General features: G+C 46.7%; 1 protein-coding gene across 1 annotated transcript; it reads right to left on the bottom strand.

Annotated features, from left to right (window-relative positions):
- Positions 1–33417: 33417 nt before the first annotated feature.
- Positions 33418–62474, bottom strand: LOC133274623 (AF4/FMR2 family member 1-like). Its single transcript, XM_061464103.1, has 20 exons — positions 62470–62474; positions 62206–62326; positions 60735–61640; positions 54281–54325; positions 52892–52978; positions 52484–52520; positions 52060–52111; positions 49005–49062; positions 44953–45003; positions 42776–42876; positions 39955–40204; positions 38963–39054; positions 38608–38611; positions 38396–38455; positions 37472–37602; positions 36248–36319; positions 35535–35637; positions 35407–35444; positions 34596–34810; positions 33418–33530 (listed from the first exon to the last, which is right to left on the bottom strand). The coding sequence occupies exons 1-20, from the start codon at positions 62472–62474 to the stop codon at positions 33418–33420; spliced, it is 2541 nt and encodes an 846-aa protein (XP_061320087.1).
- Positions 62475–68617: the final 6143 nt, after the last annotated feature.

Below are 68617 nucleotides of genomic sequence, written 5' to 3'. Positions count from 1 at the left end.
CCCCAACGTGAGGAAGAACTTCTTTACATCAAGGGTGGCAGAGCACTGGAACAAGCTGCCCAGGAGAGTAGTGGTGGCCCCCTCTCTGGAGACATTCCAAACCTGCCTGGGCACCTTCCTGTGTCATCTGCTCTAGGTGGCCCCGCCTTGCCAGGGCGGGTGGGCTGTATGATCTCCAGAGGTCCCTTCCAACCCTCACGGTTCTGTGATTCTGTCTAACTCTTCACCTGAGGGTAAAAAAGAATCTACTATTTTGAAGGTGTTGCCACTTTCAGAGACTGAACTTTGCCAGCTTTATAAAGAGGCTTGAAAACTTAGTCTTTACTTTAAATTGGCAGTCAGAAAGCTGCTTGCTTACCTGCCAAACCATGCAGTTCCATTTAAAGCAATCGTGCAAATGTATTTAAAGTGGTGGTCTCAGAAATCTGGAAAGCACCAGGTCAAATCCCCCTGTTCCTCCTCAACCACATACGCATACACTCAATTCCGCCAGCCCCACATCAAAACAGCAATAAAGCTGCGTCACATGCGCAGCAGAATAACTTCACGGAAAGCCAGATACTTTAAACTACACCATCTCTGTGAAATACTCCTGCAAAATCTGGGACTATTAATGGACATTTGTCAAGCAGCAGCACAGTATGTGGATGCAGGCATTGGCCTCCTCTCCTGCTTCTACTCTACTCACAGGCACACTATGTGGATGCATTATTTTTCTCTCTTCCCTCCTCTTTCTACCCTACCGCACAGTCTACTGCATACATGCAATTCCTATATTCTTCTTAGTACACTCAACTTCTCGAGCGTCCCAGTTTGGAAGGGAAGAGCCTTGCCTTCCCCACCACTGACATTTTCTCAAATACCACACCGATGATCCCCTACTGAAGGTCAAGCTAGAGGCCTGGCTTTCCTGAAACAGTTAATCAAGAGGTCCAATTCCTGCAGAAGTGGCTTCCTGACACAATGTGAGCTATGGAAAACTGCTGTCTGATGGCAAGCTTCCTGCTAGGCCCTGCTCCCATGTGCCCTCCTGCCACCCAAGAAAACAGCTGTGTGACCTCCAAGACATCAAGCGTGTCCCTAGCCTTGGAGCCAAGCCAAGCTTCACAGCCAGCCAGTGCACTAACACTTATGCTGTAGCCCCTCTTAGCACGCAGCCTATTAAAGCAACGGGCTGATACAGCAGGCCAGTAAATCATGCCAGTAAGTCATCATACAAAGGAAAGGGAAAGGATGCCGCAAACTTAAGCCTTTGCCACTTGAAGTGCTCCCAGTCTCCCCACATGCAGAGAGAGCAGGTAGTCAGAGCTAGAGAAGAGGTCAGCTGTTAACGAAGCAGCCAACCTTCCCGTCCTGCTTCCCCGAAGCTCAGGGCTCTGTCATCTTGCAGTCTGCAACGTAAAGCCACCTCTTGGCTTCAAGCCTGTCGAAAAGCACCACTGTGAAAACACACTGCGGAGCGCCAAACTTCTGTGCAGGATATACCACCAGTTTTAATTCCTTGTAATCATCCCTCGCCTGAAGCACAGGGGAGCGGGGGGGGGGGGGGGGGGGGCTAAAGAGCAACGAGAGGAGTTTCTCCCCTTGGCATTTCTGACATGCTCGTTAAAGCATCCTAAAAGCTAAAAGCTAACAAGGCATTTAACGGGTACCTTAAACAGCACTGCGTCATCAAACACCGTGACTTCAGAAAAGCTGCCTCCCCCATGCCGAGGGTGAAGTTGACTTTAGACAGGATGCCCCCCGCCCCCCAGCAGCCAGAACACAGTCACCCGAAAACGATTTAACCGCCACTGCTGCATTCGCTTGAATTCTACTGCCTGACAGCAACGACATCGGACCCTTCGTTTCCGTACTCTTCTCTACAACCATTTCCCACCTATCCAGCAGACCTGCACACAGGCAGACGCAACCTCCCATTTACACTGCCAGTTCTCCAACCCAATCGAACAGAAACCATTTACCACCCCTTCAAACAGCGCTGCGGGCAACCACAGAAACCTGTTTAGGCTGGGCTGGCTACAAGAGAAAACCACCAAAAGAGATACGGACAAGTCCCCAGGGGAGGAGAAAATCAGTTTCCCAGTGTTGTTAACTTGCTGGGGAGGGGTTTGACAGCGAGAATTAGGACTCTGGGTATCCAGCTAAAAGCAGCTTTATGCTGAGCTGAGGCAGCGGCGCCTCAGTGAGCGAAACGCATCAACGGAATCCAGCCAGGACGCCTCTCCACACACACCGCACCAACAGCAAACTCTGCCCGGCAAGGAGCGAAGGCATCATTACCACACCAACAGCGACACAAGCTCTTTAACGCCCTACCTCGACTGGGCAGCCGTCGCCAAGTTTAACGCCCCAAGTGTCTTCTCTCCATGAGTTCTCTCCCCAGCTACCCAGGCTCTACCCGGCTGCCAACGCCTCCTCGTCCATGTGGCGGTGCCGCGTCGCCCTCCTCCGGACGCCCGTCAGCGTGCGGCTCCAAGCGGCCACCGCACCACAGCCCTCGCTCCCCGCAGCCCGGCGCCCCGAGCCCGGCCTGCCTCACACTCATCTTGACAGACATCCGGGCAGCCGCGCCCTCCTCCGGCGCCAGTCATGCCCGGCCGGCGACGAGGAGGACGATGCGGGCCTCGGCACTTTCAGCTGGGAGGGGGGAACTCACGGGGGGGACCGGACCTGACCACACGGCCCTCTGTGAAAAACCAAGATCTGGCTCGCAGCGTGCCAACATCAACCGCGGCCCGCTGCTCTTTTAGTCCTCTGTCGCTTTATGGGGAGCGGGTCTGGCAGCAGCTCACTGCCCCCACGAGTACCCGCACTGTGGTGCGCCCACCACCCTTTTTAGCAGCGCTGTCATGGTACGACCCAACCTCCTAAATTGGGCAGGCGGTTCTGTCAGTCAGCGCAGCAGAGCGGCGCGATTGGACAGGAGCGGGCGGGTGGGCGGGCACTGCCGCCGCCGCCGCGCACGAGTCTCTTCAACCTGGCCGCTTGCAGCCGGCGCTCTGTGGACAGCGGGCGTAGCGCTGCGAGCGGCGGCTCCCTGCCCGCTGCCGCATCCCTCCCAGCGGCTTGCGCGTGTGCGTATGGGTGTGCAACGTTTGCTTGCTTTTGTAGAGGAAAAGAGGCTCGCGTGGCTTTTAGCGTTTTCAAAAGCAAGTACAGGACGCACGTGGCTACGCAGGTGTAGCGAATGGAAAGCCGAGGCGGCTGCTGCTGCTGCTGCTGCTGAAGTTGCAACTGCCCATGCTTGAAATTGCAGGCTAAGAAACTTGGGGAAAATAAAGCCTCTGGTGGCGGTTTGTAGACTCACTCGAAAGCAGATTTAAACCAACACTGAAGCAAGGTTACACTCCTCATTTTCTGGTTCAGGGCACAACTCGCATCAAAGCACAGGGCAGATAACCAGGGAACAGTTTATACCCCATTTATAGCAAATAATAAATTACAATTTTAAAGGCCATTTACAGAAAGCTTCTACATAAAGCTACATAATTTTAAGTGCATAGTTTAAAAATGTAAAAACAACCAGAAAACGGTTGGGTTCTTCCCATTCCACATCTTTGTCTCGAAAGGAAAGATCCCTCAGGGGAGGACTCCTCACGCTCTTCCCCTGCTCCAGCGTGGGCTCCCTCCCAGGGCACACAGTCCAATGTGAATCCTCCCCAGAGGCGGCAGTTCTTCAGGAATGCCTCCAGCATCAGCCCCTTCCATGGGGTGCAGTCCTTCAGGAACACTCTGCTTCAGCGTGGGGCCCCCATAGGGTCACAAGTCCTGCCAGCAAACTCGAAGGTTACGGAAGGGGCCAGGATTTTCTTTTTCCCCTTCTTACATACATTATCCCAGAGGCGCTACCGCTGTTGCTGATGGGCTTGGCCTTGGCGGGTCTGTCTTGGAGCCAGCTGGCATTGACTACACTGCACACGGGGGAAGCTCCTGGCAGCTTCTCACCGAAGCCACCCCTGCAGGCACCACCCCAATACAACTCAGCAAAGCTTTTGCCTGTGCAGGCTACACAGACCCCCTGCTTAGGGAATTTCAAGGGGTGCGACTTGTCATATGGCTTGCAGCATATGTCATACGGCTTGCAGCATATGTCAGTCATATGGCTTGCAGCAGGTTCCAATGCTAGATGTGGACATAACGTACACTATCCAATATCACAGCATGGAAGAAATGCGCTGCACCGCAGCGAGCCAACTGTATCTACACCCCCCCCCCAGATGTAGGCAGCAGTCTTGCATTTGCTCTGCGGTATGAGGTTTAAACACGCATTTTCTTAACGGGTCAATGCTTTAATGTTTTCCTGCATAATCAGTCTTGTAGTCATGGAAGAAGCCATTGAAAAGAAGGCTTTTCACTATGATACTGAATGCAGTTACATTTCTTATTTCTCCATGCCATAATTCAACTTCTGTATTTCAGTGCTTGTCTCACTAATGCCTATGAAACCCTGCGAGACAGTTAAAAAACCTAACCCTGCTTCACGCTGCCTACCATCCATTTCTTCAAAGCACAGAGCACAGACTTCTGCTGAGGCTCTGAAGAGACTGCAAACCTGCAAATAATCAAGAGGATGACCCAATAGAACTGTGGCACAGAGGTACCTGCTGGCCTTTTTTTGAACATATTCCTTAAACAGATACACTGTGATGAAAAGGGCACTTAAGAAATGTTAGAATCACTGACACCCAGGCACTGACCAAGACATGACCATGAACCACTGGTAGTCTTCAGGACAAACCTATCCTGGCAGTGAATACCTGCTTACAAGAGAAGGGGAGTCAGTGTTCGTAACAAGCTCTTTGGGTCTTGCTCCTCGAGCCTCTACCCCAGTGCTGTCATTGCCCCAACAACAAAATGAACGCCATTTTCATTGCAAGACTTGATGAAAAACGCTAAGTTCCTGGGGAACATTTCAAGTCTGATAAATGAGCGTTTCCCTGAAGAAAGCTTCCTGCCAGAACATACCCTGTAACCTGTAGACCCCCCCCCACCTTGCTTCTCTTTTCAACATTAGCACACTGCAGCTTTTCCCACCTGTGTTTTTATTCACTGATCAGGGATAGAAGTGTCCCCTTTTTCAGGTCCTTGTCTCTGACAGATGTGTTGCAAGTGAAGGAAACTGACCCCATTAGGTACAATGCAAACAAAACAAATCGATAACATAAGCTTCTTGTACTCTGCAGCTTATCCTTAAAAGGGCACTTCTGAGGTGAAGAGGATTACCAGAGTAATACTTCTGAAAAACCTAACAGGACAAGCTTCCTACTGGTGATCCTAATTCCAAATGTATTTAAGCTGTTTATGAGCATGTGAATTTTAGAAGATCCATTCTTACCTACTTATGCACTGAATAAAAGTGGGGGTCTCCAGAGAAAGCCTCTCATTTAAATAAACACTGCATAGAAATTCAAATCCAAGAGAACAAGCAAAGGTGTGCAGGCAAACTGGATGCCGTTGTTTCTCAATTCTGAATTCCTGAAAATGCCGCGCTACTGACCTCAGGCATCAGCGATGAAGCACAGGTGGTGGGAACATTAGATGTATTTTATGTACACAGCACCATCTTACCTGGCCATATACTTACAATTTTACATGGGAGAAAGAAAAAAAACAAAACAAAAAACACGACTCAGAGGTTTAAAGCCTAAAGTGACAATGTTTCCATACAAAGTGCAGGTGCTGATACATTGCCCAACCCAGTACTTCCAGACGGAAGTGTGGCATCTCTTTGCTCTCCATTTAACAGTGTCTGCCCTGAGTGTTGGTTCAGTCCTACTCACCTCACACACCCATGGATTTTCAAATCTCTTCCCTTGTTCCTCTGTTCAACTGAGTCCTCCTGAAGCACCTGAGAGTTTTCCACATGTCCCCAGAGCTTGGGGAAGTCAGTAATTTTCACCTGCTGTGAAATTTCCTTGCTCCTGGGTCTCTTCTGTTACAATGCTACTTAGGGGGCTGGCTGGGTGGGCACGCATGGGGGTAATATTACGAAATAAATCTTTGCACATTGTGTTTTCAAGAAGCATTAAATAAAACAAACACCAACAGAAAGAAAAACTTAACAGTAGCAATCAGTACCTAGCGTTGGTTGCAAGATTCCAACAAAACCGAATCAGGGACTGTTCAAAGGGGAATACAGCATCCCTTACCTCAAGAAAAAATGCAGTGTGACATTACACTAATAAAGATATGATAACCCATTAAGTTTCTGGCACAAATCCCAGAAGCTTAAGTATTGTGAAACAATCAAGCAGAGTACCAATGAAGAAGGAATAGATACCAAGCGATATTAAAATCATTAAATGCATGGCTAGTAAGCTTTCCTAAAATCCCTTTGCTGTAAAGTAGAACATCTTGCGTCTTTCTCCACCAGTAGTCCAGGAATAGCCATGCAGCCTGTGCTACTGTAAAGCACAGGTTATAAACCATAAACCACACAATTTTAAGGGCTCCATGTACCTGGAGAAATAGATTCACCTGATCCCCGAACTTCTGCTTCCAAATACACTTGGAAGGCAGGCAAAATTCAGAAACCCATACGTGGAAGCATACACAAAAACCAGCTTAACAAGGTGAATGAAGCTGTGTGCTGTAAGCAGTGGCAAGTCTGAAGAAGGCTGAGGCAGCAAAATTCTCTGCTGACCCTGAATCAACAAAGCACTTTTACATAGCCTTGCTTTATAGCACCTTCTTAAACTTGGCACTTTCCAGAGCCAAAGCTGACTGCCAGCAGCACATCCTTGCTGGGCAAATCATGAAAAGCAGTTAGATTTCACCACACAGCATAGCTACGGTGAGGCTAGAGCAGCAGCAGGCCAAAGGGAAGAAACTGAGTAAAATACCTGAGAGAATCAAAAAAAAAAACCCAACGACTTTAACAACAACAGAAGACTAAGTTGGATGCAGCCTGTTACGAAAGAAACTGCTTTACAGATGTTAGGAATCGAACACTTCTGAGAAAAGAAATTGAAACAACCTTTTCTCCTTCAATATTTAAATTGATGAAAATAGATTTCAAAGAGAAATCACCTTCTCCCAGGAACCAGACCGCAGCAGAGGCTGCGCCCTACTAGCTTTTGACAGCCATCGGGAGCAATTTGCATCGTCTTCCTTGCCATTATCCACTTATCGTTCCGAATGCCATAAAATATTCCATAACCATATGAACCAGCATTGCTTTTCTCAATCCAAATGCGTGCAGAAATCCAAATGAGTGCAGAAATCCTTACTTTAAAGGCTGGCTTGCTTCACACAGATCACTGGGATGGCAACATTGCCCCCTGCTACGCTGAGGCTGTGAAAAGGACAGGATGCGAAGCAGGAAGTATCAAGGCAAGGTGTGTTGTAAACAAACACCTCACCTCCCTGCGATGAGTAGTTTCCATGGGACAAGGGACTGCTCTCATCCGTGAGAATCACAGAATCATTTAGGTTGGAAAAGGACATGAAGATCATGCAGCCCATCCATTAGCTAGCACTACCATGTCCACCACTGAAAGGTGTCCCTAAGCGCTACATCTACACGAGGGTCACGTTGATATCCAGTGTTAATCACTGTCCGTTTTGCAGCAGATTCTGGTTTACCAAAGAGCTGATGCCTTTCGTAAAGACAGAATGTTAGATATGAGACTCCTCCTCTCCCACTCAGTCATTATGATGCTTGCATTGATGGGGGGACTATTGTTTTCAAACCTCTCAGAATTTGTCACAGCACCTGGGAAGCCACGGATACATCAAATTATCCATACCTGTCGCTGCTGCTCTTGTCCATTATGACGCCTTCAGGTGAGTCACGTCAATACTAATGGAGTATCTTCAACTGGAAGACGAAAAAAAGATATCAAACATCTTTTTTACAAAAGAACAACGCATTGTGCTCAGTAGATGTCACTCAAGCTGTGCTTCAACGGTCACAAAGGCCAACCCAGGAACGTCCTTCCTCAGAGTCAGCAGAGAGAAAAAAGAGAAAGTCAAACGAGCAAGCGTGAAAAATCTTGGGTTTCCAGAGCAGCGACTCATTACAGTACAGTGATGGCCAGAATGCCTGTTACAGCAAACAAAACATAAACCCCAACTGTTAATTTCCTTTGTCTGTGTGTTTCGGTGCACACAGTCTCCAAAGTTATTTTTTCACTGCAAAATTTAAGACTCACCCCTCTGCACTCTCCTGCAGGTATTTCAGAGCTGTGTGAATCCCTCAATTCTCCCCAGCAGCCTAAATCGTCTTTCAGTTACGTTCAGGACGATGGTGTGAAATACTACACAACAGGAAGGTTAGATGTAACCTAAAGAACAGATTTCTTCCGCAAGACAACAAATCCTTTGAATTTCTGAGGTTCACTAGTTTGACAGATTTCTGCACAATCCTCAATATTGGCAGGCTGAGGCACAATCTCTGCATCAAACACACCTACAGTTCAAGACACCGACTTCTGGAAAAGCTCGTAAATGCTGGGAATGCTCCCGTAAACACCTCTGCTGGTTTCAGAGAGACCTGTTAGAGCCACAAACAAGCCACAAGCACTCATCACTATATTGTAACGAGTGTTTGCAGAGATTGGCCTTAGATGTTTAGGAACAACAAAATATGTTCAGTATTCACCTGCCTGGAACAGCAAGGCAGCAGGAGCCCCCACGTGACGCTGGCTCTCACGGCAGGTTTCCCAAAGGACTAGCAGCTACCGAAGCCAGCATCTGTGCCAATCTCTGCTGAGCCCTTCATCATTCAACCCAGCGAGCTACATGGCAGCTGTTCTGAATACCTGCCTAAAGCAAGGGGTCTGGGTCAAGATCTCCAGGGAGCTATGCACAGAGCCTGAGCTGTCCCACTGGCATCCCAGGAATTCCAGGATGAATGGGAGAACCAAGATACCCATTTTCCCCTTCCCCCAGCAGTGATGCTGCATTTCAGGGCAGCTCTTAAAGAGAACTACAGGCTTGGCCAAGAGTATGACAAGCCAGGCTATAGGCTCCACTACAGTTAGTTCAACTTCAAATATGCCATCAGGGCACTCCCTTCAGACAGCCAGATAGCCCTGTGATGAATGGAAACAGCTGTGAAAAGGGGAAGGAGTGGAGAGAAAAAAACCAAGCATTAAAAATACAGCTACAGATTAAAAGGTAACTCCAAATACAAATTCAAAGCAGCAGTGTTGAGGAAGCAAGGAGAAAACAAGGGGAAGGACGTTGCATCAATTACCACAAGAGAGCGACCCCCTCCCATCCCTGTAACAGCAGAAGAAAAGAAACAAGCCTGGAAACACAAAGACATGGAGAGCAAGCCTAGATTAAAGCGCAGGAACACCTCAGTAGAAGCAACAAATCTCCAACAGGAAGAAATACGACTGAAAACATTCCTGTTTCAGTTTGTGACATTCATTTGCAGCATCTCACACTCCTGAGTGAGCAAAATGATTTACGGCTGGGGAAGAGGCCACACTAGCATGATGTGAAACCTTGTGAACCCACTTAGAGCAAGTGACAGTCAACAGGAGCACAGATGCTTTGATGATTAGATGAAGGAGCTGATCTCTGGGTCATGGTTTTAATCCCAGGTAAGATAACATGGGATAACCCTTCTGCAAGCCATACAAAGATACGGATGGGAAAGACGGGATGCCTCTCAGGCACCCACCTCAACCTGCAGCTAGCGAGACTAAGTAGTAGATGTGCACACTAAGTTTACAGATCTGAAAGCAAACCAACCCTTAATATTTGTTCCCTCCTCAGAACCATGAAAAATGTCACTTTTGCTGGTAAATAAACAGCCTTAAAAGAACAAGAGGTCCACTTGAATTTAAAAATAAACAAAGGCAGGAGAAGCAGGAAGCACATACTGAAAGAATTCCAACTTCTTTTTAACTCCTGTTTCTTTAATTCTACATTCCTGGTCTCCAAACGTTCAGCCACTGCACGGATGTCACAGGGTAGTAACATATGCAGAGAGATGCATGCCCATGTTTGACTAAACAGGCTGCTGGGGAAGCCTGCTCTGTCACCAACTTATCCTTGACAGGGCTATGAAGCATGTGAGCGGCCAGCAGTAAAATCTACATTTCCCTGAACAATCCAGGGTTTGCAGGTGCCTTTGACAGGGCCAGCTTTTCAACCGTACTGATGCAGCATCCATTTGAGGGTGCACGGGCATTACTACTGTAACCTATTTCAACAAGGTACAAACGCCTTTGCTTTTACTTTCTGCAAACAAGCTGTGTATGTAAACCCAAGCTTTCCTCCCCGACGGCTTCTGGCCTAGCTGGTTAATTCAGTCAGGAGCTCCCGTCTTGCTCTAAAGCAACTGTTCCGTTATTAACTTACACAACGGGAGGTGGCAGAGCTCACGTCGCCGCGCGACGACCGCGACGGGCTGCGGGGAGCACCAACGGCTGCTGGCCCCGGCCCGCCCTTCCCCGCGGGTTGTCCCCGGCAGCTGCAGGCAGGCGCCGGGAAGCTGCTCCCGTCCGCCTTAACGTGCACCTCCGTGACGCCGCTGCTGGCCGCGCTTCGGCGCTCCGGCCTGATGCGGATAAGCCGCCCCGCACCGCCGCAGGGGGAGCGAATAACGTGAGCTAACAATGGGAGCTCCGTCGCGCCGCGGCGTGCCCGGGGGTTCCAGAACGTGCTAAGGGGCAGTAGTGCAGAACTGAGCCTGCGAGCGCTTCGAAGCCATTTTTAAATTCCTTGGGAACTGGATGAGAAAAGCAAACCACAGAAACAACAAAAACAAACTGTGAAAAACTAGGGACTATGGTATTGTTTATTAAGATTTATGCTAAGCCTGATGTAAAGATTAGACAACAAAAAGAAAAGATAACCGTGGTCGCTTGTGCAGATTAAACCAGACACCGCTTGCGCAAGTTTTGAGGAAACATCTGCAAGTTTTGAGGAAATATCTGCAAGTTTTGAGGAAATATCTGCAAGATGTTCTAAAAAAACTGGCAGACATATGGGTGGGGGCAACTATTGCTTTGCTTAAGTGCTTTACTTGCATAAATTGACACCAAAATTACTTACAAACCGCAAGACGCTTACTAAGGGCTTTTGCAAAATAATTCTAAAAATTATTGCACAGCAAGTTGAAGACCATATATGGAAAAGGATATCTAAAGGTAACCGAGGAGGACTTCAAGCCTTCAGCCTCAAGCAACTGGGGCATGCGCAGAGTACTCCGTTGAAGATACGAATGCGGAACTGGAGGACTGATAAAAAGGGACTGTTAGAACTGTTCAGTACGGCAGTTGTCGGAGCGCAGACTCCCCTGTCGTCCAGCGCTGTCTTTGCTCATATTCTACTTGCTATAATTAATAAAATTTCAATTGGATTATGATCCGTTGTGGTCCTAATTTATAACAATTTCTTGGTGCCGTGACTCGGATAAGGAACGGTGGGCTTTGGTCCTCCGGGGAGGCGCCCCGCGACATTTCGCGGCCCCGCGACCAACAGCTCACCCCAACCTTACCGACGAACCTAAATTCTAGAATAATGAGCAAAGGAGAAACCGGTAAAATCCCATAAAATTCTGTGCACAGGAGTCCGGACGAAGACGCAGGACGCGTAAGTATATTGCGAAATTTTTCGTGGGTTTGCCGTTCGGGCGGGATTGGGTTTCCTGGAATATAACAAATGAGAGGTTCGATATACTGAACCAAGCGAGTGTGGACCCTTAAGTACTGCGTTTTCCATCTCCCGCGAGGGACTGGGCCAGGAACAAGGGGAGTGACTGAGTGTGTGTTTGTGGATATTCCAGAAGATGGGGGCGAAGGGCAGCAAGCCTTCGGCTCCCATGGGAAGGGTACCTACTGTACCTAAGAATACCCCTCTGGCATATATCTTAGATAATTGGAGATATTTCCCTGGAACCCAAGGGAAAGATAAGCAGAAGATGATAGAATATTGTACTAAGATATGGGGAGGGAAGAAGATTTTTAAAAATGTCTTTTGGCCAGTCTATGGGTCAGAAGAAGATTGGGTAAGACAGCTATTAAACCTCTGGGTTAATAGTAAAAAAACCCTTAACCCAGAGGAGAGTCAATATGCAGAAGTCTGGCTGGAAAAACCAGGAACTAGACTTTATCCATTGAATGAACTGAAAACTAAATTAAAGAAAAAGAAGGAAGAATTGGATGAAACCCTTCTGACCCCCCCTCCTTATATTCCTCCTCCTGCTCCCACAGCCCCTCCAGAGGCCCCCAGAGCATCCACTCCCCCACCAGAGTCGGAACAAGAGTCTCCCCCTCCTCCTAGACGCGTAACTAGAAGTCAAAAAGGGGCAGCTCAGATGTACCCTCTAAGGGAAATACCCATGGGGGGACCTCAACCTGTGATCGGATATATTTCCGTACCTTTAAATTCGGCTGACCTACGAGATTTTAAAAGAACCGAGATGGGAAACTTAATTGAGGACCCACTCGGAGTGGCAGAAAGATTAGATCAATTTTTGGGACCAAACCTTTATACTTGGGATGAGATGCAATCTATCCTTGGTCAATTATTTACTACTGAGGAAAGAGATATGATCAGACGAGCAGGAATGAGACTGTGGGATGCTCAACATGTCCAGGGACCCCAAGCAGATATTAAATGGCCACTCCAAAGACCTAATTGGGATAATCAAGATCCGGTACACAGAACTCATATGCAGGATCTGAGAACTATAGTAATTCAGGGAATTAGAGAAGCAGTACCCCGTGGCCAGAATATCAATAAAGCATTTAATGAAATGCAAAAGAAAGATGAAAGCCCTACTGAGTGGCTAGAACGACTGAGGAAAGCCCTTCAGCTGTACTCTGGGGTAAATCCAGACGACCCTTTAGGGCAAGCGCTCCTCAAAACTCAGTTTGTGGCAAAATCATGGGAAGATATCAGAAAGAAGATTGAAAAGTTAGAAGACTGGCAGAATAGAGGGCTGGATGAATTACTGAGAGAAGCTCAGAAAGTTTATGTAAGGCGGGAAGAAGAGAGCAGCAAGCGACAAGTAAAAATGATGGTAGCAGTGGTCAGAGAGGATCGCAAAGGGCGAACTGGTGAACACAGATCTGCTGGAACGAAACAAGGGGATGTAGTAGTAGAGAAGGAACAGAGATATTGTTTTTACTGTGGAAAGAAGGGACATATAAAGAAGAATTGCAGACAAAGGATCAGGGATGAGGAAATGTTGAAAACAGAATAGGGGAGTCAGGGGCTCTATATCTTAGGGGACCGGAGTCATCATGAGCCCTTGATAAAATTAAGAATAGGTCCCCATAAACAAGAGTTCACCTTTTTAGTAGGCACTGGGGCTGAAAAATCAACTATTAAGCAAATACCTGAGGGATGTAAAGTTTCCCCTGAAAAAGTACAAGTAATTGGGGCAAAAGGAGAACCCTTTAAAGTAAGCAAAATCAAAAATGTAGTATTCGAAACTGAAAATAAATTTGGAATAGGTGAACTCTTGCTCGTCCCTGAAGCAGAATTTAATCTGTTAGGACGAGATTTAATTGTTGAATTGCAATTAGAAATTAAAGTAAAAAATAATGAACTAACAGTGTCTACTTATCCTTTGACCGTGGATGATCAAAAACAAATTAACCCCGATGTCTGGTACTCTCCGGATACAATAAGTAGACTGGAAATCCCACCAATTAAGATCCAGATTTCCGAACCCCACATACCTGTGAGGGTGAAACAATATCCCATCTCCCTAGAAGGACGGAGAGGATTAAAACCAGAAATCGATCGATTGTTGGCAAAAGGAGTCTTAGAGCCTTGTATGTCACCCTTTAATACTCCCATTCTGCCTGTAAAGAAACCAAATGGGAAGTATCGGCTCGTACATGATTTAAGAGAAATAAACAAAAGAACTATTACCCGGTTCCCTGTAGTAGCAAACCCATACACATTGTTAAGTAAACTAGGACCCCATAATTCCTGGTATAGTGTAATTGATTTAAAGGATGCTTTTTGGGCCTGTCCACTGGCAGAGGAATGTCGTGATTATTTTGCTTTTGAATGGGAGGACATAGAGACAGGCCGTAGACAACAATTGAGATGGACCGTGCTTCCTCAAGGGTTTACGGAGTCCCCTAATTTGTTTGGACAAGCCCTGGAAGAGCTCTTAAAGGAATACCAGGTCCAAATGGGAAACGTGTTGTTACAATATGTAGATGATCTACTCATAGCAGGGAATAATAAGGAGGATGTAAGAAAAGAAAGCATTCGACTCCTAAACTTTCTTGCACAAAAAGGACTACAGGTATCACAGGAAAAGTTACAATTTGTGGAGGAAAAGGTGAAGTATTTGGGACATTATTTGTTTAATGGCAAGAAGATATTGGATCCAGAACGCATTAAAGGAATTCTGGAATTACCTATGCCTGTCACTAAGAGGCAAATTAGGCAGGCATTAGGGCTATTTGGGTATTGTAGGCAGTGGATAGAGAACTACAGCTTTAAAGTTAAATTCTTATATGAACAACTGTCTAAAGACAAACTACCCAAATGGACCCCACAAGATCAAGAGCAGTTTGCCAATCTCAAAAGGGAACTAAGCCAAGCACCGGTTTTAAGCTTACCAGATTTAAAGCGGCCATTCCATTTATTTGTTAACATACATGAAGGTACGGCATTCGGAGTATTAACTCAGGAATGGGCCGGACAAAAGAAACCGGTGGCATATCTATCAAAGCTGTTGGATCCTGTGAGCAGGGGTTGGCCAAGTTGTTTACAAATCATTGTTGCTGCTGCCTTATTACTTGAGGAAACAAATCGCATTACCTTTAATGGAGAGGTTGTCTTATATGCGCCTCATAACATCCGGGGAGTGTTACAACAAAAAGCAGAAAAATGGCTTACAGATAGCCGATTATTAAAATATGAGGGAATACTTATAGAGTCCCCTAAACTATCTTTGAAAACTATTGGAGCAGTTAACCCCGCTGAATTTTTGTACCCAGGAGAAGGTAATGAATTATTGCACAATTGTTTTCAAACAATTGAACAACAGACACGCATTAGGCCAGATTTAGAAGAAGAAGAACTACAATGTGGAGAAGTATTATTTATAGACGGGTCATCACGAATAGTGACAGGTAAACGATTATCTGGATATGCCATTGTTAAGTTGGAAAAAGGGGAATTTAGGACAATAGAATCAGGCCCCCTGAGTGCTAGCTGGTCGGCTCAAGCCTGTGAGCTGTATGCATTGTGGAAAGCATTAGTGTCACTAAAAGGAAAGGATGGAACTATATATACAGACTCACGCTATGCGTTCGGAGTAGTGCACACTTTTGGAAAAATATGGGAGGAAAGAGGTTTTGTTAACTCACAGGGAAAAGAACTAATACACCCGGAATTAATTCGGAGAGTTCTGGGGGCATTGAAAATGCCAAATAAAATAGCAGTTGTACATATAAAGGGACACCAGCAAGGTACAAGTTATCAAGTTAGGGGAAATAATGCAGCTGATACAGAAGCAAAACGAGTGGCAGGCAATTATAGTATGATTTTGACTATGCAACAAGTACCTGTTAATAAGAATTTGAGTTTTGAGTCTGCAGAAAAGGAAAAACTAGAACAAATGGGAGCTAAGGAACAAGATGGGAAGTACATATTGCCAGATGGGAGAGAAGTCTTGCCGAAAGGCATAGCACTCGAAATATTTTCAAAAATACACAGTAAAACACACTGGGGAACACAGGCGTTAGTTGATCATTTCAATCAACAGTTTGCCTGTATAGGCGTATATAATATAGCAAAGACAGTTATGGCAGCCTGCGAGACCTGTCAAAAGGTTAATCGAAACAACATGAGACAAAGACCTCTTGGAGGACGTTCCCCAGCATACAGACCTTTCTCACACATACAAGTAGATTTTACTGAACTACCTAGGGCAGGGCGTTATAAATATTTATTAGTTATGGTGGATCATTTAACACATTATGTTGAGGCTTTTCCTACCTCCAGGGCTACTGCTAACCAAGTTACTAAAGTGTTACTTGAACACATTATACCTCGATATGGAGTACCTGAAGTAATCGACTCGGACAGAGGAACACACTTTGTGTCAAAAATTGTTAGAGATCTAACAGAAAGCTTGGGTATTAAGTGGGAATACCATACACCATGGCATCCACAGAGTTCGGGAAAAGTTGAAAGGATGAATGGGGAAATCAAAACTATCCTAACTAAATTAATGATAGAAACCAAATTATCATGGATTAAGTGCCTACCCATGGCTCTGTTGATTCTCAGAACTCGACCCCGAGCAGATGTGGGAATATCAGCATTTGAAATGGTGTATGGAATGCCCTATAGAATTGAAAGCCCACAGACAAATATTTTAATTCGAGACCGTGCGATTAATGACTATATTTTACAATTAGCAGAACACCGTAATAAGCTTTGGGAACGGGGACTGATTGTACAACGACCGCCGTTGGACTTAAAAATTCACAATCTTGAACCTGGAGATTGGGTATTGGTTAAAACGTGGAAAGAAGAAACCCTAAAACCTAACTGGGAGGGACCCTATCTTGTTTTACTTACAACAGAAACAGCTGTCCGGACTGCTGAGCGCGGATGGACTCATGCCAGTCGCATTAAAGGCCCAGTGACGAAACCCCACTGGAAAGTAATCAGTGCACCAGGTGATACCAAGATAATATTAAGAAGATAAAGTTATGATAGAGACTTGGTTTGATTATTTTAAAGCTTTACCCTTTGGAGTTAAGTGTGTGATTTGTTTTGCAATTGCTGTTATAATGTCTTTAATAGTGTATTACCTGTGGAAACATACCAAGTGCGGTCGTAAGAATTGTTAAATACCCATGCAACCTGATATAGACTATAGAGACCCCACGGGAATAAGGAACAATTATATACAAAACCTACGATTAAGGTGTAGCAACCCACAGTGTGATTGTTATCCATTTGTATGTTTTAAATGCAAGGTATGCCAGGACAAATGGTGGGTGCACTGTTATGAGGGGTACCCTCCGAACGGAGTCTGTGAACAGTGCTATAAATTTGAAAGATCATTAACCGATTGGAAATTAAAACAATTTGAACAAAGACGAGAAATTGTAAAAGGATCCCCCCAATGGTGGGATATTTTTACTAAGGGAATACACCCCCAATATTATTGTTACCACTCAAATCAACCAGTCCCTTTTGTGACTGAAATCGTGGCTGTCCAGTGCCGGAGGGAAGTACTAACCGTGTCTTGCTTGGCCCCATTAATTAAGGCTGTAAAGTGGGAAGCCTATGTAAGCAGGCAAAAAGCCCGAAACAGCTATTCTCCTGAAGAATTCCCTTGCTGCCGAGAAGATGGTACACCCCGTGGCTCGAAGCAACCGAGTCGACGGGCGAGGCAGAAGAGAAACAAACCGTGGAGAAAAGAGCCAGAAAAATGGGATGCAGAAGCAGCCATGGCCGAACTTCCCCAGGACTGGTAAGAATATATTTAAATTGGCAAAATTGACAAACACCCTTTTTCCTGGTATACCATTAGTCTTGATATTGATAATAACCCAGGCAAAAGGGGAAAACCCACATGAACCATTTAAGTGGGAACTAGTATCTTGGGAAGGAACGAGAACAATAGCCACTTTTAGCGACCCAGGGCCACCTGAATTCATAGTGGAACTTTGTGAATTAATACCAATACCTTGTGAAAAGGGGCCTCCATTTTATATATGCCCGGCCTCTGGACCAACTTACTGTAATTATCCCGGACATTACTATTGTGGGTATTGGGGATGTGAGACAATAGCCTCAGGCTGGTCAGTAAATACTCCTGATAAATATCTAAAAGCAACCTGGACTCCTAACGGATGTGTACCTGAAGGCATAGGTGTAGATCTTACAGGTCTACGTGACGAATATGTATCTTCACGTGACAGGGAAATCTGTACCTACATCAAATTTCAAGTATTAAATCCCCAAGATGACAAGTGGTTAATAGGACGAACATGGGGAATACGTATCTATGCAGGAATTCCCAAAGACAGGGGAGGGCACTTTCTCATAAGAAAAGTTAAAATACCACATGATCCACTCCCTGTTGGGCCGAATAAAGTATTGAATCCACCCACTTTTCCTAAGGAAAAGTTTGTCTCCACAAGTGTTAACTCCCTATCTGTAACAGACGCGGTGACTGAGTCTTCTGTAGTTAGGGATTCAGGAAAGTCAAAATTCAAAGACCCTTTATGGGATTTAATGCAAGCCTCTTATCGTGCCCTTAATGAAAGCAAACCAGATCTAACTAAGGAATGCTGGTTATGTTACAATGTTGGACCACCATATTTTGAGGCAATTGGGAAAGTAGGGAAGATTCAATGGTCTAGTGGTTCAAACCCACAAGAATGCCCATGGGATGACCAGAGAAACCATACGCAAGGCATTACTATTCAATTAGTAACAGGCCAAGGAAAATGTATAGGTACAGTGCCCAAAAAGTATCAGCCTTTGTGCAACCAAACAGTCACTATAGAAAAACACACTATAGAGAAACACAAGAATAAAAATGACAAATGGGCTATCCCGACACCAGGAGCTAAATGGATTTGTTCAGACATCGGAGTAACGCCTTGCCTATCCCTAAAGGTGTTTGATAAATCTCAGTTTTGCGTACAGGTGATTATTGTTCCTCGTCTGATCTATCACACCTCTGAGGAGGTGTTACACCATTTTGAAGGAGACCTGAATAGACAAAAACGAGAGCCAATTACAATGGTAACCTTAGCTACACTGCTGATAGCGGGCGGAGTTGGAGCAGGCACAGGCATAGCCTCCCTAGTAAAAGGTAAGGAATTACAAAGTTTACAGATGGCTGTAGATGAGGATTTAGCAAAAATAGAACAATCTATCCAAAATTTAGCCACTTCAGTAAAGTCTTTATCAGAAGTAGTACTGCAAAATAGAAGAGGATTAGATCTGTTGTTCTTAAAGGAGGGAGGGTTATGTGTAGCTCTCAATGAAGAATGTTGTTCTTTTGCTGACCATACGGGAGTAGTCCAGGACACCATGTCTGAACTCCGGAAAAGGTTAGATCAACGTAAAAAAGATCGTGAGACGGGCAGGTCATGGTATGAGAACTGGTTTAATGTTTCACCCTGGCTAACCACTTTGTTATCTACTTTAGCAGGACCGCTTATTATGCTAATCTTAGGACTTGTATTTGGACCTTGTATATTGCGTTATATTTTACATTTTATTAAGGAAAGGCTTGACATAGCCAAATTGCTTATTCTAACTACAAAATTCGAAACAAAGTATAAGAAGGTATCTATCAATGAAGAGGAAGAATACTGTGAATGTACTATGCCACGAAAATGCTATGAATGTAACTGCGAGGTATTACCTTGTGAATGTTATGATAAGTGTTGGGAGTGTGGGAACAAATTAGCTTACAGTACTGAGAATGAAAATGAAAGTAACATCTAATAAACAATAATAGGATAAAAAGAAAAAGGGGGGATTGTGAAAAACTAGGGACTATGGTATTGTTTATTAAGATTTATGCTAAGCCTGATGTAAAGATTAGACAACAAAAAGAAAAGATAACCGTGGTCGCTTGTGCAGATTAAACCAGACACCGCTTGCGCAAGTTTTGAGGAAACATCTGCAAGTTTTGAGGAAATATCTGCAAGTTTTGAGGAAATATCTGCAAGATGTTCTAAAAAAACTGGCAGACATATGGGTGGGGGCAACTATTGCTTTGCTTAAGTGCTTTACTTGCATAAATTGACACCAAAATTACTTACAAACCGCAAGACGCTTACTAAGGGCTTTTGCAAAATAATTCTAAAAATTATTGCACAGCAAGTTGAAGACCATATATGGAAAAGGATATCTAAAGGTAACCGAGGAGGACTTCAAGCCTTCAGCCTCAAGCAACTGGGGCATGCGCAGAGTACTCCGTTGAAGATACGAATGCGGAACTGGAGGACTGATAAAAAGGGACTGTTAGAACTGTTCAGTACGGCAGTTGTCGGAGCGCAGACTCCCCTGTCGTCCAGCGCTGTCTTTGCTCATATTCTACTTGCTATAATTAATAAAATTTCAATTGGATTATGATCCGTTGTGGTCCTAATTTATAACACAAACCAAACCCCAAACTACCCCCCCCCCAAAAAAAAAAATAAAAACCAACCAAAACCAAACCACACCCCCCCAAAAAAACAACAAAAACCAACCAAAACCAAACCACACCCCCCCCGCAAAAAAACAAAAAACAACAAAAACCAACCAAAACCAAACCACACCCCCCAAAAAAAACCAAAAAACAACAAGAAACAACCAAAACCAAAACACACCCCCCCAAAAAAAACAAAAAACAACAAGAAACAACCAAAACCAAACCACCCACCCCCCCAAAAAAACCAAAAACCAACAAAAAACAACCAAAACCAAACCACACCCCCCCAAAAAAAAACCAAAAACCAAAAACCAACCAAAACCAAAGCAAAGCAAACAAAACCCCACAACAGAACCCCACAAAAATAGAAGGGGAGGGTTGTGAGGCCTCACTTGCAGCACCGTGCACGGTTCCCCTGTCCTCAGCGGAAGAAGGACATGGAGTTGTTGGAGCAAGTGCAGAGGAGGCCACAACAGACCAAGATAGGCTGAGAGAGTTGGGGCTGTTCAGCCTGTAGAAGAGAAGGCTGTGTGGAGACCTCATAGCAGCCCTTGCAGCTCCTGCAGGCTTTGCTGAGTAACCCCCTTAGCTTGTGAGTGCAGTATTAAATCATCTCAGTCAAATACACTCTGTTAATCTAAAACACAATAAATGAACACATCTCTGATGCGGTGCGAGTTACCAGTTCCACAAATTGCTCATGCGCTGAACAAGAGGATTTGCTCAACCCTATGCTGGAAACTACTCGCCAGGTGATTGCTTGGTGAGAGCTGATCCCTGCAACTCAATTTCTGAGATTCCCTGCCACTTCCACAGTCTTCTGTGATGTTTGGTTGAAGATTTTCTGTGGAAAGGGCGAATCCTGTGTCAGGTTCCTGTTGAAGAAAGCTTTCCGTCACGATAGCCTGATCCCCTACAGCGCTGGTGGGTGATCGACTGGTCTCCAGGGGCAGGCTCTGCACACATAAATAGTGGAATGCTGTTATTTCACAAAAAGGATACCGTATCAAAAGGCACAGGAATTAACAAGAATTCTAGATCTTTCTCCCCATCAGCCGTGCACAAACCAAAACAAGCTTCCAGCCTGTTCCATGGGAGGTTAGCGTAACACGCCTTGTGCAATGCGTTCAGCTGCCTCATTTTCAATCTTCCCACACACAGCTCCACATTCTTCTGCGTTTTCCTCAAAGAGCCGCAGGCACGAGATCCTGAACCAAAACATACTGCCTGAATGATTTCATTTTGGTGCAGCTGAACCTGTGGAGCTTATGGATCTTCAGTATACCACTTCCTACAGGAGACTTGAGATCCATCAAACAGCACTGAACTCGGAATCAAAACTGCACCGTCGTTTCCAACTTGAAAGCCCAAGTAACCGTTTTGCTGCCTGTACTGACTGGGGACACAATACTGCCCAGCCTCTTTCCACCTAACCCAGGTTCCCAGCCTGAACTTGTGCGCTTAAGAGCTTGCAGAGACACAGATTATGGCAAGAATCGGCGTGCCCTTCTGCAAATCTGACTTTGCAGACCGTTACCCTGCGCTTGCAGAGTACACGTATCAAGCCAAACGTGTACGTCAGCGCTCTCCTCTAGGAAAAGTTCTGGGCTTCTCCACCTTTCCTCCTTTAATACTGGCATGTGACCGTCAAGTCTACCTTAAATGCTGCTTGTGACATGCGTTATAACAACACGTGGCAGGACCTACTTACAAGCAGCTGCCTTATGAGGAGGAGCTGAAACAGACTCAGTGAGTCTGCCCGACACTCTTCTGTTCCTCACCTGCTTGGCTGTTTTGGCCTTCCTTTCGAGTTAAAACAGGACTCACACCTCACCCACCAGGACTGCAGCTGAGAATCCCCTTAGCTCCAGTGTGATCTTCAGATACAGTGGAGGTGGTGGTGGGGAAGAGGAGATGGGGAAATATAATTCTGGTTCATACAATTCTAGTACATATCTAATTCTGGAGTATTCATTTCTCATTGGAGCTTTCTGTAAAACCTCACACAACTAAAGCCAATTTTCAACAGCGGCTTTGGGCTGCTAGAAACCAAATGCTGTGCCTAGAGGAGATACTGCCCAGCCTCTTTCCACCTACCCCAGGTTCCCAGCCTGAACTTCTGCAGTCACTGGCAAGAAAATCCAAGGTTTAATGAGTGTGGAATTTTCTGCTTCCTCACCTTTAAGCGTGCAGTTTTGGTTTCAAGCACACCAGCCCCTGAGTCCCCACGTTATTATATGGGATGCTGAATTATATAAAAAATAAATCAATCCACGTTTATTTCTTGGCAAATTTCCTTTCAATCAAGCTTGCCGTTTCCCAGTTATCACAGCTCATTGCCCACTTACGCTGCACTCTCTCTCCTCTTCGGGCAGTCCTAAGGATCCACTGAAGAAAAACTGCTGCCACATACACAGCAACACTGCTGCAGATACCTAGAAAGGACAACATGCTCTAGAACTCACAAATTAGAAAATGAGTTTCTTAATTGGTGACTGAGCTAAAGAGACAAATATTCAGGTATCACCTCAAAGTTATGCTGCCACAGGGTGAAGGCACGACCCTACTGGACAGGAAGGCTATCTCACTAAGTATCAAAGGATCTCTAACAGAACAAAGATGACAACAAGGGCTTTGAAACAGCCTAGTGATGATACCTTCTTTGCTGCTCTGACCACTTCTTTGGTAAAGACCAGCTCCGCCTGATACACGGTAACTCTGGACCTCGTAACAAAGAAAACCCCTTCCCAACAAGAAGAGGTGGGAAAGAGAGAGCAGAAACATACTCATGGCCCCTAACAGTAGATTTCAGGTGGCAAGAGCCAATGGAAAGGCACTCTCACATGCAGCTTGCAACTCAAATACTCCAGCTGCTGTTTTCACTCACACCCTTATGGGCACATTACAACCATGTATTTTCAAATCTTACCTTGCAACAGACGGAGAAGGTGGTTTTGTGGGACATCTCTGCAACAAGAAAAGAACTCTTGTTAGATTTGGGCTGCTCAGCTGCCATCAGTAACTAGCGCAGCCATGCATCTGGCAGCTCAGTTACGCGTGCCCTACCTTGAAGTGGTCGTTCAGAATGCTGGAATACTTTGCTGCAGTCTCTTTTTTGCCACGGAACAGGGCCATGTTCAGAAGGGACAGGCAGCGCATGCTGTCAACAGAAACACACCCAAGCTTGGTCAATATTCACGCTTGCTGCTGCCTGCTCAGCAGTCAGCAGCCTTGCGGGACGCAGGCAGGCATGCCTCAGCTCTGCTGCAAAGTCCAGAAAGCTTGGGATTTCTCCTCCTTCTGCCTATCTTTAAAAAAGTCACTGTGAAATAATCACAAGGGGAAAGAAACCAAACGAGGGCGGGGTCTGGTCTTTCATATAAACAGGTGCCCAGCCTCTTACAGGTGCCACAGGCTGAGTAAGCCCCCCTGCAGCCACGTGCCTCAGCTACGTTCAAGCTACAGCTTCAGTTAGGTGGCTCCAACATGAGCAGCCAAATTGCATTCTTTCACCTTAGGTGAAAGCCCTTAGGTGCTCTCGAGTTACCAGAATATCAGATTTTAGAGCCTGTGCCTTCCACGTGTGGTCCCTTGTGTTGTCCTGGCTCACACTAGAGGTGTTCCAGTTCAGTCTGGATTTTCAAGTGTGAGGATTTCTTCCTTGCAGAACCCTGATTCCCATTTCACTCATTCCTTTTCCCCTGAAAGTAATGAGTCGTTCACTCGATCAAGTCTAAAAAGTACGAAGGCACAGAAAAAGAGTTACGCACCATAACACGGTGAAGATTTCTTCATGTGAAGGTGCTGAGGGGCTCATACAGTATTTTAGCGTCATGATGAATCTAAGGAAACAAAAGAAGGAGAACCTTGTCAGCCGTCAGTGATCTGATGGCCCGCTCTTTATAGGAGAAAACAGTGCATGCCATTATCTCAAAGGCTGGTCCAAAAGTCAGGGAACCTGCCCTGAGGAGGGGCAGGACTGAAAACATCCGTAAAACGGAGGCTTCTTCCTTAGTAATATTCCCCCCCATAGTCCCGTTCCCGGCTGCTCACCTTTTCCAGGTGATCGCATGTCCAGACCTCTTCAGTGCTACCCCAGCAGCCTCCTCACCTCTGCCAGGTGACAGGTCCGTGTCTGGATCACTTCGGTGCTCCCCCACCGGACTCCTCTGAGTTCAGCAGAGCTATGCCACCGGCCGCCGACTCCGAAAGATTAGCCCGAGTTCCTCCTGTTTGGGCACCGTTTGTGGCGTATCAAAGACGGACTCCAGCTCTGGTGAAATCTGAAGACCTTTATTTCGCCTCTCGCATCCCTTTTAGAGTTTCCTAAGTGCTAAGCAGTAACTTTCACACTTTTACTCCCTTATCATCCCCATTTAGCAAAACTGCTAGGGGTTACAAATATTCACACTCTTTGGTCTGTCTTTGAGATGCACATCCTGCTTTATCTTGCAAACTGCCTGTTTTGTTTTGCTAACCAATGTTTACCCTTCATTGTTCTCTTTACAGTTCCCAAGGCTTAGGCCTCATCAGGGCAACAGCACCTGGTATTTTCTTTACCATTCCCAAAGGCTTAAGCCGGACCAGGGCGATAACGCCTGGATCCATTTCTTTAACTATTTTTATCCCATCACCCACAGAACGCTTGGTGGATAAAAAACTGGTTGGATGGCCGCACAGGAGGAGTTGTGGTCAATAGCTGAGTGTCCAGCTGGAGACCAGTCATGAGTGATGTCCCTGAAGGATCAGTGCTGGGACCAGTCTTGTTCAGCATCTTCGTCGCTGACATGGACAGTGGGATCGAGCACGCCCTCAGCGAGTTTGCCGATGTCACCAAGCTGTGTGGTTCGGTTGATACGCTGGAGGGAAGGAATGCCATCCAGAGGGACCTTGACACGCTTGTGAGGGGGACTGATGCCAACCTTAGGAAGTTTAACCATGCCAAGTAAAGGTCCTTCACCTGGGTCAGAGCAATCCCAGGCACAGCTACAGGTTGGACAGAGAAGAGATTCAGAGCAGCCCTGCGGAGAAGGACTTGGGGGTGTTGGTCGATGAGAAACTGAACTTGAGCCGGCTTCAGTGTGCGCTCGCAGCCCAGAAAGCCAACCGTATGCTGGGCTGCATCAAAAGGAGCGTGACCAGCAGGTCGAAGGAGGTGATCCTGCCCCTCTACTCTGCTCTCGTGAGACCTCACCTGGAGCATTGTGTGCAGTTCTGGTGTCCTCAACATCAAAAGGACATGGAACTGTTGGAATGAGTCCAGAGGAGGGCCACGAGGATGACCAGGGCACTGGAGCACCTCCCGCATCAAGACGGGCTGAGGAAGTTGGGGCTGTTCAGCCTGGAGAAGAGAAGGCTGCGTGGAGACCTCATAGCAGCCTTCCAGTATCTGAAGGGGGCCTATAGGGATGCTGAGGAAGGCCTCTTGATTAGGGACTGTAGTGACAGGACAAGGGGTGATGGTTTAAAACTGAAACAGGGGAAGTTTAGATTGGATATAAGAAGGAAGTTCTTTACCGTGAGGGTGGTGAGGCACTGGGATGGGCTGCCCAAGGAAGTTGCGAATGCTCCATCCCTGGCGGTGTTGAGGGCCAGGTCGGACAGAGCCTTGGGTGACACGGTTTAGTGTGAGGTGTCCCTGCCCGTGGCAGGGGGTTTGGAAATAGATCATCTTAAGGTCCTTTCCAACCCTAACAATTCTGTGATTCTAAGGTATGATTGTGGCTGGGGACTCCAGATGACTCCCACCATTAAATGGGGCTTTCTATCTTGAATTAGGCTGAAACTGCTTTCAAAACTGTTCTCAGCACTGCTGCAGTGCAGAGTTGTGCAAACCCAAGTACTTTATTCCAGATGCTCCACCTGAATTGTTTGCTGGCCTGCTGTTACCACATCTGTATTTGTTTTCTGAACCTTTGCATGTTCTCTCGACTGGAGCCGGCAGCAAATAAAGCGCTTCTAGCCAAGAGATGACACTTAGATCTGCAGTTCCTTCCTGGCTCTAGCAGCAAGGTTGGTGGTGTTGCTGCCACTTCGTGGCATTCCAGCACAGCTCCTTGGATTCCAGACTGTTGCATTTCCGAGCTGTTCCAGCACAAGAAAAGCCACCAGGAAGCTGTGTGGTTCCTGCCATCTGACTTGCCTGGTGTGCAGGGGTTGTGGCGCTCCATCGCTCCAGGCCAAAAGCCCATGCCAATCCATACCTGCCCTCAGTTTGCCACCAGACCGGTGACTCGGGCTTCCAGTGAGTGCACACAACCTATGGTAGGTGGGGCAGCAGTGTCCTCACAGAGATCAGACACACGGGCACTGGGCTGCGCTGAAGAGAACGCACGTGTGCCTGCGGCTGCCTGCCTGGCTTCTGAATCACAGATTGGATTGGGTTGGGTTGGGAGGGACCTTCAAAGCCCATCCAGTCCAATCCCCCCGCAATGAGCAGCGACATCAGCTACATCAGGCTGCCCAGACAGACCCACATCCACCCTGGCCTTGAACGTCTCCGAGGACGGGGCGTGGACCACAGCATCCCATGGGCACAGTTCTGCCAGTCCCTGCCTTTGCCTTCTGTGACTTGGGCAGTTGGCTGGAGCTCCGGCGGGTGAAGACCGAAGCAAAAAACTGTCCCTGAGTACCTCAGTGTCCCTTCTCCATGCCCCAGGTAACTTGGTCTTTCATTTCCTTCTGCAAGGGGGCCACACTTTCCCTCGGCTTCCTTTTATCATTGACACACCTGTAGGAGTTTTTCTTGTTGCCCCTAACGTCCTTGGCCAGATTTGGTTCTGCCAGGGCTTTTACCTTTCCTAACCTGATCCCTGGCTGCTCTGACTTTTCCTCAGTATTCCTCCCAGGCTGCCTGTCCTGGGTGACAGCGGACAACATTGCCGTATCGTTACAGTACGGAACGCTGGACCCAAGGAAACATTAACCTCAGCGATACGGAGTAGGAGAGGAGAAAAACCAGTGGGAATCCCAGGAATCCCGTACCTTGACTGAACACGTCGCTTGTGTTTGACATGCCTTGTGCCCAAGTCCTCACTGCAGGAGCATAAAGGTTACAGAAAATGGTGGCCCAAGAGCACTGCTGATTTCAGGTAGTGATGGGTTACTAAAAGTGCCATTAGCATACAGAAAGCAGAGGCTGCCAGCAGGCTATTTTAGTGTTTGGAGAGCAGCACGGGGCTGAGAAACCGCAGTCAACTTGAACGCAGCTGCTTTGCCAAATGTAACATTTGGCTTTGAAAAGGATAAGCCAAGCCGAAGCGACAAAGCCAGACAGTTTATGGTACGTAACAAATCTCAAAAGAGATTAAACACAGTTGCAAAATGAGATTTAGTCAAGAAAGGCTCAATAAACAAACAAACAAAATCTGATTGCAAAGCAACCCCAACGTAGTTTTGGCTGCTTTAGCTGGGGATGGGGCCACTGCCTTGGGCACAGAGCTGAGTAGGGCCATGGATGCTTGCTGCAGCCCCACGGCCTCCTGCTCCCCCTTTGCCCTCCCTGGCTTTGAGATGACCTCCCTGCTGGCACGTCACACCTCCTCCTCCTGCTGCGTCCCTCCTCTTCCGCTCCCCATCTCCATCCCACCTCCAAAATGAACCCTCCTCCCTTTAGCCCCAAGCAAGGATTGTAGGAAACAAACCTTTTGGGGTGCGAGGGGTAGGGAAATGATGGAACAGAGGATGCGAGTGACACAGGTGCAGCTGCACCCTGGCCAGCAGAGAGGGCAGCTTGTGTTCAACTCACCCTCGCTCCCCACCAGAACCACAGCAAGATCCACACATGTATGGCCACAACCACGAGCTGCCTTCCCATGCTCCTCTTCTTACCTTCCATGCATCTTGCAGCCGGCCTGGGGGAGACCTGCTGTCACACCACTTGAAACACTGGTTGATGGCAGTGAACTGAGTCCCAGTCCCACCTTGCCTGAGCAAAGGCACCACCAAGCTCCTCCTGTCTAAGCCTGTAACTAAAATTCCCACCAGATGCTCACATGGGGATGTTTCACATCTGGGTTATTTTACTAATGAGATACTTCTTTCCTTTACTCTTTCTCCAGTACCAGTTTTGCCACTGGGGCTTTACGTGTGCAGCAAAAAAAGCGAACTGAGCCCCCCAAAAGTGTACCTTTTCTCTACGTCTGTAACAGGAAAGTGTCTGGTGGGTATTACAACAGGCTTCAGAATCCTCTACAGTTTACAGACTACGTTAGAAAACCACATCCATGCTTAGCAGATGTCTTTGGCGCAGAGTCTGATGCAGAAAGGACCTGAATAATGCACGAACTGTATCACAATAGTGCATAGAGACATGCAGAAATCATTCTTCCAAGGCACAGTCACACTGCCCAACATAAAACCAAATAATGGGAAAAGCCCCAAACAAGAACTGTTAAGGCTGTTGCAAAGAGCTCACCTCACACAACCCACGAGAAGCAGAGCTACCACGGGGCATGGAACCCTGTGGGATTCCCTGAGGCAACGGGATTTCCCTGTCAGCGAGTGCTCAGAGCCAGGCTCTGGTGGCTGCCGGCGGCTGACTCTGGCACAGTCTTCTCTGAATCCATTTCAGGAGGAGAAGAGGCTGATGCCTTGAATCATGACCCTCCTGCCACTCTGAGCACCTAGATTTGCACACATTCTTGTTCCCAAAGGAAAGGGCAAGGGGTGACAAACAGGGGAGCAATTGAAACGGAGACTTCTTGTACATAAATTCATACTTAAACCTCATTCAGAAGGGAAACGCTAAGACCAGTCAGAGAGAAAAGGCAACCCATCAACTTCTCTACAAGAAGCACGAAGACGCTTGCAACAACTCATAACAAATGGGCTACTTCATTTATTGTTTATTTCCCCACATGAATGAATCGACCATCTCAGAAACTCCATCACACACAGGGCAGAAAACATCATTTACAAGATGAACCTGTGTCCCCAAAATAAGTTTCAGACGTACAGATTTAGAAAGGGAACCAAGAGGGAAGGGAGAGGACAAAACAAAACCAAGGACATCGCAGTCAGACTTTGACCTTAATTTACAGAAGAGATCGCTGGGGGTTTCAACCATTAAATAAATGGCATCTTAAAAATAGATCATTTGACAGTTTCAACACGTGCATTATTTCTCCTAAATAAATAGGGCATGGAAATGCTTTCGCTTTGCTACCACAGCTGCCTCCTTTCCTTACGGGACTTCACCATCACCCGTTTCCCTTGGATTCATGATTTTGTTCCTCAATGGCAAATGTTATTTCCTCCACTATTACGTGTTTTGGTTTTAGTCATTCCTTCATTCCTTCATTCGCACTTGTTAAGACCTGATACAGGCCCAAGTGCAAATGATGAGCATCTTGCCTAACCCTTCACAGGCCTCTGAGCTGGCTCGAGGTGGAAACATGATGGCTTTTAAAAAATTAACTATTATTGAAACAGTCTCCTCCATGACCTGCAACAAAGCACAGCTTCCTATGTAGCTTGGTACAATCCTCAGATTGCTTTTGAAACGAAAGCCCCCAAATACCGCCCTGCACACCTGTGACATGAACTGCCCAGGATCCCATTTCCTCCAGTTCCAGGGGAGTTTGCTTTGGGAGTGGGAGCAGTCCTTGCATGACCACTGCCACACAGTAGCAGAGCACATGTGCCCTTTCCCAGCTGTAAAGAGGCAAATGCCAGTACATCTGCCTTGCCCAGGCGTCTTCTTACCAACTCTGCTCACATAATGCACTTGCATGAGCTTTCCAGGGCAGCAGATGATTGCCATCTGGGCAGCAAAGTGCCTAAAGGGCCGGCAAGGACAGGACCTGGTGCACCCACAGCTTACAGCAGGGGTGGGCAAGTGGCTCTCCAATGGGAACACGGTCTGGCAGCAGGGAGTGAGAGGGGTGTATGCAAAATTAGAGTCCCGAGGGGACCTGCGTCCCTGCTTCACCTTATGCTTACCCATAACTAACACTCTGCCAAGGCTCTTGCAGACTCCCACAGTGGTTTTCAGATTCAATAAAGCTTCCTTCCTCTTCCTCAGCCGGTGAGCCTAAAAATTGCTAAATTGCTTTGAAGACAGTCGCAAGGCGGCATCGACCCACTAGTATGGAATCGAGCTCCAAAGTGCATGTCAAGCCTTCAGGCTGGCTGGCCATCCCCATGCTTCCCGAGAACAAAACACTTAAAGCTGAGCCCCTCTCTGTCCCTGGCTCACCCAGAGCAGCCCAGGGAGAAGGAGCGCAAGTGAAGTTTGATAGGTAAAAGAGCGAGGGGGACACATGGACCTTCCTTCCACTGGTTAGGACAGCTTATCCCTGAAAGGCACTAAGGCACGCACACCTTTTGCTCTCCACTTTCGTGACCATCCAGACTACTAGCAGGTAATTTACACAATACTGCTGCACACACGCAGACCTGTTCCTCCATCCTGAAATCATGGGGAAAACGGAGCTCATCCTTTCCTGTAAGTACAGCTATATTAGGACACCATTCTCTTCACCACTCCCACAGGTCTGTCCGAGACAGGGCAAGGGATGCCAGAGGGGACCAGAGGGCTAAGGCACACTGTGAGATATGAGGAGGGCAGGATGCTGCTGCCACACAACAGGAAATCTTTGGGTAGAGAACGGTGTCCCCCTACTGAACACACAAGTGCCGCAGATGCTGCCCTCACAGTTACTGTCACCTGCAAAATCACATTTTCAAAACGCAGCCCCCAACAAGGAAAAAATTGCTTGCAAACAGCTCATTATTCCCTCGGGTATCCCCTTGACAAATTCCTAAGTTGCTGGGCCCATCCTATAGTTTGGTTCAGAGAGAGCACATGAGTTACCTCCCACACGAAGGAGGTCCTACTTTGCTACCAAACCCTGCTTTTACATAGTCATTGACACCAACAACGGTTACAGGCAAATACCCAAACACAAAATTTGTCTTGTGTTCCACATTCAACCACTCAGCCCCTCCTTAGAGAGAAGCGATTCCTCCCCGTGTAAGCTCTCAGACCCAGAACAGCGTCCAAACAACCACAGTGACCCAGTACAAGCCGAGTACCCCCACTAGTCAAAATGGCAAAAAGCAACAGGACAAGGAGTCCTCAGTGTCAGTGATGTCCCTTCACCACAGCAGAGGCAGAGCTCTTTCCAACCACACTTCGTCATTTTGCCACCCCAACTGTGTTTGGCTTACAAGGTTTAAGCCAAACAAGACCCTAAGTAACACAGTTCAAGTGCTAAGAGCATGTGTGCGTGGCCAGAAGGACCAAAGCAGCGATGACTGGAGTGAACTTGCAGCACTGAAGGCGGTGGCTTTCCCCAAGTTCTCAGGACAGCGGGTGGCTGACAAATGCCAAAGGGTGAGGTCGGACACAGGCAAGGCAGTAATTTTTGTGGCTTTTATAAGAATGTAACGCTGCCCGGCGCTGGTGAGGGTGTTACTTGCCAATGCAGAGGTAAAGACAACAAAGACTGCACCTGTGCTTGCAATAACACTTCTCTCAGATGTCTTCTGTTCAAACAGCTGTTGCAAACACTGGGATGTTGCATAATAACCTCAGGAGGAAGATGTCCTTCTTGAAGGCACTTCTCAAAGTATAATTATTGTTCCGCTGGTTATTCATAGAAATGTTTGTAGACCATCAATACATTGAGCCATTCAGACACTTCATTGCGCTTCGTTGTTTTAAAGGAAGGTGCCATCAACGCTGTGGCTTTCCTCCCCAAAACAGTTCAATGTTTTTCCAGTATACCCAGATCTATCCCACGATGATTCCTCTTCCTCTGCAGGCGCTTTGTAGCTGACAGTTCCACAGTTCAACACCTGAACAATCTAAGAATTCAATAAAGAGAGGCTGAGACTTTGAAAGTGCAAAGAACAAACAAAACCCCAAGGGCAGAAAACAAAAATAAAGAAATAATAATAATAGAAATAAGAATGATAGTAAGAAAAAGAAGTTCCAGGTACTTCAGAAGAAAAAGTTGTTCCACGTACCTACGACGTTCTTCCAGGTACCTACGACGCTGTTCCAGGTACCTAAAAAGTTCTTCCAGGTACCTAAGAAGTTCTTCCAGGTACCTAAGATGTTCTCCAAGGTACCTAAGAAGTTGTTGGAGGTACCTAAGAAGTTGTTCCTGGTACCTAAGAAGTTCTTTGAGGTACCTAAGAAGTTGTTCCACGTGCCTAAGAAGTTGTTCCTGGCAGTTAAGAAGTTGTTGGAGGTACCTAAGAAGTTGTTGGAGGTACCTAAGAAGTGGTTTCAGGCACCTAAGAAGAGGTTTCAGGTACCTAAGAAGAGGTTGCAGGCACCTAAGAAGTGGTTGCAGGCACCTAAGAAGTCGTTTCAGGCACCTAAGAAGTGGTTGCAGGCACCTAAGAAGTGGTTGCAGGCACCTAAGAAGTGGTTGCAGGCACCTAAGAAGAGGTTTCAGGTACCTAAGAAGTTGTTGCAGGTACCAAAGAAGTTGTTGCAGGTACCAAAGAAGTTGTTGCATGCACCTAAGAAGTGGTTGCAGGTACCTAAGAAATTGTTGCAGGTACCTAGGTACCTAAGAAGTTGGTCGAGGTACCCAAGAAGTTGGTCGAGGTACCTAAGAAGAAGAAGTTGTTCCATCTACTTAAGAAGAAGAAGAACAACCAACTTAAGTAACTTGAGCACCAGTTAAGGCATGTTGTTTTCCAGTCTCAGCCAGTGTAAACCCTGTCTAACATAGCGGACTAGTCTGATCAAGCTGCTGGTCAGTGACAGCTCCTCCGATGCTGCGCCGAGTTCCCCAAAAAACTCTGGAAAAAAAAAGAGAGAAAACATTTGGTTGGTTTCACACAAGAGGCACGGAGGAACAACAGCAGCACACTGTCACTTGGGAAGTCCCGTTAAACACGTGGTTAATACAGACAGCTCAGCGGTATTAGAAGGCTGGGAAGTGTTAACAAGCACGCACGGCAGGGCATACGAGAGGAAAAGGCACTCGCGTGTGCATACACACTGAACCACCTCCCCCAGTGCCTGTAAAAGGACATTGAGACTCCACGGCAGGGGGCAGAAGTCTGGGTGTTCACACCCCAGTCCCTGCCACATGCTCCTCCAGATGTTGAACCGGCCAGATTTGACCGTCTTTCTGAAGGATGCCCAGAAGCACACACAGCTGTCAGAACAGCCCTTTCCTTTCATCCATCCTCAAACCCTGGAGCCATCACGATTTCTCAACTGAACAGGTTTAAACATTTCTAAGGCTTGACAGGCTATACAGCTCTAATTTGAGTTGCTTTTAGCTGGGCACTTGAGGCAGGGTTAAGGTAGTGCTCCTATCCTCCCACCAACTTCAGGCACCATGCTCCTTCTCCTGCACAGGTAGGAGACGGCTCTTGTAGCCTATCTGAGGCTGCTGGGAGGTGCCGTCAGGCCGCACACCCTGCTCTGTACTGGCAATCTTCTCTGCAGGTGACAGCAAGTTATGGGAAATCAGCCCACCTGTTCCTTTCCGGTCACCTTTCTGAGACGTTCCTGTAGGACCTGCCTTCCAGTGACATGGGCTTTTCCCAGTCCCTTAGTCCCTCCAGTCTCAATCATGTTGCAGAGTACCTTTCGGCTCTCGTTTTTTACACACAAAGATTGGAGGCTGAAAATTTCTGCTCAGCTGTGTAAGGAACATTTCGGGAGTATTCTCTGAATTCCAGCCACTGCCTCGTTAGCGAATTTTTACAACCTTCCAGCAACTGAGCCAGGCACATTGGTCTTTTTGGGTTTTTCTGAGTTTGCCAACAGATTGTGACACTACACCCCTTCACCCACAGCAGCTCAGAAAGCTGTGGTTTATGGAAAATGACTGCAATGGCTGCAAATGCCACGTGGAATAGCAGGTTACACACTGAAGGCACCCAATCTAGGGCTTTTGAGCATTCACCGCTGCTTGTACCTGTCGCGGCACCACAGGACAGTACAATCTTTTTAACAACAAAACTGTAAAACACAAAAAGTAGCAGCAATGTCAGGAGATGCTACCGGCAAATACTGATCATGTGCCCCAGAAGAACTCCAGTTCAAGGGCAGCTCAGCCTCTCTGTTACAGGGTGATGCCAGCCCCACTGCTCTCAAGACAAAACTACCTGGAAGATTGACCAACAAAAGCACAGGGCTGCAGGCCAAAATGTTTCTAGTAAAAGTGAACCCACTCAGCAAACCTAAGCATCCCAAAGGGAAAAGTAAAGAGCAAAAAACTCCTTATGCCTCTTGTGTTACCAGGAAATGCGAGTTGGCTGGTTCCCTGCACTTGATACGCTCACCCCTTAGCTCTTAGACATTTGAGGATGCCGAGCCAACCTTTAAATGGCAACACTCATCAATATATCATCATCTGGCATCTCTGCCAACATGCCATAGCTGTCTGTATGTAATGCTTTGATCTTTAGGTATGGTGCTTGCTACACTGTTAGAATTTAGGCATGCACATACGTACAAACACAACACAAAAGACAGAAAAGCCAGAGGGCAAAAGCTTACCCTGATTCTTCAGGATCAGTGCATCAGCTCGCTCCCAATTATTAAGCGCAGAGAGAACATAGGAAGTGATGTTGACGTAGGAATAGGTGATGTCTGGGATATCGGAGGAGACGGCGGTTGAAGAGCACATACTGTTGCCACTGCAGTTGCCAGCTCCCCGCTGAGAAGTGGTAGGAGACGGCATTGGAAACGATGGAGAAGGCATGCCTGTGCTCCTGCAGGAGAAAGAAACACCATCATGAACATTTAACTTTCGCTGCCACATACACAGCAACACTGCTGCAGATACCTAGAAAGGACAACATGCTCTAGAACTCACAAATTAGAAAATGAGTTTCTTAATTGGTGACTGAGCTAAAGAGACAAATATTCAGGTATCACCTCAAAGTTATGCTGCCACAGGGTGAAGGCACGACCCTACCGGACAGTGGCCAGGAAGACAGGAAGGGTATCTCACTAAGTATCAAAGGATCTCTAACAGAACAAAGATGACAACAAGGGCTTTGAAACAGCCTAGTGATGTAGTGATGATACCTTCTTTGCTCCTCTGACCACTTCTTTGGTAAAGACCTGCTCCGCCTGATACACGGTAACTCTGGACCTCGTAACAAAGAAAACCCCTTCCCAACAAGAAGAGGTGGGAAAGAGAGAGCAGAAACATACTCATGGCCCCTAACAATAGATTTCAGGTGGCAAGAAAGAGCCAATGGAAAGGCACTCTCACATGCAGCTTGCAACTCAAATACTCCAGCTGCTGTTTTCACTCACACCCTTATGGGCACATTACAACCCATGTATTTTCAAATCTTACCTTGCAACAGACGGAGAAGGTGCTTTTGTGGGAAATCTCTGCAGCAAGAAAAGAACTCTTGTTAGATTTGGGCTGCTCAGCTGCCATCAGTAACTAGCGCAGCCATGCATCTGGCAGCTCAGTTACGCGTGCCCTACCTTGAAGTGGTCGTTCAGAATGCTGGAATACTTTGCTGCAGTCTCTTTTTTGCCACGGAACAGGGCCATGTTCAGAAGGGACAGGCAGCGCATGCTGTCAACAGAAACACACCCAAGCTTGGTCAATATTCACGCTTGCTGCTGCCTGCTCAGCAGTCAGCAGCCTTGCGGGACGCAGGCAGGCATGCCTCAGCTCTGCTGCAAAGTCCAGAAAGCTCGGGATTTCTCCTCCTTCTGCCTATCTTTAAAAAAGTCACTGTGAAATAATCACAAGGGGAAAGAAACCAAACGAGGGCGGGGTCTGGTCTTTCATATAAACAGGTGCCCAGCCTCTTACAGGTGCCACAGGCTGAGTAAGCCCCCCTGCAGCCACGTGCCTCAGCTACGTTCAAGCTACAGCTTCAGTTAGGTGGCTCCAACATGAGCAGCCAAATTGCATTCTTTCACCTTAGGTGAAAGCCCTTAGGTGCTCTCGAGTTACCAGAATATCAGATTTTAGAGCCTGTGCCTTCCACGTGTGGTCCCTTGTGATATGTTGGCTCACACTAGAGGTGTTCCAGTTCAGTCTGGATTTTCAAGTGTGAGGATTTCTTCCTTGCAGAACCCTGATTCCCATTTCACTCATTCCTTTTCCCCTGAAAGTAATGAGTCGTTCACTCGATCAAGTCTAAAAAGTACGAAGGCACAGAAAAAGAGTTACGCACCATAACACGGTAAAGATTTCTTCATGTGAAGGTGCTGAGGGGCTCATACAGTATTTTAGCGTCATGATGAATCTAAGGAAACAAAAGAAGGAGAACCTTGTCAGCCGTCAGTGATCTGATGGCCCGCTCTTTATAGGAGAAAACAGTGCATGCCATTATCTCAAAGGCTGGTCCAAAAGTCAGGGAACATGCCCTGAGGTCTTAGTCCTGGCACCAAGTGCTTTTATGACCTTGAGCAGAGGACTGTCTCAAAACGCCTTGTTTTCCATGCCACAGGAACAGATAACGGCCTCTTATGTGACTCACTCTCCTCTTACACGATTAACAGGCAGCACCCCTTCAAGTAGATGTTCCCCATGGGCCACCTAATGGCCTGGGGCAGACATCTTAGAGGAAATGAGTCGCTTGGTAAAACACAGCCAAGCAACTCTGCTTTCTGAAAGCAAAGCAAAGCAACAGCAGCAGCTGGGAAATACAGTCCCTCAAGAGCAGAAAGCAAACAATTCCTTTTAAAAGTTTGCAGGCTATGACAGAAAAACCTGACAGCTGTTTCAGCTGTGAGGCAAGGCATCAAATCAACTCTCAAACACACTCATACATCCCCTCATTTCAATAGGAATAAACTGATACCTGTCTCCCTCCTATCCAATACATGGTTCCTCAGGTTGTGCTGCCTGTACATGTCACACAGCCCGTGTATGTCATACTACCTGCATATATCTACTATGGCTCTGAAACTAAATGGGGAAGGTTGCTAAAAGAAGCCCCAGTAAAGCGTACTGGTAGAAAAACACATGGCAGAAACCAGTAAAGTCTGCCTTCAATCAAGTTGCAAGACCTCTGGGGCACTGACTGCTCTTTCACATGCTGTATTGCTGCTTTGCTTTTTAAAACTGAAATGCTACTGAGCTCGCATGCAAAAGCAACTTCAGGTCTGGATAAAGGAAAAATCCCTTCATGCCCTTTCTTGTCAGAACCGGTGTTCTCTGGTGTAGCTCAGCTGCAAGGCTCAAATGCTCAAGAGGACATGGCGCCTACTTCTTCCGATAAGCAATGCTGAACCATTTCAAAGGATTTGTCTCTGGTGCCTTTGCATGGCCTGTCTCGTGCTTGTACAGCAACCTGAACTCTGCTCCATGGTGGGAACCCACAGCTGCCACAGGTGCAAACAAGCAATGCAACTAACCCTTCCCCTCCAAACATGCTGCTTTGAAAACTGCTTACTTGATGAAATCTGTGGTGTCCTGGAATATTTTGTAGGCGAAATTCTGTGCATTCGCTTCCAAGGCAATTCCGTACTCGATGAAGAAAAGGGCAGATTCTAGGTACTGAAAGGCCTTCGCAATCTTGTCAGTCTATTGGGAAGAATATTCTCCTTTTTAGACTACGACAAAAATGGCTTAGTGTACCCAAATGTCTCAAGTGTACCCACATTCCCTTTTTCTCCCTAGTAAGTCAGGAGTTGAAGGAAGAAAAAGATGCGGGCCAGGCCTCCAGGTGACAGTTAATGTGGTCTGGGTGTGCTCTGGCTGTTTGTAGCTCTTCCTCTTGACCAATGGTTTCCCCAAGTATTTATTATCTGTACAGTGTTTGGATATTACTGTCTGGTCTTGGAGGCCTGCCTCGTGAAAGGCAGGTTCCCTCACTTCATTTTCACAGATAAATGGCAAGTAGCATATGTAACTTATCTGACTGAGGCCTAACTAGCAAAAACTACACTACTTCATGTACACTGCTAAACTGCACATAAAGAAGAGAGCTGCTTACATCTGCAAAGGGAACTTCCAAGTCTTGTCCACCAGCAACACAATTACTGTCAGGATCGTGACATTTCAGGGTAAACTGTCCTATAACTGTTCTGACAAGGGCTTTGTCATAGCTCTGCAAAGCAAAGTGGCCTGCTAACCTCAGACAACATCTGCTCTAAATCCTGTTCTTGAGGCATGTTCTCTAGATGTGTTTATAACAAAGGGAAATGTCTGAACATTTTGGGAAACAAAGACAGCATCCCCACATATGACTTGAACAGACTCCAAGTTTGGAGTATGGGAAGTCATTTTAGCTGGTGAATCCTTATGCACATGAACACAAATACTGGCTCCCAATGCATGAGCTGCTTTACATTTCTAGCACAGAGCCAAAACTTACCATTGCATCAGCTTTGTGTTTCAGCCTCCTGGCCTCTTCTGCGTAGTATTCTGCTGGATACTTCAGATGTCTGAATTTGGGACACAGAGAGGAAAAACAGAAAACAGGGAAAAGGCAGTGGGATAAACTATTCACCGTGCAAATGGCACACAAGCAGTCGTGCACTAACAAAACGAGCAAGTAAAGAGTCATGCCCTCTCAGAAAAAGTTACCTGCCTGCCCAGCACCTTGTCACAGAGTAGTTTACCACTTGCCAAGAAGGAGGCAAATCAAAACCTATCATTTGTAGGCAGGCACAAGAGGTACCTCCTCTCAGAGTGAAAAAGTAACTAATTTCTAGAGTAGTGCTTCTAGTCCAAGAAATGCTGTAATTAGACCTTTGCTTTGGGGTAGGTGGGGTAAGTCCCAGACATGAGAAGACAGTACAGGGCAAGTCGCCGACACCTCTCCTTCTCTCTTTCCTCCCCAGAGAAATGCCTATTAAGGCAGAAGCCAGGGTAGCTGCAGGGCCAGGCTGGCCTGGTGGCTTTACAAAGTACAGATGACGGGTGTAAGACAAAACCTTACCTTTCAAACTTGAGTTGAGGTCTCTTTGGCTGGGAGGTACCATTTGGCAAAGAAGGCACTGGGAAAAGTTTTGTGACGTGTCCGGCAGATCCCTGACAAATCACAGAATACAGATAAATCTGCTTAGAGAGATGTCGAAAACGATTCCAAAGCTTGCCTTTCCTGAATTTCAATAGGAAATATTTTTTTGTCCCAGGCATAGTCTATCTCCCAGGCTCTACCTGTCTTCTAACCTACTTCCCCAGCACCTCCTCCAATAATGGAAATGAAAACCTGGCTTCTTACCTGACTGCTAGTAGAAAGGCTTAATACCATTCACATCATTAATACTTTTCCCAAGCATGGGGAAATTAAGTAGCAGCTTTCCTTGCACAATGGCTAAGATAGCAGTAAGGCTGCAAGCAGCACATTTTTCAGGAAACCTTTCACTAACCAAGGCAGCAAGAGGTAATATCCATTCACACTTATTTCCAGCTTAACCACAAAATCGTTGATTCTCCATTACCAACTACATTATAAGGAAAAAGCAAGCAGTTAGAAGCCAGCTGAGAGAGCGAGCACAGTCGGGCTTGACTCACACAACATAGTAGAGCACACCCACCCAGTCACTAGTAAATAGGAAGACAACTGAATTTTACAACCCAAAAATGCAAAGATCCAGCTGCAAGGATCACTAACAATTTCATAAGCAAACTGTGAGGATGGTGAGGCACTGAAACAGGTTGCCCAAAGAAGTGGTAAATGCTCCATCCCATCCCAAACCATTCTATGATACTATGAAAACCTTACACGCGGGTTGTATGTTTCTTATTTTTAAGCAGCCCACTTTTCCCTTTTGTAAACACCAAAGGGGCAAAATGCCTCAGAGAGCTTTCTCTGGTGGCTGGTTTATCTTCTTTCCTTTTCTATATCCTCAGAGCATGTTTCTAAAGAGAATCACGCAGCACCCACGGGTTGCAGGGAACTTCCTGTTAGTTATAACAGATACCTACCTTGATATCCTTTGATAGTTCAGCTTCATTACTCTGCACTTTGCGGTGCTTGCAGATCAAAGGATCCTTGTTGTTGCTCTCGGTCTTGGTTGTGTTGTCGATGGCAGACAGCTCGTCGTTCTGGCTTCTGCGTCTCTTCTGGGCCACCTTTGTTGACTTTGGTGCAGGAGGTATAGGACACAGTGGTGGCAGTGGGGGAGGTTGAAAATCTTTCTTCCAGTATTCATATGAAGCCTTGGAGTTTGATGCTCTGGAGACGGGAAGAGCATTCAGCAATTGGGATGAATACGGTGCATCAATAATGTGGTGAATTTTTACAAAATTCGTTGCATTATGTACCGATGATGCTGAAATCTCTCTGGAAGTGAAGATGACATTAAGAATCCAACAAAGGCAAAATGAAATTTCAGTGTGCATTAGATACCACATCTTCAGCTGCTAACAACAGACAAGCGAGTTGCGTTTCAAGTAGAATTAAGCCCCAGGACTTGTCCTTGGAATACAAATTTATAACCAGGATAGCAGGATATTGCAAAAAAGGCATCCCTCCAACACAGCCGCTTTTTACTTAAAGACAGAGACAGTCAGTTCTCTGGGAGAAATCAGCCAACAGGGCAAATAAACTGCAGCACTGCCTCTCTTGCCCCATTACGGTAGGAGGTGTCTTCTATGGTTACAGATACTCACCCTGACACTTGATCCTGTACACACTTGGACAGAATTAAACCGAACTGTTCCTTTAAGACTTGCCTGCTCAACTAGACAACACTCACAAGACTGAGAGGGTTCAAGTCAGAGATTTAAAATGTTGCACTTTTTGAATGGCAGGGACTATCACATTTAAGAATATGGTGGCATAGCAGATTTCTGATCATCTGAAGTTAGCAATACAAGGGAACTCCGGCAGCTCGAAGCAACACCAAATAACTCTAAACCTTGTTTCACAACTGCTCCTTTCCATCACTTTGATTCAGCTTCTCAAAGTTTACACAAAAATACTCAGCAGTGCATTCCACCTCAGGGACTGCAACATCACAAGGAGGAAATTAAGCTAAACCCAGAGAAAAGACTGAAGTGTAACGTTGCGCATCTGGCTTCATTCTGCTGTGCATGAGACAGTCCTCTCCCCTGCTCCACAACCCACTTTTCCCATGGCACAGTCCCTACTCACTGCACTCGTGCTCCCTAACTTCACTGCCTTGTTACAGCTCCAGAGAGGATTACAGCACAGCAGCACCCTCTGACCTGATCCAGTGCCCTCTCTCCTCCAAAATACATATTCTCCTTTCACTCCCAAAGCCGGAACATGGGGTTTGCCTTCACTGAGAAAAAGGGAGGAATGAACCCCAGTGTCAAAGCCCCTCCGTTATTACACCAACTGAAATACCACCCAACTAAACGTTAGCCCAGCGTTTCAGCGCTTTAAGAGTACGTCTCTATTTTCTCGGCAGAAAAGCAGATTACTCGTATTTTCAGGCCACAAACCTCAACGCTATACCAATCCAAGGCAATGCCTCAAATTCAAGCCACAAGCAAGAATTTAATGCAGTAGCCCATGACTGATGCGCAAGCCTCCCATTGCGCCTGGAAGCATTTGCTCTAGCAAAGATCTAGCCAAAATGCTGGCAGCACAAATTAAGCAAATTATATAGGGGAAATCTCAGTACATCCATTAGAAGCACTGCAAACGCTATGCTGGAATAAAGGAGAAATTCCCGGCCATAAAGGCCCCCTGAAATTCCAGACAGAGTCATGATTCAAAACACACGCTTGTCTGCCCATTAAGTCACAGATACAAAAAGACAAAACCAACAAGATGATTTTAGTGGAGAAGGGAAATGCTCGCCACCTGCCTAGAAAGCATTTTAAGGCTACTTCTGTTTCTCATGAAAGCAGAAATAATGAACTCTCTGAGAGTTCAAACATCACAGAATAGAATCGTAGTTTGGTTTGGAAGGGACCTTTAACACTTGTCTAGTTCAACTCCTCTGCAATGAGCAGGGGCATCTTCAGCTAGACAGCAAGTTCTCTTGCCATCCCCTGAAACACCTCAACTACCATGCAGAACAAGCAGACGCCACTCCCCATAGAACAGCTAACACCCCCCAGATCATCTAGAGCAATCACCTGCTGACAGATTGCCTCCACGGAGGTTTGGAGAAGGGGAATGACTCCTGCATCCCAGCAGGCAGGCAGTCTACCGCACTGTATGGAACTCAACCAACAAATCTGGTTGGCACAAATGTGTTTCCTGCATCTGGTCCAAAAGGCAGCAGCGCAAATAGTTGCCTACCAGCTTAAAAGGACAAGCAATATGGGCACAACTGGCAATTACATTTCCTGCAGCGTAAAGAGATATCCCGAGCTATGCGCAATACATGGAACAGAGCAGACGGCAACGGAAGCTGCAGGATGGGAAGCGTTTAAAATCATGTCCATCTCGACGGTTAGAAATCTGGACAAATGCCACAACATTCAACGCCTGTGCAGCAGCGAACAGCAAGAATGGGAGGACGATCGGCCACTGAAACATCAGCTTATTCTTGAATGGTTAGAACCATAATCCTCAGCATTAAGAAGGGATCGGAAACAGGTGACACCCAAGTATCACTTCACACCTGCAACAAATAATAAGGTGAATAAATTCCATTCCCACAACCACCTGGTGGGTTCCAGGAGTTAAAGACAAATCTTCAGCAGATGAAGCCTCAGGAGGCACATTACGTTATAAGCAAATGTGTGAGGACAGAAGATACAGTTCCTTGTTTAAGACACACTCACTTTCGTGCATCTTTCTGCCATTCCACCACCGTATACTCACTTCAGTTTCTTGGAGTCTTTCTTAGGTGAAGAGTTCAGTGATTTTTTTTCTTTCTCTGATTTCAGTTTCTTCCTATTCGTCTCTTCGTCCACCGCTTTCCTCTAACAGGAAGAAAGAAAACCAAATCACTCAGGTTTTTAAAGTTCACGTAAAGTATAAACCAATGCAGCTAAGTTTGGTCAATTCTTGTTAGAAGTATTGAAAAGATAGTGGAACCAACAAAGTGGAAACCCAGACCACAGCAGATACAGATTTCAGGTTCACTGAGCAGTATCCTAAGATGACATTTTATCTCCTTCTGCTTGGATATTTTGTAGTGGCAGAGATGGAACTGCTCAACCTCTTGCGGCTAATAGTAATCAAAATTAAGGCACTTCCATTGCTCAAAATAAGCATTGCATCTGTTCTGGCTGGGCTTTTTTTCTTCTACTTGGTATGAATTATACAGAAATGTATTCAGATTCCTCCTGATGTAGTCATGAACTGCAGACAGTTGGGGGTTTTGATAAGTCTTATCAAAGGGAAGGAAAACGCTGCATTCAGATGTGCAGGGGTTTTTGGGTTTATTAACAAAACTATGATCTAGATGAAATTTTAAGAGTCAGTTAAAATTGCTGCCACTGTCTTCCAACAGGAACCATTAAGGTAGAGAGGTAATAAATACTACTTTTCAATTACACTCCCTGGATGGAAAAGTACAAGATATCAAAAATCATCAGCTCACATGAATGAAAATCTTCAGAATACTTTGCTACAAGCCAAGAAAATGTAAAAGAACCTGCACTTATCAGTCAGCGTTATCCACTGGCTGTCAATAGCCAATAGCATGCTAGGACTTTGTGTCCCTCCCAAGAGTACATCCAGGTTTATGTCACTATCACAGAGCTCAGTGGGCTGCGTGCAGCACCGAGTCTACCTTTGGCAGTGTGCTCAGGGCAAGGCTCCAGATCATGACCTTCAACTGTCTCTCAGGTTGAGCTCCACACTGCTGCAAAAGATGTCTGACAGCTGTACTGACCTAGCTGGCTGTGATGAGCCTCCAAGGACAGATGCATGCTTACATAATACAGACAGTGAGGCTCTGAGGGGGGGGGTCCTGAAGTCAGACGCTCAGACTGCCAGGCAGGACATGTCTAAGATCAAACAGCTCCTGCCTTGGGTCTTCTGAGGCAGCAGGAGAAGTGACAGATTTACTGCCTCTTCACCTTTCCCCCACTGCTCTGCACAAGGGGGACTGCTGGGGTCTCTCAAATTTCTTCACGATTTCCCCACCCTCCTGAATTCTCCCCTACAACTATGGGAAGTTCAGAAAATGCCAAGACTAAACTAAACCCACATGGGAACCAGGCTTATTCACCTACACATGCTAAGCTACCCGCTTGGTGCGGACCACCAAAAAGGTATACAGGCACAGAAATATCCATAGCGAATACCCATCCACCATAAGGCTTGCAGCCAACTTTCTCTGTGCCTGCCTGGAAGCTTATTCACAGTCCCCTTTGGGAGATAGATAGCTTTCCAAAAACCACTTGTGAGCAATTACTATCTTTGCTAAATAAAGGGCTGCCTTTAATTCAAAGGAAAGCAACTATTACAGCAGAAGGACTCTGCAAGGATGTGTCTGGAAAGCCCCTTACTGGACATACGTGTCTTTTCACGTATGTCTGTTCACTGCTAGAACCACAACAGCTCCAGGGAAAGCCAAAGAAACCTTCTATGTATTTATCCAAGCACTGAGATCCAAAGCAGGGTTTAGGGATGGTTGTTACTGTCAGTGAACCTGCTTCAGTTAAAAGCCTGCATTTATGGAAAAGCAAAAGGCACGAAGCTTCTACCATCGCCCCTAAGGAATAACACAGTTCAAGCCTGCAGAATTCCTTTCTCTTTGTGTAAGCAAGCAATCACAACTGTTTCAGACTACTCCACACAGGAAAAGGCTATGCTACTCAGACTGAGCTTACTTGGCTAATGGCAGCAGAAGGGGCACCCATGGACAAAACTGAAAAGCACAAACTGGGATGGCTGGGTTAGTTCTTCGGGGCACCCCCCCAAACTGCAGACAAGGTGCTCTCCCACAACAGACATTAAACGGGTAGCACAAATGACTGCACACTCTAGCAGGCATTTCAGATACTGTGCTGCTTTTAAATGGGTTGCAGGGAGAAGGGTGGGCTTACCTTGGTTAGGCAGTTGCCAGCCTGCCACTTACTGGAAGTTGGTGGGTCAGGCTGCAGGCAAAAAGAGAAAGGAGAGATGAAAGACTGAGGTCTTCATGAGCTATTTTCCTTCTAGCACAGCTTACTAGAACCCAGGAAAATTTCCTCTTTCAACTGTTTGAAAGAGCTTGAGAGACCATGAGACCGTGGGGATGCTCTAGCATGTGCACATCGACATCTGCTTCAGAAACACAGACCCCATATCTCCACAGGATCAGTCAAACGTCTTGCACAGCACTCCTGGATCACTGCTAGCCCTGCCTGTCACTCACTAAGACACCAGTCTACATGAAAGCTTCATCTTTGTTTGCCACTAACCAACCCTGCTGCAAACTGAGACAACATCTATAAAGAGCGTCAACTGTAAAAACAGATTAGGTGCTGTCCTCGCAACGCTTGCGCAAAACTTCCTGCACGCAGCACTGCTTTCAAAGCGACAAGAACCTGTGCCAGCTGTCACACCTCTCTGCAGTCTGACAGGTCGGCTGTCAGGCTCCTGTGGTTTAACCATGAGAAAACCATTTACCAGAATTGTATAGCACATCAAGTCCGGCCTCTTCCCACTCCTCTGCCTACACAGCCCAACACACGCTTCCCTCCGCATCAAGCAAGGCATAAGCAATGACCGAGGTCTGAAGGCCTCTGGAGTCAGTCAGATAACAGAATGGGATTGCTACAAGCCCTGCCTAATCTAATAGCAGTCTGACATATTACAGTAAAGCCAACTAACCCTAAACCAGACAACAGAAGCTGCAAATCAGACACAATTCTCTGGGACCCATGCTGAAACTACCATGTGTGGGTCAGCATCACTCAAATGTGTAGCTCATTGTCTGGACACCAGAGCACAGCTATGCTCTTGCCCACATCAGTTCTCCTCAGTCACAACTCTGCTTCCAAGAGGAACCACAGTTCTTCTCCAAAAAGACAGCCTCTACTACATGAAAGGTTTACCGAGACTCCTGGGTCCCTTCCGCTGTGATTTTCTTCTCTATCCACATTCAACTCGCTGTAGAACACGTCGATAAACAAGACATGTCCTCAACTTTCTTTGAGTGAAACTACCTAGAAAACCGGTTTAAAACCCAGTTTGTTTCCCCATGGGTTTAGGGGTTTTCATTAGGTTTTCCAAACACTAGACTTCTGTTTAAGAAGAAGAAGGAACTATGGCCTGTAGGTCAAAGTCTGTGCTTTTGCATGGGAAGAACTAACTATAAACAAACAGGCCGTGTGCACTAACTTGCTCCTCGAGCATCATGGATGAACAGTTTGCTGTATAAAACAAGGATAAACCATCAGTGGCAAATAGCTGATCATTGGCAAACAGTGGCAAATAACTTCACTGGAGCAAGAAGGGTCTTTCAATGGAGGGTTCTCAGGACAAAGCAGGCAGCATTTGGTAAAAGAAGAGAAGCACATAACATCTGCTTCCTTCCAAAGACACCCACGTTGCAAAGGGCAAAGTCTGTAACTGAACTGCTGGATGGTAAAGCACGCAGATCAAAGATGAGAAAGATACTCCTTTTCAAAGTCTGTTTTCTGCACATAAAATTTTCCCCGTTGAGGTGCTTCTCAGGTAAAAGACAGGAAAGCTAGGGCTGGCGGAGGGGGAAGAAATAAATTATAGGGTTTCTGGGGTTTGTGAGAGCACCTCAAAACTGTCAGCAGACTGCTTACATCAGCTGTGGTCCATAGGATATAGGCATGCGCTTCCCTTCCCACTGGCCTGAGAACGTTTTGCAAGCTGGAGGAACTGTCTGAAACCATGGGACACGAGCACTTCCGCAGCAGACTTTTAGAAAATGCATGCTCTCAGTAATGAAACCTTAAGGCACCACATTCTGTTTGTCTGCTTTTCCCAATAAAAGCCTCAGAATTGCCAGTGCAGCACTATCTGAGCCAAATCCAACAGAAGCAAGTCTAAGCACATTCCAGCCCTTCCTGCAGGTCTGATCACTTCAGCTGCAATCTGGGAGAAGCTCAATCTGTCACTTGTGCACAGGAGCTGCACTGAGAGAGGGGCTCCTCTTAACCTATCAGGAAAGTGGTCTTATCCTGAAGCAGTCCATGGCTTTAGCACCCAGAAAAGCCCCGTGAGCAGAGGTGGGTCCCAGACACCCCCAGATGAGCTGTGCTGCTCATCTGCGCCTTCCTTATGTTTTGCCAGTGAAGTCACTAATTCCTCAAGGAGTGCTAGACAAACACTTCAAGGTTAAGCAGGTAAAACTCTAATTATGCTGTTAACAAGGGTTATAGAATTGATCAATTCTAGAAGGGGAGCAAAGGGCAGGAAAAGTCTGATGATGCAGCATAGACGTCACAGGGACACCTGAGCCATGAGAGGATTTCAGGTCTCCTGTCCTGGCTGCATTCAGACAGCGGGGAGGCTGAGGCAAGAGGCTGTATTAAGCAGCCTCTGCATTTTATCTGCATTCACCTCAGGCGCTGACGCTCTCAAAGGTTCCTTGGCTTCACTGCCACTTGTCTCTGAGTCTGAAGAGCTGTCTGAGTCACTGGTGCTCCCTGAGTCACTGGTGCTCCCTGAGCCACTGGTGCTCCTTGACTCCGAGCTGCTGGAATGTGCTGATGCTACAGTCTTGGCCTGGGACTGTTGGACACTGCAAGGCCACCATGAGATAAAATTAGAAAGCAGCATAGGTGAAGTTTCTTGTTATATTGACATGACAGGATTCAAAACTAAAACTGAAACCCCTGTTTTGGTACTGAGACGAGAAAGGATAAGGCCAAGGAATACAGTGCCATGCTCAAAAGATAAAGCACCGGAATAAAAAACCTCTAGAAGTAATAAAACCTCCAACTCTATAACCAGGTCAGAGAAATCTCTGAGCAGGACTGCTGCAGTCTGCAGCTGCATTTAGCCAACTGAATTTTAAAAAGGAACCAAAACTGGCAAGTGCTCTTTTGAAAGCCTCATCCCTCAAAAGAAAAGGGTGCCGTAAAGGCTAATGACACAGAAACATCCACGCCAGGATGATTTCTCTTTTCTATATTCTTCCCATAAAGTTTTCAATTCATCTGTGTTACTTGGGCAAGGTGCTGGAACTGCTTCTTTAACAACCACGTCAAGCACCAGCAGTTTTTGCAAGACTCTCCTCTCTTCAGGAGTGTTTTCCTCCAGCACTGGCAACAGGAGTGAATGGAACTGAGGAAGAGCCATGACTTGGATGCAGTCCTTTGTTTCGAAATGGGCTTGTGAATATTTTTTTTTCTCTTTGAAACTTGTTCCATACGTCAGAATCAACACATTTGTATGGATTGGAGGCAAGTTTCTTGAAAATCTTGAAAATTCTGTGCTTCTCAACTTCTTGTAATACTGGCAGGTGGCCGTTACGTCTACCCTAAATATTGCTTCTGACTAACAATACATGGCAGGAACTACTTATAAGGAGCTGCCTTATCAGGAGGAGCTGAAACAGCCTCCGTGAGTCTACCCAACGCTTTTCCGTTCTTCGCCTGCTTGGCTGTTTTGGGCTTCCTTCTAAACTAAAACTGGACTCACACCTCACCCAGCACTACTACAACTGAGAATCCCCTTGGCTCCAGGGTGATCTTCAGATACTCTGGTGGAGGGCAAGAGAACTTGGGGAAATATAATTCTGGTTGATAAGAAAAATCCAGCATGCCTGGATTATTCATTTCTCATTGGAGCTTTCTGTAAAACCCCATACAACTAACGCCAATTTTCAACAGCAGCTTCGGGCAGCTAGAAACCAAATCCTGTATCTACAGGAGAAACAAGGAACCCCTTACCCATGCACCCCATATATTAAGACGTAGTTTGTTTTTCCCTTCTTATTTAGTCTAGCTGTTAGTTCAGGAACAAAGCTGTACCTTGGAGGAGCAAGTGGATTGTCAGCAACCTGTTTTGTTCACAAAAAAGAAGGAGGAGAATGAGAGTAAAGGTTAGCTTAAGGCATTCGGAACAACGCAACAAGGCCTGATGATTTAAAGGCATGTCTGCGCGCCCAGCGTATAAAACATCTAAAACCGACTTGGTTGTCATCGCTGTCTTCGCTATCACTGACTTGCAGGTCTTCCTGGAGCAGCACTCTGAAAGACAACCAGAAGATAAGTATCAGCCAAGGCAGACGTACTTTCAAGTACCAGACACTGAAAACGACTTGGTTTGTGTGTGCTTGCCAAAAGAAACCAACCTCCCACATTCTTTAGGAATGTTTGGCATTCTCTATCTGCTAAACCCTGTCGTTAATGAATGATAAAACGATAACACACAATCTAGGAACATTATATTGTACTTTTCAACTAATCTCAGGACATTTTGAAAAGGATGTCAGTATCATTGGCTGCCATCTACACACAACAAAGATGAAGCTCTGTGAGGGAAATGCTCCTCGCTTAAGTTTGTCCAGCGCACTAACGCAGCAGCACAGGGTGGAAGAACTCTGATCCTTGTACATTAAGAGAGTGGCGTGCTATTGGGCTGCACTGAGTCCCCAAGGGACAGAAAGCATCATCTGTGCACCAGAAGCTGCGTGCGCTCATGCTCTCTGCTCTCAGGGGCTGCAAATGTTTTTCTGTCACAAGGGTTCTCTTTTTGCTGCTCAAGTGTTCTACCGTACATACGTAAGTAAATGCCAAGGGCAAGCCTCCCTCCTCTTTCTTCTCTACACAATGAACTTGATGCTCCTGCACATCTCAGCAATAACTGTAAATCAAGCAGTTCAGACACTCCAAGCAGCTTACAAGTGGGGAGTCGCAAACTCTCTTTTACTATTGCTAGAGAGCAGGCTGCCTGCAAATGTTTCTAGAAGCATCATTTCGTCCTCTGCCTGCAGGTGGTAACTACTGCTTGCTATTTCAATGTATTACTGAAGGCCTCGAGAGGCTGGAAGGGAAGGATCTGTGGGCGGGGACCCAGCCTTCCCCCAGGTGTTATTCTCCTCTGGAAATCACACAGGCATATTCAAAAGGAGCTGGAAAACAGACAGGCAAAACTCCTGCTGTTCGAAAGTACAGTGATTCAAATCCTGAAACTAGCTGGAGACCAGCTCCTCAACCCAGAGAATTACACAAGTGTCATTTCAAAACGGGATGAAAGCTTGGCCACTGACACAGGGATTTTGATCAATCAGGTCATAGCTGCGTTTATTTCAACCTCATTTCCAACTAAGGGCTTTCTGTGAGAAATTTCTCTCATGCCCAAATAAGAAAAGTAAGCCTCCAACCCCTCAGGACAAGACATTTTAGAGCAGGAAAACAAGTAAGAAAGATTCCCAGGAAACCACATCCACCTTGAAAAGTGGGGGCAGAGTTTGTGTTCCTGATACTTGTGGGGAAAAGGAAAACGACACAAAACTTCACGTTCTTTCACGCCTTCATGTCCGATTATGAACAAAGCAAAAACCATTTACAGCTCTGGAGGTCACCTCTGATGACCCTGAGGTGACCTTTGCTTTCCTAATTCTGCGACATCGGAGGAGTGAAAACCTTGAGTCAAAAAAGTGATTCCCTCCTTTAAGCACAGTTCCCACAAAAGAGACACGCTATTTTACAGTCACACCAAAGCAGCTGCCATGCACGGAGATACTCTCCTTGAAACAGGACCACATTTACTGCCAAAGCTGACCACGGACTCCCAACAAACAATTCCACAAATCAGATGTGACAAATCCACTCTTGTCCACTGAGCAGGACGGCGCGAAGAAACCCCAAAGGTCTCCTGTGTCTACCAGTACAGAGCCAACCCTTGCCACACAGATGATGCCTGTTGAAAAGGTACCAACCCCACAGTCCCCGAGTACCTTACCCTGATGCACAAGAGGTTCTCTGCGCACACAGACTTTGATTACACCCAAAGGCCTACCGCGCTCTCTTTGCATTTGGCCCGTGCCATTGCCCTGTGGCTGCCTTAATTAGCTCATGCCTTAACAGACGCCAGGTTTTCATTTGCAGGACCTGTTCTTTTCCAGCTTAGATACACACCATCAATCTCCCTCCAAAGCTATAGAAAAGCTCTGTTAGTGAGAGAAGGAGCACTAAAATCAGCATCGCTTGAAAGCAAAGGCTGGTCCTTCCCCGCCAGCTGGGCTAAAGATGCATCACCACAAATGAGTGAGACATTACCCCTTTTAAAAGAAGGGCTCTTCCATTCCAGCACTGCCAGGTGCTAACTTCAGGCTGTATTCAAGAATTAAAGCCGTCTGGGAAACCCTTGCACGCTCTGTAAAGCCGAATGCTTAATTTGGGCACACGAGCACCCTGGGATTTCAGGGCTGCTTCAAATTAAGCAGCACAAGCGCTGTTTGTTTTCAGCCAGCTACACTTGGTAAGGCAAGCTACTCCAGGCAGCTGGATTTTCAGTCACGTGTGATTTAAACAGCAAAGAAAGCAAGCCCTGTTGTGCGAGTGAAAACAGAAAAACAAAGAGGAAGGGATGCATCGGTTCAAGGGACAGGTGCAGAGGAAGTCCCTGGGGAAATCCTTCTTGACTCCATTTTGAACATTAGCCTAAGCCACCCTCTTCCTCCCACTTCAGCTGTCTTTGCTGACTGTGGGTACACTGGCTCTGAAGAGCCCGCACGGACGCTGAGCAGAGAGGGGATGTTGGCGAAGGACAGAGGTACGTACCATGCCGAAGTTACAATTCTGGACCTCTGCGCTAAGAAAGGCGTATTTTCAGATTCTTGTCTACAGTAAAAGTCTCTTCTCTCTCTGCTGCCTGGAAAACTGACTCAAGCTCAAAAGGGATTTTTACAGGCAGCTGAGAAGAGCTGAAAAAGATTGTCTGTGGAGGAAGGCAGAGCCTGCAGCAGTTGAAACGAGTATGTTTAACAGCGCAAAGAAAAGTCCCAGAAGTCCTTCAGGAGGAGCAAGCTGGGGTGGAAGAAGGAGCAGCAAAAGAAAGAATGGATTAAAGCAGCAGCTAACTACTCAGGAAGACACTATCCCACACTACCAGCCAGGGGAGGCTCCTCTGCAGAATGTCAGAACAGCACGAAAAGGGTTGAGTTTTACAGACCTGACAGAGCTTGAGTGCAAGACTCTACAATCTCAACCAAGAGATGGCAACTGAGTCTGGTTACTTACGATACTGTTGTCTGAGAACGAGGCAACGTATCCAAAGGTCCATCGTACTGTCCTGTAAATCAAAAGAGAATCAGCGGGGTTTATCTGCCTCACCGGTAGCGTATTTTACCCTATGGTCTCTGAGCATCAGGTTAGAAAGTCACTTTCTTCCAGGACGTAACTGATTGCCACTGAGATTATTTATCACTCCAAATGGGGCTTCCTAATGAAATACTGTTTGTTCTCTGCTGAACTGCTGCCTTAATTTCTAGGTAAGGAATGCATACAGTCTCTTCAGCATTTTCTAAACTCATCAATGTTTAACAAAGCACAGGAAACCACGTCCCTTAATCAAGGTAAACATTTGATGTTCTCAATGTATGACACTCAAAACCGTCTCTCAATACACATAGAACAGTGTGCTTTCCTTTGGATTTCTACTTACTCTGGTTCTGTGCTACACATCCAACAGGCTGCGACTCCTAGAAAGCAAGCACAAGGTGCAAGTTGAGAATCAAATACATCATCTCTCAATAGCAGCGTATCAGTGATCCGATTTCCTTGTGTTTGTTACTCTAATCGATACTTTGAGCAACGTGACAAGGAATAACTCCGAAGTCTCCAATAGTCTAAGCTTGCCTGATGTAGCTTAGCACGGACAGAAGTGATGCATTGCAAGTAACCATCACACAATTCAAAATCCATTGTGACTTCTGAAGATAATTTCTCCTAAAAGCCTTTACCTATGAAAGGAGGTGCAAGAGTTGGAAAGCTCATCAGATGAAAGTACGTGCAAGAGTTGGAAAGCTCTCTTCTAATTTATCAAAAGCCTTGGCAAAAAGAGGGTGTTTACCTTTGTTGGTAATGGAAATTTGGAAGGCTCTGCAGTAGGAGGAGTAGGAATATCTGTCAGAAGAGGTGGCCATGACTGGGTCATTTCCTGGAAAGCAAATGACAGAAGTGGGTTACAGTATTTTTGCTGATACAGGCAACTGAAGTTGTACCTCAAAGACATTTATATTCATGTACAATAAAAAGCTGAGCCCATCGTAAACCCAAGAGGCAATACCACAGCAAGAAGCCCTCTTTGAGCTCAGCGAGCCAGACCGTCATGAGCACTTGCTCTTTTTCTCCAAGCATACTTGCATTGCCCAATTAGCAGCAACCTCAGTGAAGCTTGTAGAGAGTTAAATACTTCCTATGTTTGCAGGATTAGGCTATCACAGTTAATAAAGGGAAAAGGACATAAAACCTGTCTACCAGTAGCTCTGGACTTTTTCAAAGTTCAGGAACTTCCTATTATGTTCCTATTACAGCAACAACACCCCCCTGAAAGGCTTTTCAAAACTCAAGGGGGTCAGCTAGGGAGCTCTGACTGCCAGCCATTCCTCATGCTATTCTACCTGAAACACTGCCTTTTGCTCTGACTGGCCAAGATGCCTTTGCTGCAGAGCTCCAAGACGTGGTTTCAAACCAAAGAGAGCGACTGCCTGATGGGCTATGTCTTTAGGAGCCTTTCTGCCCTGTTGCCCTGCCCTAACTCTCACCCAGGGACCAGCTAGTTGGGCTAAGCCATGGTCCGGCTAAGAGTAGAGCACACAGACCGCAGCCAGGAGATAGGGATCAACCTCCAACCTGCCTCTTCTGGCACCACAGCTGGACACAGAGGACTGGGCTAAAGCTTTGGCTTGCACTGCAACAAACACGTGAACAGCCTAGCACAGACAACGATCTTTGTCTTGAACATACGCTAAAACACCTTAATGGGGGTCAATCTAGACAAAACCTTTGGGGAAGCTGGGGCTCAGAAATTCAGAACCACTCTGTTGAAATCACACAAGACAGACTTTTCTTGTCTCCCTATTAAGTTTAAATCCTGAAGAGTGTAATACTCCCTCCCAGAAATAAAGGAACTCATATGGCCTGCCACCCTCACTGCCTCTCCTGGAACACTTATCTTATTTGCACTCTGTGCTCGGTGAAAGGGTCCCATGTACTCAGACCCAGCTGAGTACTGGCAGCCTGTGCGCTGCCCACAAAGCCATCTCTGACACAGGTTGCAGAGGCAGTTTTGCATTAAGAGCTGGCTCAGATTGGCGCAAATGTACCATAATTACAGGGACAGAGAAGCCCAGTCCAGCAGCAGTGCCATGCACGCGGTGATATTCCTCCTCCTCCCCCCACCACTACTTCAATGTATACAAAACACAAACACGTCGATCTATTATTTAAGAGCACCTACCTTCAAAATTTCCTTAACGGCTTGGGCATCCCAGCGGAAGGTTTGCTACAAGCAAATAAAAAGAAGGAAGCAGCATGAGTTTCTTTGTTCCTTTACCAGCTGACTGAGATAAACAGAGGCACTCATCAAACGTTTGCTTACCAACAGTTCTACAAAGGCCACGGGAGTCCCTTAATAAGAAAAGACTAAAAAGCCCCATCAGAAGGGCACTTTATTCTACAAAGCCTGTTGTTTTCAAGTCTTTAGTAGAAGATATATTCCAATAAAGATGAGAAAGAACCAAAGTGAAAGAGAGTTCATTAAACAGTGGTGCTTGTCCAGCTGACAGGATTCCCCCTGCTTCCTAACTGGTGTCCTTCTGTGCACCCACGTGCACTCAGCAGAATAAGAAGCCAGTATAAAGCCCTAAACTGGGAGCAGGCAAAGTAAAGGTGGCTGTAAGTGGAAGAATAACCCACCGGACTCTTAAATGCCAGCTCCTGGACTCAAGGGAACACCAACTGTGATTAGAAAAGTTGAAAAGCAGTATGACTAACTTGTGCAGTTCAGGATAAAACCTTGAATGCACCGCCGGGTTAGAGCAACACGGGGAGGAACTAGTCTGCCTTCACTACAACAGGCTTGCACAAATGCACAGGTGCACACACCCGCAAAAGAAGGGAGGGAGATTTTCATGCAGAAAACAATTTAAGAAATGCACAGGCATTCTGTTCAAGCTGCACAGCAACTGTGTGACAAAACTCTCCGAAATACCTCCAAGTCCTCTTTTCACCGGCAATTCCAAAAAACCCACACACTTCCATAAGCACATGCCCTGAGGCTTACAGAGATCTCTTAGACACACTAGAGAGAGATGAACAAGGAACTCGGGATAATAAGAATCACCCCAAAGCAAACTAAATTGCTTGAGGAACCACCTGGTACACAAAGGAGAGGTCCACTGGCCATGATGTGTGGGCCAGACACCCAGCCATCAACCAGAAGCAGTGCAGTGCCCCAACCAGGCAGTAACTCAAGACAGGGACGGCATCAGCCTGCCCGGCACTGCCGTCTTTTGTGGCAGACTCAGTTACAGCCTCACAGCAGGAGGCACCAGTAGCCTGCTCCTTGGTCTCGGTGTGATAGCTGGAGGCGGAAGGGCAAAGCACGAGAAGCATTGACAGAATAGTGGCAAAAGCCCAGCTTTCTCCTCTCTGCACAATGCAGTCAACGCTCGCCAAAGCTGGGAAACTCAGAAAGTGGGCATCTTTTTGAAAAGAAGGTTTTGCCACAGATACTACAAGGAATAAGCAGCGCTGGTTTGGGGTAATGGCTGAAGAGCTTTTAAGGCTGCTGCTTTTTATCAAAGGTATTCCATTAGAAATTACAGCACACATTTTTATTCCACTCTGCCAAGGTGTGCCAAATGGAGCTGAAGGACCACACAGCTCTCGCATGTGGAAGTAGGGGGCTGAAGCTTGCTCCCTGATTTGTAAACAGCCTGCCTCGCCTAAAGACCTTTCTGCTCCTTCTCATTTCAGTAATTTCCACCTGCTTATCTGTATGCCTCTGTCGTCACAGCCCACGTAGAGCTGCCCCTCTGACACCAATCAGCCCTGTGCTGCTTCTCAGTCCCTTTCACCTCAGGTGAAACTGGTGCCTGTAGATATGCAAGCAGCGTAGGTCAAGAAGAGCTAGAGCACGCAGGCATTTCCTATGTTGCCTGCTATCTCCTCCTAATTGAAATGGACTCGCAACGTGTGTGTGTGTGTGTGTGGCTCAAGAATACCAGCTACTGCTCTTTGCCTGGTTTCAGGCTAAATTATTAGTGCTGAGAAAACCCGAGCGAGCAGGATCAGAAAAGCCAATTTGAGTTCCATGCCCTTCACTGTGCTGGCAGTTTTCTTTGTTTCCTAATGAGAGCTTTGCCACTGCAGCTATCAATTATCAGCAGAGAAGGTCACCTCTTCAGGCTGCTGAAAAAGTTTCCCATTTACAGCTGCTTCCAATTTAATACTATATTTTAATAGAAATATTTGGTTACAAATTTATTTTTCCATGTCAACCGCATGGGCTTTTGCCCCTTGAATGCAATGGGGATCACAAAACTGCATATGCATGAATGAAGACTTAGTTTGAATAGAACAGGCGGGGCAAGATCAGACCAAAACCTACCACCCTTCCTCACTTCATCTGTACGTGCTTCGCTAGCTCAGAGCGGGAGGAGATCTTGCATATTAAATGCACTCTCTGTTCACACACAAGTCACGCTAGGAATAACACACTAACTTACTCTTCAAAGTGATTTTCCACCTGCATTTCTGTGTTAAGAATCTACCCTCTAATACTATAGATAGATGCAAGATGCACACACATAGGGCACGCTTCCAAAATGACCCAGCCAACAAAAGAGACTGTATGTATTTTAACCAAGCCTCTAATCATCTTGATTAGGGATGCAATAATGTGCTGCTGTGTACTGAAAAAGCCTGCCAAAACTTGAAGCTACAATCAACTTGATGAAAACAAACACGTAAACACAGAAATCCATACAGGTTTTTGCAGGCTATCTTAAGAAACACCAGACACCAAAGCAGATGCTCTGCCAAAGATTTACCACTAAAGAGATTATAATACATCTCTGATACAAAGCCAGGTCCAACGATCTGAAGCATGGCTTACTCCATCCACCTGGTTTTAGAGGATGTGGTGACAAAGCTGCTTTTGGGGAAAGCTGAAGCAACCGTTCCTAGTTACCTATTCAGGAGAGCGTTTATTGGAACAAATACGAAGACTGTGTGAATATACCTGTGATTAAAATAATTTCTAGTCAGGCAGGCACCATCCTGCAAGCAAACTATCAGCATGGGTGGTCCTTAAGCATGTTTTTAAGGGATGTTTATCGCTTGCTGCAGACACAGTGCACTTGTTCAACAGATCTCTTTCTTTCATCCGCTCACCGATTCCCACAAGTGTTTGACGCATGGGGAACGTCTACCCTTTCTTAAGAGGGCAAACAAAACTGGCAGCTGCTGCAGTAAAAAAGGCCCCTGCAAGCCACAGGAGAACTGGCTACACAGGGGAAACCGCAACACTGGTGTCGAGCAAACAAAAGCAGCAAAACCGCATCAAGTACGGGAGGTACAGGCAGGTAGTTAACACAAGATTTTCTTCTGACTTCTTTCAGGTTCAGGAATTGTAGGGGTTGTTTTTTATATTTGTTTCTGTTTTAAAGTTCACACAAAAAGAGTTATTAGCCTTTTTATAAGGAAAAATATGGAACTTGAGCTGAAGCTTACCGAGGTGTCTTCGCACTGTTGCCTGTGGGCTTTGCACTAAGCCAATAACAAACCAGATAAAGTGTGCGCAGACTTCGAAACAAGCTGTATTTTAAGGATGAGTATCCCTTCCCTGACTTCAGCGTGGGAATACTTGCACACCCTTAGGTTTCCCTTGGTGCTACTTTTGTATTGGCTCAAAACCATTCAAATCAGAAGCTCAAAAAGGGACTTTTGTTATCTAGTCACAAAATCTTGGTTGATATAATTTGTTTAAATTCTCAGATTGCACAGAGCTAAATATGTCTTTCATGACTGCTCCATGAATTATAGCTACAGACTTTAAAGGCCATTTTGTTACGTGGAAATTGCCTGAGGGTTCGTTGCTACTGCAAAATAACGTACAGATACTGTTTGGCAGCCGAGTCCCCGTAGCAGCAGCTCGAGCTGTTCTACGAAATTCGGGAAGCTGCAGTCAGAGAACGACAAACCCATGAGCAGAGAAGGCAATTTTCTGAGCAGATTTCCTAAGGCTAGGATTAATTTTCACAGAGGGTTAATAATTACCGCAAGACGCACCGTTTTTAGCGCAGAAAATTCACTTCATTTCATCAAAAACACAATGGCCACAACAAACAAGACAAAAGGTGGAAGAGAGAAGGAAAGGCAAAATGCAACTCAAAGAAAACTGAAACGGAAACCCAACTTTCAAAAACCTTCCTATCCGACTGTCCTTGTGGAAAGAGAAGAAACTTGGTTCCAGTGCTGCACTAACAAGGCACCTCACACTGCAGCAGCTGTAAAATGTACGTTTGGGGATGCACTTGTTCAAGTTTTCTTCTAGCTTCAGGTAGCCAGCTGGGTGGGTTTAGCAGTGCAGGAGGAGCAGAAACAAGCAACGCATCCTACATCTCCCCTCTCACCAGCTTAGTTCTTGACCGTAATGGAGCAAGACTCTTGTAATTCCAGCAAAGCAAAGCTAAAGTCCATCTGCTTGCCATTGCTCCCAGCGTTAAGTTTCACTTCTACATTTCATGAAAAACAAAAACCATGCTATACTTTTTGCTTTATGCACACTAAAGCAATACTGAGGCACCACAGAAATGTACAGAATGGCTCTGCCTCATCCAGCGAGACAGAAATCTTCAAAGTTACATCAAAATCTACTTGTTCTCATATTTGTGTTTACGCTGCTCGCTTGGTTTTGACACCCGCGACTTCATGGCAGACTACAAATCAAAGCCACCAGGCTCAAAGTCCACAGGAGCCTTCTAAAATAATTTATCTGGGTGCTATTTCAGGTCCTCTGTGAGCCCCAGTTTAACCAGCAGGTTGCATGCAGCCAAGTCCCCTGTGGACGATTTCACAAGCGCGCTTAACCCATTCAAGTCCACTCCTCTCCTTTCCAAGGCAACCTAAAGTTGAGTCACTGAAACAATGCCATACCTCCAGGCACTCTCCTGCTTCTGTCCCAGGGTCAACCCAGAAGCCCCACTCACAGACAAGACAAGACAAGACAAGACAAGACAAGACAGCAGCTCCAGCCTGCCACCACCCTTGCTGCAGGTTTGAAAACAAACCAAACCGTTTCCATCAACTTCTACTCTTGCTTTCTTCAGCTGACAATGAAGGCTCCTGGCAATGGAAGCATTTTACATCAAAATGCTCAGTAAACAATGGGTGCACTGTCCTGTTCCTGCCTGGCTGCCTGGAGGAAATAAAACAGTCCTCAAAGATATTACATGCTTTTCTAACTCCAAGATGGATTATTTTGCTCAATCTCAAACTAAATGCATGGACCTCTTTCTTGTGTCCAAAGAGCTTCGGAGAAAAAGAAAAAAAATCACAGGTTTGCCTTCCTTTGCCTGAAGGTTTCAAGTTTCTCAGAAGCTCTAGCTTTACTTCCTAAAGCCATTTAACCACTTGAGGGTTTATGTACTGCTGGAGGTCAGCAGGAATCAGGCTATTAAAAGCTAAAAGGCATTTTGCAACAAAATTCTAGTCACTTAGATCCAAACCCAGCATAGCTACTGTTTGGTTGGGTTTAGTCTGTGTCTATTACTTGTTTCTTTTCAAACCTGGGCATTAAGGTACCTGTTAACTTCTCATCAATGTCATTTTGCCAGTTTCCTCTCCTTTTCCACAAGAAATTGCCTACAGCCGTTTGCAGCTGATCAACACCCTCTTCCACAAAAGGCAGAAGGCACCCACACTCTCCCTTTCTCCTACAAAGGCAAAACACAATCTTAAAACTCTCTCCACCTCTCTCCTTGCCCAGCTGCCTTAGGTCTCAGTCCTTGGCAGAGAAAGGACAAGTGCAGTGACCAGAACTAAGATATGCTCGAGCTTGCTGCCCAGGATGCCTTCTGCTGACAACAACAAACAAAAGAGCTCTGCTCCTTTTGCTCATAGCTGGGGGACAAGAAAGAGCCTACAGTCTTTCCCTGAATGCAGAATTTTAGAGGGCTTTCAGGGTCTTGCTTATGATTTACAATCCCACTTCTGCACTAAATTTCCTTCGAGAAACTGCTCAAAAAACATTCCATGGAGCGGGAAACAGAATGGTCTCGTGCTTCCCAAGGGCTAAGTCCATCTGGTAGAAATCTTCAGGATATTTTTTGTTTACATCGATACTTCCCTGAGGGTCTACAGTTACATCGTACAAACTCACTTAGGAGAGCCCTGTGGTGTTCACAGACAACTACCCAAAACCCCAAAAAGCCCAAAAACCTTCATCCTACCAGGTGACCATAGAACTCCCTGCACAGTCAGCTGTCCCAGTACTCAGCAAACATATGGGACTTCTACTCACCAGCACTCAGACCGAGTACCAACGCTCTGCATGCACTGACTGTAGGTACATCACCCCCTGACCTCTCAGCGTATCATTTCCCCCCTTCTTCTTTTCAACAATCTTTACAGGCAAGACAAAAGTCACAGCAACAGAAGCAGTCGCTCTAACCATAAGGCCTGCTGCAGCCTCACTGATAAAACAGACACGGAATCATGGCGAGTGCTGCATTTTCACCATCCAGGTATCTCCCCCAGATGTACTGGCAAAAGGCACTCTTAAAATACACCTTCTAAAAGTGATAAAGTGTGCACAGCCATCAATGCTGCTCGTAGTCTCTGCCCTTTGGTGACCTGTCCTTCCATAGCTGAGCTTACCCTGCCAGCAACAGAGTCTCCTAACTCACCTTTACGGGCTCAGAAGGGATTTCTGATTTGAATAGTCTGGCTCTGGCATTCACCTTCAGATCTGAGATCTTTTCAAAGGGCTCTCTATGGTATTCCTCCAGGAGAGGTTTGAGATCTGGCGATTCCTCTCGCGCCTGATCTTGGACATCCATTGGTCTCACACAGGCAGTTGGTTTCTGCTGCATCGCGCTGGGCTTTGATGGCAAAGCTGTAGGAACCGTCCGAGAGGAAGGCCGAGTGTTGCTGCTCAGGTCAATGTCTGAGCCGTCCTGACTTTCCTCTTCCTCTGATCCTGTCACTAGGTCCTGAAACGATTTTCTTTGACTGTAGGTCAGCTCCTGGCTTTTGCTGCTCTTTTCTGACTTGGAACTGACGTGCAGGTCGGAACGCAGAGGTGACAGAGGTTCCAGTGGAGGAGGCAAAGGTGTCAGAAATGAAGAAAATGAGAAAATGGAGTAGTCCAGATCATGAGCACGACCTTCACCAGCCGCACGCCTGTCACTTCCCTTGCGATGAAGACCTTCGTGACTTTCCTTGTCACCACAACTGCGTTTGCGACTTTGGCTCTGACCGTTGGATGAGCTGCCGCTCTGCACGTGCAAACCTGAATGCGGTTTTGGCCTTGATTGTGCCTTTTCGCAGGGACTTGAGCGGTGAGCAGGAGGAGCACTTACAGCCGTAGTGGGTGGATGGTGGGCTGTGTCGTGGAATGAAGGTGATGATGTAGGGCTGGTATTTTCATCAAGGGAGTGTGGGAAATGAGGTGCTTCAGGTGAGACCGGAGGAAGGACTTCCTGAAGCCCTAAGAAATTCCATTGGGTTTTGGAGTTGATGAGCCCCATGACATCCTCATAATTGCCCAGCACGTTCCGAATTTGGTTTGACAAGTCATCTCCTTTATGAGTCTGCAACAGAAGAACAGAGGCAGAAATGGAAAAAGCACGGACCCTCAACTTCAGGAGACTCAGCTCTGTAAGAGAGATTCGTCAGGATCTTAATTGCATCACCGTGTATCACCACAAGCAAAGTTAGGCAAGCTCATCTTGATCCTGCAGTGCAGTCCCTCCAAAGCAAGTGGGACTGCTCTGCTCACTCTTAGTTCTTCTGAGCCAAACTTGTAGGTGTGCCTGCAGTCTTCAGGAACACTAACAGCAGACCCGTTTGTTTCTATCACAGCTGCACACAGACAGGCAGCCAAGCTGCTCTTGGGTGCTCTCCCTCAAATTCCCAAACTACAGGAAGTAGCCTCCAAATGAATCTGCCCAGCCCAAAGACCTTACTGCGCTTGCACCATCTTCAGAGCTTTAAACACATACTCTGATGAGCTTAAGTTAAGCAGATGGGAAGATGCTGGTTCTGCACGTGTCACACTCAACTCTGCTACACCATATGCAGAAGCCACAGCTCTGCTCTTACGCTCCAACCATCTTTCCTCCTCTCCCTCCACCACACCGCCCCCCCCCCCATTACCTTGTAGGGTGCTGCAAAGACGGGAGGCTTCTCAGGGAGCTTGTTTTTCTCCTGCTGAGCCTCCCCAATTCGTCTCTCTCTCTCTCTAGCATGCAGCAGGTTTCTGTCCTCATTGCATAAGCTTTAGGAAAGAGAGAAAGAAAGGATGGTTAACGCTTTACACCACTGTTACCAACGAGTACCTACTGTGCTTCTCAGACAACAGTGCATGTCCAGCATGAAAGTCATTTTGAACAGGATGCTTACAGTTGGCAAATCAGTTACGTCATGTCACCGCATGGTGCTATAATACATACAAGGTACAGCAAGCATCCTTCTCGGGGCTTTCTACTCTTGATACCATACATCAAGAAAGGTGGGAAGGGAAAAACTATCCGTCCATTGAATCGTCAAACACTGGTTCCAGACTCTTTTCAGTGGTGCTCAACGGCAGGATGAGGACCAATGGCCACAAACTAAAATTCAAGAAGCTTCACCCCAACGTGAGGAAGAACTTCTTTACATCAAGGGTGGCAGAGCACTGGAACAAGCTGCCCAGGAGAGTAGTGGTGGCCCCCTCTCTGGAGACATTCCAAACCTGCCTGGGCACCTTCCTGTGTCATCTGCTCTAGGTGGCCCCGCCTTGCCAGGGCGGGTGGGCTGTATGATCTCCAGAGGTCCCTTCCAACCCTCACGGTTCTGTGATTCTGTCTAACTCTTCACCTGAGGGTAAAAAAGAATCTACTATTTTGAAGGTGTTGCCACTTTCAGAGACTGAACTTTGCCAGCTTTATAAAGAGGCTTGAAAACTTAGTCTTTACTTTAAATTGGCAGTCAGAAAGCTGCTTGCTTACCTGCCAAACCATGCAGTTCCATTTAAAGCAATCGTGCAAATGTATTTAAAGTGGTGGTCTCAGAAATCTGGAAAGCACCAGGTCAAATCCCCCTGTTCCTCCTCAACCGCATACGCATACACTCAATTCCGCCAGCCCCACATCAAAACAGCAATAAAGCTGCGTCACATGCGCAGCAGAATAACTTCACGGAAAGCCAGATACTTTAAACTACACCATCTCTGTGAAATACTCCTGCAAAATCTGGGACTATTAATGGACATTTGTCAAGCAGCAGCACGGAGGCACAGTATGTGGATGCAGGCATTGGCCTCCTCTCCTGCTTCTACTCTACTCACAGGCACACTATGTGGATGCATTATTTTTCTCTCTTCCCTCCTCTTTCTACCCTACCGCACAGTCTACTGCATACATGCAATTCCTATATTCTTCTTAGTACACTCAACTTCTCGAGCGTCCCAGTTTGGAAGGGAAGAGCCTTGCCTTCCCCACCACTGACATTTTCTCAAAGACCACACCGATGATCCCCAACTGAAGGTCAAGCTAGAGGCCTGGCTTTCCTGAAACAGTTAATCAAGAGGTCCAATTACTGCAGAAGTGGCTTCCTGACACAATGTGAGCTATGGAAAACTGCTGTCTGATGGCAAGCTTCCTGCTAGGCCCTGCTCCCATGTGCCCTCCTGCCACCCAAGAAAACGGCTGTGTGACCTCCAAGACATCAAGCGTGTCCCTAGCCTTGGAGCCAAGCCAAGCTTCACAGCCAGCCAGTGGCGCTAACACTTATGCTGTAGCCCCTCTTAGCACGCAGCCTATTAAAGCAACGGGCTGATACAGCAGGCCAGTAAATCATGCCAGTAAGTCATCATACAAAGGAAAGGGAAAGGATGCCGCAAACTTAAGCCTTTGCCACTTGAAGTGCTCCCAGTCTCCCCACATGCAGAGAGAGCAGGTAGTCAGAGCTAGAGAAGAGTTCAGCTGTTAACGAAGCAGTCAACCTTCCCGTCCTGCTTCCCCAAAGCTCAGGGCTCTGTCATCTTGCAGTCTGCAACGTAAAGCCACCTCTTGGCTTCAAGCCTGTCGAAAAGCACCACTGTGAAAACACACTGCGGAGCGCCAAACTTCTGCGCAGGATATACCACCAGTTTTAATTCCTTGTACTCATCCCTCGCCTGGAGCACAGGGGAGCGGGGGGGGCTAAAGAGCAACGAGAGGAGTTTCTCCCCTTGGCATTTCTGACCCGCTCGTTAAAGCATCCTAAAAGCTAACAAGGCATTTAACGGGTACCTTAAACGGCACTGCGTCATCAAACACCGTGACTTCAGAAAAGCTGCCTCCCCCATGCCGAGGGTGAAGTTGACTTTAGACAGGATGCCCCCCGCCCCCCAGCAGGCAGAACACAGTCACCCGAAAAGGATTTAACCGCCACTGCTGCATTCGCTTGAATTCTACTGCCTGACAGCAACGACATCGGACCCTTCGTTTCCGTACTCTTCTCTACAACCATTTCCCACCTATCCAGCAGACCTGCACACAGGCAGACGCAACCTCCCATTTACACTGCCAGTTCTCCAACCCAATAGAACAGAAACCATTTACCACCCCTTCAAACAGCGCTGCGGGCAACCACAGAAACCTGTTTAGGCTGGGCTGGCTACAAGAGAAAACCACCAAAAGAGATACGGACAAGCCCCCAGGGGAGGAGAAAATCAGTTTCCCAGTGATGTTAACTTGCTGGGGAGGGGTTTGACAGCGAGAATTAGGACTCTGGGTTTCCAGCTAAAAGCAGCTTTATGCTGAGCTGAGGCAGCGGCGCCTCAGTGAGCGAAACGCATCAACGGAATCCAGCCAGGACGCCTCTCCACACACACCGCACCAACAGCAAACTCTGCCCGGCAAGGAGCGAAGGCATCATTACCACACCAACAGCGACACAAGCTCTTTAACGCCCTACCTCGACTGGGCAGCCGTCGCCAAGTTTAACGCCCCAAGTGTCTTCTCTCCATGAGTTCTCTCCCCAGCTACCCAGGCTCTACCCGGCTGCCAACGCCTCCTCGTCCATGTGGCGGTGCCGCGTCGCCCTCCTCCGGACGCCCGTCAGCGTGCGGCTCCAAGCGGCCACCGCACCGCAGCCCTCGCTCCCCGCAGCCCGGCGCCCCGAGCCCGGCCTGCCTCACACTCATCTTGACAGACATCCGGGCAGCCGCGCCCTCCTCCGGCGCCAGTCATGCCCGGCCGGCGACGAGGAGGACGATGCGGGCCTCGGCACTTTCAGCTGGGAGGGGGGAACTCACGGGGGGGACCGGACCTGACCACACGGCCCTCTGTGAAAAAACAAGATCTGGCTCGCAGCGTGCCAACATCAACCGCGGCCCGCTGCTCTTTTAGTCCTCTGTCGCTTTATGGGGAGCGGGTCTGGCAGCAGCTCACTGCCCCCACGAGTACCCGCACTGTGGTGCGCCCACCACCCTTTTTAGCAGCGCTGTCATGGTACGACCCAACCTCCTAAATTGGGCAGGCGGTTCTGTCAGTCAGCGCAGCAGAGCGGCGCGATTGGACAGGAGCGGGCGGGTGGGCGGGCTCTGCCGCCGCCGCCGCGCACGAGTCTCTTCAACCTGGCCGCTTGCAGCCGGCGCTCTGTGGACAGCGGGCGTAGCGCTGCGAGCGGCGGCTCCCTGCCCGCTGCCGCATCCCTCCCAGCGGCTTGCGCGTGTGCGTATGGGTGTGCAACGTTTGCTTGCTTTTGTAGAGGAAAAGAGGCTCGCGTGGCTTTTAGCGTTTTCAAAAGCAAGTACAGGACGCACGTGGCTACGCAGGTGTAGCGAATGGAAAGCCGAGGCGGCTGCTGCTGCTGCTGCTAAACTTGCAAGTACCCATGCTTGAAATTGCAGGCTAAGAAACTTGGGGAAAATAAAGCCTCTCACCCAAATTCTGCTGGGCTCTAGGCCTGCTGGCGGTTTGTAGACTCCCTCGAAAGCAGCTCTGCTGGCCTTTGCTCTGCGTGCACAATGATAAAACCAAACTGCGCCTGCAACTCCTTTCCTCCAGTAATTAACCAAACATTTACCCAACTTCTTTCAGAACAGCTGAGATTTAAACCAACACTGAAACAAGGTTACACTCCTCATTTTCTGGTTCAGGGCACAACTCCCATCAAAGCACTGGGCAGATAACCAGGGAACAGTTTATACCCCATTTATAGCAAATAGTAAATTACAATTTTAGAGGCCATTTACAGAAAGCTTCTACATAAAGCTACATAATTTTAAGTGCATAGTTTAAAAATGTAAAAACAACCAGAAAACGGTTGGGTTCTTCCCATTCCACATCTTTGTCCCGAAAGGAAAGATCCCTCAGGGGAGGACTCCTCATGCTCTTCCCCTGCTCCAGCGTGGGCTCCCTCCCAGGGCACACAGTCCAATGTGAATCCTCCCCAGAGGTGGCAGTTCTTCAGGAATGGCTCCAGCATCAGCCCCTTCCATGGGGTGCAGTCCTTCAGGAACACTCTGCTTCAGCGTGGGGCCCCCATAGGGTCACAAGTCCTGCCAGCAAACTCGAAGGTTACGGAAGGGGCCAGGATTTTCTTTTTCCCCTTCTTACATACATTATCCCAGAGGCGCTACCGCTGTTGCTGATGGGCTTGGCCTTGGCGGGTCTGTCTTGGAGCCAGCTGGCATTGACTACACTGCACACGGGGGAAGCTCCTGGCAGCTTCTCACCGAAGCCACCCCTGCAGGCACCACCCCAATACAACTCAGCAAAGCTTTTGCCTGTGCAGGCTACACAGACCCCCTGCTTAGGGAATTTCAAGGGGTGTGACTTGTCATATGGCTTGCAGCATATGTCATACGGCTTGCAGCATATGTCAGTCATATGGCTTGCAGCAGGTTCCAATGCTAGATGTGGACATAACGTACACTATCCAATATCACAGCATGGAAGAAATGCGCTGCACCGCAGCGAGCCAACTGTATCTACACCCCCCCCCCAGATGTAGGCAGCAGTCTTGCATTTGCTCTGCGGTATGAGGTTTAAACACGCATTTTCTTAACGGGTCAATGCTTTAATGTTTTCCTGCATAATCAGTCTTGTAGTCATGGAAGAAGCCATTGAAAAGAAGGCTTTTCACTATGATACTGAATGCAGTTACATTTCTTATTTCTCCATGCCATAATTCAACTTCTGTATTTCAGTGCTTGTCTCACTAATGCCTATGAAACCCTGCGAGACAGTTAAAAAACCTAACCCTGCTTCACGCTGCCTACCATCCATTTCTTCAAAGCACAGAGCACAGACTTCTGCTGAGGCTCTGAAGAGACTGCAAACCTGCAAATAATCAAGAGGATGACCCAATAGAACTGTGGCACAGAGGTACCTGCTGGCCTTTTTTTGAACATATTCCTTAAACAGATACACTGTGATGAAAAGGGCACTTAAGAAATGTTAGAATCACTGACACCCAGGCACTGACCAAGACATGACCATGAACCACTGGTAGTCTTCAGGACAAACCTATCCTGGCAGTGAATACCTGCTTACAAGAGAAGGGGAGTCAGTGTTCGTAACAAGCTCTTTGGGTCTTGCTCCTCGAGCCTCTACCCCAGTGCTGTCATTGCCCCAACAACAAAATGAACGCCATTTTCATTGCAAGACTTGATGAAAAACGCTAAGTTCCTGGGGAACATTTCAAGTCTGATAAATGAGCGTTTCCCTGAAGAAAGCTTCCTGCCAGAACATACCCTGTAACCTGTAGACCCCCCCCCACCTTGCTTCTCTTTTCAACATTAGCACACTGCAGCTTTTCCCACCTGTGTTTTTATTCACTGATCAGGGATAGAAGTGTCCCCTTTTTCAGGTCCTTGTCTCTGACAGATGTGTTGCAAGTGAAGGAAACTGACCCCATTAGGTACAATGCAAACAAAACAAATCGATAACATAAGCTTCTTGTACTCTGCAGCTTATCCTTAACTCAAAAGGGCACTTCTGAGGTGAAGAGGATTACCAGAGTAATACTTCTGAAAAACCTAACAGGACAAGCTTCCTACTGGTGATCCTAATTCCAAATGTATTTAAGCTGTTTATGAGCATGTGAATTTTAGAAGATCCATTCTTACCTACTTATGCACTGAATAAAAGTGGGGGTCTCCAGAGAAAGCCTCTCATTTAAATAAACACTGCATAGAAATTCAAATCCAAGAGAACAAGCAAAGGTGTGCAGGCAAACTGGATGCCGTTGTTTCTCAATTCTGAATTCCTGAAAATGCCGCGCTACTGACCTCAGGCATCAGCGATGAAGCACAGGTGGTGGGAACATTAGATGTATTTTATGTACACAGCACCATCTTACCTGGCCATATACTTACAATTTTACATGGGAGAAAGAAAAAAAACAAAACAAAAAACACGACTCAGAGGTTTAAAGCCTAAAGTGACAATGTTTCCATACAAAGTGCAGGTGCTGATACATTGCCCAACCCAGTACTTCCAGACGGAAGTGTGGCATCTCTTTGCTCTCCATTTAACAGTGTCTGCCCTGAGTGTTGGTTCAGTCCTACTCACCTCACACACCCATGGATTTTCAA

Source organism: Pezoporus flaviventris, unplaced genomic scaffold (genome assembly GCF_033815535.1).
Source record: "Pezoporus flaviventris isolate CSIRO_AGI_PZ_B2104156 unplaced genomic scaffold, CSIRO_AGI_Pfla_v1 ptg000002l, whole genome shotgun sequence".
Classification (NCBI taxonomy): domain Eukaryota; kingdom Metazoa; phylum Chordata; class Aves; order Psittaciformes; family Psittacidae; genus Pezoporus; species Pezoporus flaviventris.
This window is presented reverse-complemented; position numbering and strand designations above follow the sequence as displayed.

Bases quoted from the DNA above. Each gene is read 5' to 3' on its own strand.
- LOC133274623 (XM_061464103.1), bottom strand. The intron at 35,638-36,247 runs GTGCGTAACTCT...TTCTGTTGACAG, and splicing joins GAAATCTTTACCGTGTTATG to CATGCGCTGCCTGTCCCTTC. The intron at 33,531-34,595 runs GTAAGCTTTTGC...TGTCACCTGCAG, and splicing joins ACTGATCCTGAAGAATCAGG to AGAAGATTGCCAGTACAGAG.